Below are 72,089 nucleotides of genomic sequence, written 5' to 3' on the forward strand. Positions count from 1 at the left end.
TCGTTCTGCATGTCTCTTGCGTCTTTCTGCACTTTTTGTGCTTCTTTATGCACCTCTCTTGCTTCCTTCTGTACTTCTCTTGCCTCTTTCTGCACACCTCTTTCTTCTTTCTACACCTCTCTTGCCTCTGTCTGCATTGCTCTTGCTTCTTTCTGTACCTCTCTTGCTTCTTTCTGTATCTCTTGCCTTTTTCTACACCTCTCTTGCTTTTTTCTTCACCTCTCTTGCTTCTTTCTGCACTTCTCTTGCTACTTGTGCAACTTTTTTCTTCCTACTGTACCTTTGTTCCTCTTTCTGCACTTCTATTCCCTGATTTTGCAGTTCTCTTGCTTCTTTCTGAGAGACTATTTCCTCTGTCTGCACTTCTCTTGCTATTTTCTGCTCTGCTCTTGACTCTTTCTGCACCTCCCTTGCTCACTTGGCCACTGGATTCAAGATAGCCTGGCTGATGAGGATTATGAATCCGAAACCGGTCCCAGGATGCTTGTTTCCGGTCCAGGGAAGACATGGCTTGGCAGTTCGGGCTGGACTGTTCCCATGAGGCACAGGGTCAGACTGATTTGCATATAGCCATGCCTGAACTGGGGTGGCCGAGTGAGCTAAAGAATGGTGATGGATTAAACCCAGATCAGTTAACTGGGGGTGAGTGTTTGATTTGCTCAAACACTCCGTCCATCATCCCCTTTTGTATCGCTTTGTTCGCCCTAAGTGAGGCAGGGTATGCTCAGACGTGAGTCCCTTGCTCACTTGGCCACTGGATTCAAGATAGCCTGGCTGATGAGGATTATGGATCCGAAACCAGTCCCAGGATGCTTGTTTCCGGTCCAGGGAAGACATGGCTTGGCAGTTCGGGCTGGACTGTTCCCATGAGGCACAGGGTCAGACTGATTTGCATATAGCCATGTCTGAACTGGGGTGGCCGAGTGAGCTAAAGAATGGTGATGGATTAAACCCAGATCAGTTGACTGGCGGCGAGTGTTTGATTTGCTCAAACGCTCTGTCCATCATCCCCTTTTGTATCGCTTCTTTCTGCACCTCACCTGACTCTTTCTATACCTCTCTTGCCTCTTTACATACAATTTTTGCTTCTACCTACACCTTTTGGACTTTTTTTTGCACCTCTCTTGTTTCTTTATGCACCTCTCTTGCCTCTTTCATCATTTCTCTTGCTTCTTTCTGCTCCTCATTTGCTTTGTTCCGCACCTCTCTCGCCTCTGCATGTATTTCTCTTGCTTCTTTCTGCATCTTTCTTCTTCTTTCTGTCCTGCTCTTGTCACTTTCTGCACATTTCTTCCTTTTTCTGCACCTCTCTTACTTCTTTATGCACTTCTCTTACCCTTATCTGCCCTTCTCTTGCCTCTTTCTGCACTTGTCTTCCCTCTTTCTGTACTTTTACTGCCTCTTTCAGCACCTGTCTACTTCTTTCTGCAGCCCTCATTACTTTTTCTACACATCTCTTGCCTCTTTATGCACCTCTCTTGCTTCCTTATGTACCTCTCTTGCTACTTTCTGCATCTCTCTTGCTATTTCTACACTTCTCTTGCCTCTGTCTGCACTTCTCTTCCATCTTTCTGTATTTCTATTGCCTCTTTTTGCCTTTTTTGTCTTTCTTTTTTGCACCATTCTTCCTCTTTCTGTACTGATCTTGCTTCTTTCTGCACCTCTCTTGCTTCTTTCTGCAACTCTCTTGCTTCTTTCTATGCCTTTCTTCACCTGTATTCCTCTTTCTGTGGTTCTCTTGCTTTTTTCTTTACTTCTCTTGCCTCTAAATGCACCACTCTTGCTTCTTTCTGCACTTATCTTTTTGCACCTCTTTTGCATCGTTCTGTACTTCTCTTGCATCTTTCTGCACCTCTCTTCTTTCTGTACCTCTCTTTCTTCAATCTGTACCTCTCTTGCCTCTTTCTTTACTTCAATTGCTTCTTTCTGCACCTCACTTGCTTCTTTTTGCATCCTACTTGCTTCTTTCTGCCCTTCTCTTGCTTCTTTCTGCACCTCTCATCTCTTTCTGCATTTATTTTGCTTTTTTCTGTACCTGTCTTCCTCTTTTTGCACTTCTCTTGCCTATTTCTGTACTTTTCTTATGTGCCTTTCTTCCTCTTTCTGCAATTCTCTTTCCTCTAACTGAACCTTTCTTCCTTTTTCTCTACCTCTCTTGCTTCTTTCTGCACCTCTCTCGCTTCTTTCTGTACTTCTCTTGCCTCTCTATGTGCATTTCTTCCTCTTTCTGTACCTCTCTAGCTTCTTTATTCACTTCTCTTGCTTCTTTCTGTACCTCTCTTGCTACTTTCTGCACCTCTCTTGCTTCTTTATGCAACTCTATTGCCTGTTTCTGCCCTTCTCTTCCTAGTTTCTGCACCATGTTTCCTCTTTCTACACTTCACTTGCCTCTTTCTGCACTTCTCTTGCCTATTTCTATAACTCTTGCCTCTTTCATCACTTCGGGCCCGATTCACAGAATGAACTTAAGACTCAATCCTAAACTTACTACTATTTTGGTATTCACAGAATGCACTTACTACTTTTGGCATTCACAGAATGAACTTACTACTTTTGGTATTCACAGAAGTTAGGATTTTGTCTTAAGTTTGTCTTAAGACAAACTTAAGACAGACTTAAGACAGACTTAAGACAGACTTAAGACAAAATCCTAACTTCTGTGAATACCAAAAGTAGTAAGTTCATTCTGTGAATGCCAAAAGTAGTAAGTGCATTCTGTGAATACCAAAATAGTAGTAAGTTTAGGATTGAGTCTTAAGTTCATTCTGTGAATCGGGCCCATTTATTTCTTCTTTTTGCAGCTCTTTTGCTTCTTTTTGCACTTTTCTTGCTCGTTCTGTGCTTCTCTTGCCTCTTTCTGCATGTATCTTCCTTCTTTCTGTAATTTTTATGCCTCTTTCTGTACCTCTCTTGCCTCATTTTGCATTTTCCTAGCTCCTTTCTGAACCTCTCTTTCCTCTTTCTGCACTTCGTCTTCCTCTTTTTACACTTCCCTTCCCTCCTTCTGCTTTTCTATTTCCTCTTTCTGTACCTCTCTTGAACCTTTCATCACATTTCTTCCTCTTTCTGTCCCTCTCCTGCTTCTTTCATCATTTGTCGTGCTTCTTTCTGCACCTCTCTTGCTTCTTTATGTATGTCTTTTGCTACTTTCATCATCATTCTTGTTATTTTTTATCCTTCTCTTGCCTGTATCTGTACTTCTCTTCCATCTTTCTGTATTTCTATTGCCTCTCTGCCTTTTTTGTCTTTCTATCTAACACCATTCTTCCTCTTTCTGTTCTGATCTTGCTTCTTTCTGCGCCTCTCTTGCTTCTTTTGGCACCCCTTTAGCCTCTTTCTGCTCCTCTGTTGCTTCTTTCTGTACCCCCTTGCTTCTTTCTGTACTTCTCAGGCCTCTTTCTGTACCCTTCTTTCCTCTTTTTGCATCTCTTTTGCATCTTTCTGCACCTCTCTATGCTTCTTTCTGGACCTCTTTTGCCTCTTTCTGTACGTTGCTTGCCTCTTTCTGCACCTCTCTTCTTTCTGTACCTCTCTTGCTTCAATCTGTACCTCTCTTCCCTCTTTCATCACTTCACTTGCTTCTTTCTGCACCTCATTTGCTTCTTTTTGCATTCTACTTGCTTCTTTCTACCCTTCTCTTGCTTTTTTTCTGCACCTCTCACCTCTTTCTGCATTTCTTTTGCTTTTTTCTGTACCTGTCTTCCTCTTTTTACACTTCTCTTGCTTGTTTCTGCCTTTCTCCTCCTTGTTGGTTTCTGCACCATTTTTTCTCTTTCTGCATTTTGCTTGCCTCTTTGTGCACTTCTCTTGCTTCTTTCTATTCCTCTTTTGCCTCTTTCATCACTTCTATTTCTTCTTTCTGCTGCTCTCCTGCTTCTTTCTGTACTTTCCTTGCTCGTTCTGCACTTTTCTTACCTCTTTCTGTACATATCTTCCTTCTTTCTGTACTTTTTTGCCTCTTTCTGTACCTTTCTTGCTTCTTTCTGCATTTTTCTTGCTCCTTTCTGAACCTCTCTTTCCTCTTTCTGCACGTCTTCTTCCTCTTTTTGCACTTCCCTTTACTCCTTCTGCTTTTCTATTTTCTCTTTCTGTACCTCTCTTGACTCTTTCATCACATTTCTTCCTCTTTCTGTCCCTCTCCTGCTTCTTCCATCATTTGTCATGCTTCTTTCTGTACCTCTCTTTCTTCTTTCTGCATCTCTCTTGCTACTTTCTGCACCTCTCTTATGTTTCTCTGTATCTCTCTTGCATCTTTCTGCACTTCTCTTACTTCTTTCTGCACATTTGTGCTTCTTTCTGCACCCCTCTTGCTTTGTTCTGTACCTTTCTGCACCTTTCTTCCTCCTTCTGCATCTTTGTTCCTGTTTCTGCACCAATATTCCTCTTTCTGAAAGTCTGCTGCCTCTTTCTGCAACTCTCATTTCTTTCTGCACTTCTCTTGACTCGTTCTGCATGTCTCTTGCGTCTTTCTGCACTTTTTGTGCTTCTTTATGCACCTCTCTTGCTTCCTTCTGTACTTCTCTTGCCTCTTTCTGCACACCTCTTTCTTCTTTCTACACCTCTCTTGCCTCTGTCTGCATCGCTCTTGCTTCTTTCTGTACCTCTCTTGCTTCTTTCTGTATCTCTTGCCTTTTTCTACACCTCTCTTGCTTTTTTCTTCACCTCTCTTGCTTCTTTCTGCACTTCTCTTGCTACTTGTGCAACTTTTTTCTTCGTACTGTACCTTTGTTCCTCTTTCTGCACTTCTATTCCCTGATTTTGCAGTTCTCTTGCTTCTTTCTGAGAGACTATTTCCTCTGTCTGCACTTCTCTTGCTATTTTCTGCTCTGCTCTGCTCTTGACTCTTTCTGCACCTCCCTTTCTCACTTGGCCACTGGATTCAAGATAGCCTGGCTGATGAGGATTATGAATCCGAAACCGGTCCCAGGATGCTTGTTTCCGGTCCAGGGAAGACATGGCTTGGCAGTTCGGGCTGGACTGTTCCCATGAGGCACAGGGTCAGACTGATTTGCATATAGCCATGCCTGAACTGGGGTGGCCGAGTGAGCTAAAGAATGGTGATGGATTAAACCCAGATCAGTTAACTGGGGGTGAGTGTTTGATTTGCTCAAACACTCCGTCCATCATCCCCTTTTGTATCGCTTTGTTCGCCCTAAGTGAGGCAGGGTATGCTCAGACGTGAGTCCCTTGCTCACTTGGCCACTGGATTCAAGATAGCCTGGCTGATGAGGATTATGGATCCGAAACCAGTCCCAGGATGCTTGTTTCCGGTCCAGGGAAGACATGGCTTGGCAGTTCGGGCTGGACTGTTCCCATGAGGCACAGGGTCAGACTGATTTGCATATAGCCATGTCTGAACTGGGGTGGCCGAGTGAGCTAAAGAATGGTGATGGATTAAACCCAGATCAGTTGACTGGCGGTGAGTGTTTGATTTGCTCAAACGCTCCGTCCATCATCCCCTTTTGTATCGCTTCTTTCTGCACCTCACCTGACTCTTTCTATACCTCTCTTGCCTCTTTACATACAATTTTTGCTTCTACCTACAACTTTTGGACTTTTTTTTGCACCTCTCTTGTTTCTTTATGCACCTCTCTTGCCTCTTTCATCATTTCTCTTGCTTCTTTCTGCTCCTCATTTGCTTTGTTCCGCACCTCTCTCGCCTCTGCATGTATTTCTCTTGCTTCTTTCTGCATCTTTCTTCTTCTTTCTGTCCTGCTCTTGTCACTTTCTGCACATTTCTTCCTTTTTCTGCACCTCTCTTACTTCTTTATGCACTTCTCTTACCCTTATCTGCCCTTCTCTTGCCTCTTTCTGCACTTGTCTTCCCTCTTTCTGTACTTTTACTGCCTCTTTCAGCACCTGTCTACTTCTTTCTGCAGCCCTCATTACTTTTTCTACACATCTCTTGCCTCTTTATGCACCTCTCTTGCTTCCTTATGTACCTCTCTTGCTACTTTCTGCATCTCTCTTGCTATTTCTACACTTCTCTTGCCTCTGTCTGCACTTCTCTTCCATCTTTCTGTATTTCTATTGCCTCTTTTTGCCTTTTTTGTCTTTCTTTTTTGCACCATTCTTCCTCTTTCTGTACTGATCTTGCTTCTTTCTGCGCTTCTCTTGCTTCTTTTGGCACCCTTTATCCTCTTTCTGCTCCTCTCTAGCTTCTTTCTCTACCTTTCTTGCTACCTTCTGTACTTCGCTTGCCTCTTTCTGTACCCTTCTTTCCTCTCTTTGCATCTCTTTTGCAGGTTTCTGCACCTCTCTTCCTTCTTTCTACACCTTTATTGCTTCTTTCTGTACCTCTTTTGCATCTTTCTATACTTCACTTGCCTCTTTCTGCACCTCTCTTCTTTCTGTACCTCTCTTGCTTCAATCTGTACCTCACTAAAGTCTATCATCACCTCACTTGCTTCTTTCTGCACCTCACTTGCTTTTTTTTGCTTTCTACTTGCTTCTTTCTACCCTTCTCTTGCTTCTTTCTGCCCCTCTCGCCTCTTTCTGCATTTCTTTTGCTTTTTTTCCGTACCTGACTTCCTCTTTTTGCACTTCTCTTGCCTATTTCTGTACTTTTCTTATGTGCCTTTCTTCCTCTTTCTGCACTTCTCTTGCCTCTAACTGTACCTTTCTTCCTCTTTCTGTACCTCTCTTCTTCTGTACCTCTCTTGCTTCAATCTGTACCTCTCTTCCATCTGTCATCACTTCACTTGCTTCTTTCTGCACCTCACTTGCTTCTTTTTGCATTCTACTTGCTTCCTTCTACCCTTCTCTTGCTTTTTTCTGCACCTCTCGCCTCTTTCTGCATTTCTTTTGTTTTTTATGTACCTGTCTTCCTCTTTTTACACTTTTCTGGCTCCCTGTATGGCGGCAAAAAAGGGCTGATCAAACGTGTAGAGGGTGTGGGTCTGTAAGCGAAACGTTTTTGCATGTGCTTTGCATATGCCCCTTCTTCATTTCCCAATGCAGACGCCTACTCAGGCCGGAATGGAACAGGCTGGGAGTTCGGACTTGCAGACACGCCATTACTGCTGCTCTGTCCTTAGAAAACACTGCCTTAAACATAAAATTGGCCAAATTCGTTCAGTATGCCTACAGGCTTCTAGAAAAATTGGACTGCTGTGTAGCATAATGTGTACCTAACCCCATTTGCATTGTCTGGGAGTGCTATTTATAAATTGATATGTTGCAGTAAGCACTGATAAGAAAGTCACATTTTATTCTGTTTTTATTTTCTTTATTTTTTAATCTCTTTTAAGCTGTAAGATTGTATTAACGTGCTGGAAGAATCTTTTAAAGATATGTTTTATATCTAAATAAAGGATTTATTACTTACTTACTTTTCTGGCTTCTTTCTACAATTATCTTGCTTCTTTCTGTACCTCTCTTGCTTCTTTCTGCACCTCTCTTTCCTCTTTTATCATTTCTCTTGCTTCTTCCTGTACCTCTCTTGCCTCTTTCTGTACCTTCCTTCCTCTTGTTGCACTTCTCTTGCCTCTTTCTGCACTAGGTATGCTTTTTTCTACACTGCTATTCCGTCTTTCTGCACTTCTCTAGCTTCTTCCTGCACATCTTTTGCTTCTTTCTGTACCTCTCTTGCCTTTCTGCACTTCTCTTCCTTCTTTCTGCACCATTCTTCCTTTTTCTGCACATTGGTTGCCTCTTTCTGCACCTCTCGCTACTTTCTGTACCTCTTTTGCCTCTTTCATCACTTTTATTGCTTCTTTTTGCACCTCTCTTGCTTCTTTTTGCACTGTTCTTGCCTCTTTCTGCATGTATTTTCCTTTTTTCTGTACTTTTCTTGCCTCTTTCTATACCTCTCTTGCTTCTTTCTGCATGTATCTTGCTTCTTTCTGTACCTCTCTTGCTTCTATCTATACCTCTGTTGACTCTTTCTTCACTTCTCTTGCTTCTTTCTGTATCACACTTGCTTCTTTTTGCACATGTTTTCCTCTTTCTGTACTTCTCTTGCCTCTTTGTGCATTTTTCTTGCTTCTTTCTGAACTTCTCTTTCCTCTTTCTGCACTTCTTCTTCCTCTTTCTGCGCTTCTCTTCCCTCCTTCTGCACTTCTATTGTCTCTTTCTGTACCTATCATGACTCTTTCTGCATGTTTCTTCCTCTTTCTGCACCACTCTTACCTCTTTCTGCACCGCTCTTGCTTCTTTCTGCACTTCTCTTTCCTTTTTCTGTACCACTCTGTCTTCTTTCCATGCCTCTCTTGCTTCTTTCTGTACCTCTCTTGCCTTTTTCTCTACCTGTCTTGCTTCTTTCTGCACTTCTCTTTCTTCTTTCTGCACCTTTGTGCTTCTTTCTCCAACTCTCTTGCTTCTTTCTGCATCTTTCTCCACCTTTTTGCCTTCTTCCGTACCTCTGTTCCTATTTCTGAGCCATTATTCCTCTTTTTGCAGTTTTCATGCTTCTTTCTGAAAGTCTCTTGCCTATTTATGCACCTCTCTTGTTTCTTTCCATACTTCTCTTGACTCTTTCTGTACCTCTCTTGTCTCTTTCTGAACGTCTCTTGCCTCTTGCTGCACCTCTCTTACTTCTTTCTGCACCTAACGTGCTTCTTTCTGTACCTCTCACCTTTTTCTGCATCTCTCTTGCTTTTTTTGGCACCACTCTTGCTTCTCCCTTTAGCTACTTTCTATGCTTTTCTTCTTCATTCTGTACACTTGTTCCTCTTTTTGCACCGGTATTCGTCTTTTTGCAGTTCTCTTGCTTGCATCTTGAAGTCTATTTCCTCTTTCTCTACCTCTCTTGATTTTTTCTGCACTTCTCTTGCCTCTTTCTGTACCTCTCTTGCCTCGTTCCCCACATTTCTTGCTTCTTTCTACACCTTCTGGACTTCTATCTGCAACTCTCTTGCTTCTTAATTCACCACTCTTCATCTTTTCTCTTGCTTCTTTCCGCACCTCACTTGCTTGTTTCTGCACCTCTATTGCCACTGTCTGCATATCTCTAGCTTCTTTCTGCACCTTTCTTGCTCTTTTTGTACTGCACTTGCATCTTTCTGCACATTTTTTCCTTTTTCTGCACCTCTCTTGCCTTTTTCTGCATTTCTCTTGCTTCTTTATGTATCTCTTTTGCTACCTTCTGTACCTCTCTTGCTACTTTCTATACTTCCCTTGCCTCTTTCTGCACTTCGCTTCCATCTTTCTGTATTTCTATTACCTCTTTCTGCCCTTTTTGTCTTTCTTTCTGCACCATTCGTCCTCTTTCTGTACTGATCTTATGTTTTTTCTCCACCTCTCTTGCTTCTTTTGGCACCCCTCTTGCCTCTTTCTGTACTTCTCGTACCTCTTTCTGCACCCCTCTTTCCTCTTTCTGTACCTCTCTTGCATCTTTTCACATCTTTCTTTCTACCATCTGCACCTCTCTTGCTTCTTTCTGTACCTCTCACCTTTTTCTGCACCTCTCTTGCTTTTTCTACACCTCATTTCCTTCTTTCTGCACTTCTCTTGCTTCTTTCTGTGCCCTTCTTCTTCTTTCTGTATCTTTGTTCCTCTTTCTGCACCTGTATTCCTCGTTTTGCAGTTCTGCTACTCATTTCTGAAAGTCTCTAGCCTCTTTCCACACTTCTCTTGACTCTTTCTGCACCTCTATTGCCTCTTTCTTTACCTCTCTTGGCTCTTTCTGCACATTTCTTGCTTCTTGCTGCACCTTTTGGGCTTTTTTCTGCACCTCTCTTGCCTCTTTCATGATTTCTCTTGCTTCTTTCCGCACCTCACTTGCCTCTTTCTGCAACTCTCTTTCTTCTTTCTACACTTACTTTGCTTCTTTCTGCCACTATCTTTTTCTTTCTACACCTTGATTCCACTTTTTGCATTTTCTTGCTTCTTTCTGTAATTCTCTTGACTCTTTCTGCACTTCGCTTCCCTCTTTCTGTATTTGTATTGCCCCTTTCAGCACCTTTCTGCAGCCCTTATTCCTTTTTCTACACTTCTCTTGCCTCTTTCTGCACCTCTCTTGCTACTTTATGTATCTCGTTTGCTACTTTCCGCACCTCTCTTGCTACTTTCTACACCTCTTGCCTCTTCTGCACTTTTCTCCCATCTTTCTGCACTTCTATTGCCTCTTTCTGCCCTTTTTTTCTTTCTTTCTGCACCATTCCTCTTTTTTTTGTAGTGATTTTGCTCCTTTCTGCACCTCTCAGGCTTCTTTTGGCACCCTTTCTGCATTTTTTTGCACCTCTCTTGCTTCTTTCTGTACGTTTTCTGCTTCATTCTGAACCTCTCTTGCTTCTTTCTATACCCATCTTGCCTCTTTCTGTACTTTTATTCTCTCTTTCTGCACTCCTGTTGCTTCTTTCTGTACTTCTCTTGCTTCTTTTTGTGCCTTCTTTCTTCCTCTATCTGCAACTTTCTTCCTCTTTCTACACCTTTATTCTTCTTTCTGCAGTTCTCTTGTTTTTTCTGCACCTCTTTTGCTTTTTTCTGCACCTCTTTTGCTCTTTTCTGAACCCCTCTTGCCTCTTTCTGCACTTCTCTTGTTATTTCTGCACCTCTCATGCTTCTTTCTGTACCTCTTTTGCCTCTTTCACCACTTCTAGTGCTTCTTTTAGCACATCTATGCCTTTTTCTGCGCGTATCTTGACTATTTCTGCACCTTTCTTGCTTCTTTCTGTACCTTTCAGGCTTCTTTCTGCACCTCTCTTGCTTCTTTCTGCACCTCTGTTGCCTCTTTCATCATTCATCTTGCCAAGTTTTGTACCACACTTGCTTCTTTCTGAACCTCTCATGCATCTGGCTTTATTTCTCTTGCTTCTTTCGGCACCTTTCTTCCTCTATCTGTACTGCTCTTGCCTCTTTCTGGACACTTCTTCATATTTCTGCACCTCTCTTGCTTCTTTATGCACCTCTCTTGCCTCTTCCCACACTTCTATTGCCTCTTTCTGCCCCTCCCTTGCTTCTTTCTGCACCTCCCTTGCCTCTATCTGCACTTCTCTTCCCTCTTTCTGTACTTTTATTGCCTCTTTCAGCACCTTTCTTGCTTCTTTCTGCAGCCCTCTTTCCTTTTTAGGTCTCGCCTATGCAGCGTGCATGTGTTGCATAGGAGAGAGACCTAATGCCATTGGCACAGCTTTGGGGGCAAAAACGTGCACGCGTTTCATTGCTTGTAATGTCAACGCGTGCACGTCTGGTGATTTCCTTGTGGGAGTACGCAGCACCATATGGTTACACGCTCCCGCAAGAGAATCGCGCAGGCCCCCTCCCCTGCTGCCACGAGAGGCGCGCTCTTGTTTACCTTTAAATCCAGTCTGGCGCACAAGAAAGCAGCCTTCTCTTCCTGAGATTACCGAGGCTTCACGCCCATCGCATCGCCTCACCCCGCCCCTCTTTTTAAAAACTAGAAAATTTGATTTTTAAAAGGAGTTTAGAATGAATATTTTACAAAGATGGGTGATGATCAGATTATCTCTTTATGGCAGGTTTTAAACTAGCTTTGCTTTCCTTAGTAGTTTGTACAATGTTGCAACCCAAATTAGACCGACAAGGCTCTAGCACGAGGTGATGTGCTCACTGTGTTTACACGCTTACTAGGGGCAGATATGGACCGCTCTAGAGGAACAGGGATGATTAGAACTCTTGCCGTAAATTCTGCTGAAGTGATGCAGTCTCTTTAACTTCTGGACGAACATATTCACTGTCCACCTTTTATAAAAGCAGCTAGCTGGACCCCCTAATGCAGCTCTTTTAAAATCTGATATGAACCACAGGAGCAAAAACCCATCAACCACGTTGGGATTGGGGTAATAATATATTATAAACATATGGTATCCCAACTGGTATTATTTAAAGACAATTACAACGGATATGTTAAAAACATTATCAGAAAGGAAAAAGGAGACTCATTCAAAGTTATAAATGTGCGCATGGCATTATATTTATCCAACAAAGAGAGAGTTTCCCAGATAAACCAGAAAGGACTGGGTAATATAAGAAGTAAACAAAAAATTCCTTTCTGTGTTACTCAATTAAATCCCGATCAATTTCACCACAATATATTTGTGACCATCTACGATTTCAATATCTTAATCGAATATCATTTAAACACACGTAGGTTCAAATTCTTCTCTTAGTTTTATTTAAAAAAAACTCGTTGATCAATTTTTAGAAAAAGCTCCATACTTTGAATTACTTAAAAACAATCTCATTTTGCAGTATTCCTTACAGTAAAGAAAATTAGTATGTCTAGCATTTCATTTAAGTAAAATACTGTAAGTATATTCTTTCACATACAACAGACAATATTCATTAAATAAATTAATACAATAGTCAAAATACAGTAAAAATTATACAATGAAAGTTAGGTCCTTTTGTCGACGCGTTTCGGTGTCTTTTTTTGATTGTGTAAATACATTCTTCAGGACAGAACAATTAAAAACATCACAGCTTCAATCTAAAAATAAATACATACAATTAGTTTCATGAATGCCTACGTGGTTTATGAGCTAGAATAACCATTTGTTCTTTATACTAAACTTGTTTCTAGTGCGATGGTCATTTGGATACTTACATTAAGTGCCTGTATGAGGTTTCCACTCTTGGAGCGGTGGACCTTTCCCGTTGTTTTTAGATCCTCTTCCTAGGAGTTTGTTTTCAGTTACCCCCTTGGTTCCTATGATATTAATAAACAGGAGCTTGGTATTCATTCAATGATAACCCTATTTTTATATTGTAGGCCACCTTGCTATAATTAATTACGCACTTACTTTATGCACAGAGGGTGCTTTATCTTCACCTCAGTTTCCTAAATCACTTCTTCATCTTCTTCTCATGTGACTTGTGCGGACACGTTGTTCGAAGGGTATTTAACCTCTTCACCTCAATCGATGTGTAGCCACCCCTTTAAAAAGGTGTATGGCACGTTCGGCACCTATGGGGATGAAAGGTTGTTTTCAGGGCAAGGAGTTGTGTTTGAATATCCATTCACCGAAAAAAGTGGCGCCCCTTTGCATAGACCCACTACTAAGAATGACCCTCATACAATATCTGTCGCAGCCTTAAATATCAATACGAGCTAGCTTGCTTGTTTTTGAAACCCTCACACGCGGTTAACTGCTTGTATTCTAATGTTATGCTGGGAGATTAGACATGTGCAGATCTTACGCTCCAGGCGCGGTTCACCTCACCCCCTTTACGTGATGGATCATTACTGCAGTTCGATTTAGAGTTTGGAATGTTACGAATTCTTAGCGGGGACATCAATATACCATTCCCCGCCATTTGCTTCAATTAAATCGCTTCATTTAAAGACCCTTAGGTGTTCTTTAATATTCTCAGTTGTTCGAAAAATTAAATCTACTCTCTTAACGCTCAGGCTAACAGTTCCAGTCCTAATTTCAAAGCCCTCGCACTCTCTCTTACCTGTGAGTATGTTCATGCGTGTCTCGCGGTCTTCTCTGTGGTCTCCTCTGGTACGGAGACACTGTGTAGATCGGGCTTATATATACTGCAACCCATGTATATTAATTGTATAATTGGCGTCTATTAGCCTCTGAATTAGGTCAATTACTCATTTGGGCGCCATGTTTGTAGTTTCGAACTGTAGTTCCAATCATTACGGAGTCACGAGACTAGTTTGTTACTCAAATCTCATGGTTTCTAGCCCTGCTGCGCTCTTGCCCTCGAGTGGAGTTTCACTCATGGCTCTTCCGCCTTCCCCTTCCGGGCTTCTTTTGACACGATACCTCCCTCCATTTCCAGCATACGCCACCAGACTTGGCATACAGGTACTATCCCTACTTTCTATCGCGTACCCCGCGCAGCCCTCAACCTACTTATGCTACAGCAGACTGTTCTAGCCATCATGATCCACCACTTGGGATCCCCAGCATCACGGAGTTTCCAAGACTTCTTAACCAAACCGCACTCCCTGCAGTGGTTCCCTTCTGTCAGTCAGTCCTGGGCCTCTTCAGTACATCTAGCCGCCCATACTTTGCAGTCACTACCTGGTTTAGTCACTCCTATACCGCACACCGTCCCTGTTCATTACCAACCCCCGCTTTCCACCCCATTCATCCTCCTCACTTGCGCGCGCCCCCGCGCTTTCCCTCCCTTGTTTCTATCCCTCTAACCACCAACCCAACCCCCCTCCCCCTCCCTTTTTTCTACCCCCATGTACAGCACTGTCCATCAATCAACCCAGTCCTGATGAAGATCCCAAATTACGGAGATCTGAACGCCGTCGACCACCCAGCGCAATCGAAGGCGCGAACATACAATCTGGTACATCTAAAACTATAGCCAGCCCATAGTAGAACTAAATAGACCACAACTCAGCTGGAACCATATTGTTGCCTCAAGTCACTGTATATATTCCTGCACTAGTCACCTTGCGCCGTCTTTGCTGTTCACATTGTCACTTGCGTCGCCACCGTGCACATCACTTGCACTTCTTGAGCACCAAGTACAATTAGGGTTGTACTAATTAATTTGTTTACAGTGCTGCTACAACTGTAACTTCCTGTTTTGGATAAATATGATGGCATGCGCACATTTATAACTTCGAATGAGTCTCCTTTTTCCTTTCTGATAATGTTTTTAACATATCCGTTGTAATTGTCTTTAAATAATACCAGTTGGGATACCATATGTTTATATTATATTCTTTTAAAATCTGGGCACCATTTCTGTTGTGGATCAAGCATTCACCAAGAAAGATTGACACAGATACACAGGAGTCAATCAAATAGTCGGTATTTGGACATTGCTATATTCAAGAAATCAGTATGTGAGTGCATGAATTGAAACCTACTAAAAGCACCTCCATACCATTCAGGTGTCCTCATGACACTATACAAAAGAGATGAAGAATAATGGAAGACCCACCAGACATGCTGCACAATGGACTTTGTGAACCAAATATATGTGTATATGGGTTGCAAACCTTTTGCTTTAAATAGCTCTTCCCATTAGTATTAGTCCTTCAAAATGTAACGTTGCGTGCTCACAGGTGACGTGCCCAGCCCACACAGCACGTGTTAAACTAAACCACATCATAATGGGACTCCTTTTTGCCCCACACCGATGACACAGCCTTTTTAAATGCGTTTGCAACATATCTTTATCATGTTACTTTCTGTTCCATATGTTTAACTCCTTTGTTTTCCGTGAATAATCCACTTTCACGCTTCTGTTTAATTCCGCAAGCAAGGAAAGGCAGTTTCCTAAGTTTCTCATGTTCAAGATGGCCGTCCGAACCTTTCTTTAAGAACACGTACAAGAGCCGAATTCGTCAAAAGCAGTTTATTTCAACCCAATGCATTTCGGGCCTGTAGTGGCCCTTCGTCAGGTGTAACTGAAAGTCACAATTATACATGTGTTAAGATTGCATCTTAATGTGCATAATCTAATAGCAATCCAAGCTATTATTTATAACATTAATAGGATACGATCATCGAAACAGCAATATCCAACTGAATGGCCTATTAATGTCACTGATAGGTACAATCACTTCACATTGTTTAACATAAATGTTGCACTCGGTTAATAATTCTACTAAAACCATCTACGTGTAAACCCACAAGTTCACAATCGTATGTACGTGACTCTCCCATAAACCCTTACTCCACCTCATGTCTAAACTTTTGTTTCTTTAATGCACTTAATACGTGCGCCGTATTAGCCTTCCCTATTCTCATGCCCACCGGTGCATTTCGGTGTATTTACGATTTTTTTGGAAAAGGGGTGGGTGGCGAAAATTGCTATTTACAATATATATTTGCACTATATTTGCACTTTAGATTATAGTGTTTAATATCCCATTAACGGGTAAAGCATTTTGGTACTGCACATTTAAAGTACTTTTTAAGTGTGGGCGCAAAAAGACAGATTTCCTTGAATTTATTAGGAAATTTAATATTGATGAACTGTCATAATTGTTGTGGAAACACTATCCTAAAGTGACGTGCAATAAATTGTGTATCTGTGGATTCAGGGAAATCTGTCTTTTTGATTGAATGATTTGGGAACAAATTTGCATTTGCGAGTACTGATCATTGTGGTATTTTTCATTGGAGGTAGTGTTGCAGCAGTGGGCTACAGAAGGTTGTTCGTGATTTATCGGATCAATAACATTGAATTAATATAGCAATAATCCTGTCCTGTGCACACCATTTGGAAGACCACACCACTAGGGATTATTATTGTTAAATATATATACCAAGGTGAATTGGTGAATCAGTGGTTGTATGAATCCTCGTAGGAGACCACGTTGTTAAAGGGTCATTTACGGCAAATCAAGGATTCTGATATTAGGAAAGGTAAGCAGAAATAAGCATGCTTCTATATATGCTGATGCAAAAACACCTCAATGTACTTCCCTGGCTCTACATTGTGAATTTCTAAGGCCCATATCAAGTTTTCTTGATTGTCTGGCTCAAGAATTTTGTTGGTGGACGAAGTCACATGATCTTCACTGCTCTGAAAGGATTAATGTAAACTTTTAGAAATTTCTCACTACATTTTTCTCACTACTGATCCTAATTTTTGAAATTTGTATTCAGAGTGATTTTGTTTATTTAATTTTAATGTCTCTATTTCATAGTTTTCTTTTAAGCCTGATTTTCCCTTCACTTCGGATGATTAGGTTTGTGGTCAGTTGCCTCCTAATGATCTGCTGTGCGTGGTACACATATAGCTCGCAGTACATGTGAAATATAGTAATCTGATTTCTGTATAGTTCCTGTCCATATTAAATTAATGCAAAATAATTTTGGGCTAAAGGTTTAATGAGTTCCTGGGTTGGTACTGTGAATTCAAAATAGGTAGTAAGATAACTGAGGCCAAAATAAAGTAAATTTACTTCAATAGTGTGCAAACTGCAACAATACCGGTATACATATAACATCTGAAGATATTCCAGCCAATCCTCATCAAAACTCTCTGAAAGTTTCCCACAAAATTCAGCAAGGTCATAATCTGCCATTATGAGATTAATTTTTAATCTGCATGCAATGGACAGTATTTACTCCAATTTCAAATCTTTTATTTGGCTACTAATTGCCAATCATCCATTTAAAGTGGCCTGCTAAAGTTAAAGTCCTAAAGTGGTACTAGATCCACTTTTTAGCCAAGAAGTTGTCCAGATTTATGACATTGAAAGCTGTTAAATCATAATCTTATACTTTGTTCTCTATTTCTAAGTAGGAATAAGAAAGGTTTGATAATGTGCTTGAATAGCAACAGCAGAATTGTGGGACAAACTCTCGCTCTCTCTTTGGATGGACTCTTCATTAATGCAATTCCTAGAAAAGCGAAAAACGTGTCTGTATGTTGATCAATTTCCTGCTTTATTCTGGATGTTGTCAATTCATCCTTGAATGGTTTTCATTTAGAAATGTCTATTAACGCCAAGACACACTTAATGAATGTAAGCTACATTTTAAAAATGCGATATTATTATTATTATTATTATTGATACAAATAATAATTATAATAACGACAATAACAACAACAACATATTGGCACAGTACTTTGTGCTAAACTTATATATTTGTATTCAGTGGGTGCACACATTTAACAACTAGCCTTTTCTCCTTACATCTGTGGAAATGTCTGTGTCTTGCATACATCGACCGAGCTTGCCTATAAAAAACAACCACTTGCTTTAACATAGAACAGAATGTTCTGTTTCTGCTGAGGCAGCCAGTGTATCCACGTTTTAGCTGAGAAGAATACAAATGACGGAAGGCAAAGTCCCTCTGCATACACGTTCATTCCTTTGAATCGTTCGGAATCGTCAGTTGCCTGCTGAGCTTATTAGGACTCCCTCTACATGCAAACAAGTTGCATTTTTATGTTAAAGAAATCGCTTCCGATAAATCTACAAGTTTTCAAATGCTCTTTAAATTATGCGTCTATGAGAAGATTGCTTTTTTCAGCATCCTTTTTGTCTGTAAGGGATATGCTTCGCTTCTGAACATGAATTACATTCGTACTCTTGATGAGAAGTCAGTTTTTCAGATTGCTTTGCTATCTGTAACACATCTGGCACTCTGCCATCAGATACCGTTGCAGTTACTACCATTCAGTAAATTGAAGCTGAAACCTTTTGAAAATAGCATTAAAAATTAGGTGGTAACATGGTGGAGCCACGGGTCCTAATGCATTTAAAGTAAAGGGCCCCCATCACTTGCTGGAAAGTGAAAGACAACCATAATAGGGTTCGGAGGTTCCCTCAAACCTCTAGGGCACAATATTAATGCCCTGATTACTTACTCATTACTCCGAGTTAGTCTTCCTCGCCACATGATTAACAAAGTGAGCTTCAGCTCCACACCAGAACCCTCCAAACCATAAAAGTCAGCCTCCCATGCCTCCCATCCCTTCCCAATATGGCCGACCCATACACTCCATGACCACTATAAGAGACGGGCCAGCCCAACCCCAAAGCCTGAAACTTCCAAGCCCAAACATGAAGCTGATAGCCAGACAGGGAGGGAGGGATAAGAACTCATGTGGCGAGGAAGACTAACTCTGAGTAATGAAGATTACTGGTAAGTAATCGGGGCATTACCTCCTCGCTAGTCTTCCTCGCCACATGATTAAAAAATTAGCACATACCAAAGCCAAGCGGCTTCATGGAAACTCAAAAGAAACCAACAGACCAGAAAGGGACGCCCACTAAAAGAGGGCAAACCCAACAGACCAGCCTGAGTGGAAGGACCACCCAGGAGAGAGGCAACCACGAGCAGGAAGAACCAGCCCGCGACCAAAAGACACTGGGAAGCTCAAAACCCAGCCCTCAGATTCACAAAGTGCCGCCAGGAAAACCGCCCCAAACAAAAGCCAAAGGAGGACAGAGAAAGGCATGGGACCAGACCGCACGGAGCCAAAGGCAAGAGCAACCAGGGTCTGAAACAGAAAAGTGCCAGCCGGACCAAACACACCAGGACAGCCCAACGGAAAGCCCAAAAGCAAGAGGGGAGCAAAAGCCCAGAGAGAGGAACCGAATGAACAGAGGGCATCCTCACCACAGCCACCCAATGAAAAAGCCACAGCAGACAGAGAGACACAGTCCGACAAACACAGCAACACTGCAAGGGTGACCACCACCCGCGAGAGAGCCGAACCAGAGGAATGGGGCAGCAGCACCAGACACAATCCAACAGACTGGAAAGATCCGCACGAACAGAAAGGGGTGCAGAAGAGAAACAGAAGGGGGGACAAACCCCTGTCACACAAAGGACGCCCCGGAAGGGACCGCGACCCCAAGGCGAGAACCCAGGCAAGCACAAGGCAAAATGGACACAAGAAGGCACCGGAAACGACACCGAAGAGACCGGAGGAAAACCAAGTGGTCAGCAGCAGAAAGTGGAAAACCCACAGGTCCGCCCACATCCGGAAGGAAAGGAGAAGCGGCGTGGTGGCCAGAGATGGCCCCACACAGGGACCAAGCAAACCACCCAGGAATGCACCACAATAAGGAAGCAAGCAGCAGAAGCGAGCACCCAGGCAGCCATACAGACAGCCAGCCAACAACCAGGATCTGCCCAGCCTGACAACGAAGAACCGAGTGGAACAGGAGTGCACAGGGAGAAAAAAAATACTTGCAGAAACACACCAAAGGTGAGAAGGACAGAAGGGCAGGGCGAAAATGAGCCTGAGCCATCTCAAGACTCCCAGGGAGCCACAGAGCCAACAGGTCCCGGGAACCCAAAATCAGGGACAAAAGACGAGGACACAATGAAGACACATGAAGGGGGCTGAATTGCAATGACACAGATGTGGTCACAGCGCCATACAAAAGTAACCCATGAATTGGGCACCCCTTTAGTGGGCAATTGGGCATTGTAAGATAAGAGGGATCCCAACAGACACATGTGACACAAGCTGGAAAGAACAGCAACCAAAACAGCAAGAGACAAACCCACAACAGCACTACCCCCAGGGACCATACATTGGGGTGACACAAGCCTGCATGATACGTCCACTTTGATGACATAGGTAGATGTTGTTCAAACTGTGAAACTCAGACGTGTCCTGTGCCACAAACGTACATCACACCTACACAAACACCAATAACTCAGCATGGTCCGTCACCCAGGGACAAAAGGCAGGTAGGCGCAGAGCCATGCAAACATTCACATTTTTCCACCTTCTACATCACACACACTGAACTGCACCAATGTGCATCAGTGAAGCCCACATGGACTGGTGACATCGCACATGCACCCATGACAAACACAGTGATTTTGGGAGAATCTACAGTGCATAGACTCATCACACAAGGACAATCTACAACCCCGGTGAATGACAGACATACTGCAGAGTATGAGGTACATGGCCATGACGTCAAAGCTCCCGTAATCTTCGGAATACCTGCCACAGTCCCAGGACAATGCAGAAGTCAAGGAGAACCACAAGGCACACATGCTGACACCTGCCAACAATGCACCTCTGAACCTGACGAGTAGGAACAGTCACACACACATACGTGTCCCAATCTCTAAAAGGTACCACCTAGGGACAACTACATGATATTGGGAACAAGCAAGTGCCATGGGGACCCCTGACTGTGTCCCATCTGCGTCTGACCACATCATCACCACTCAGAACTGACAAATCCTAATGATGATACACCAATAAACTGTAGTGTGTCATGCACCCACATTTTTGGAAGGCCAGGACAAAGATGTGGGGTGAACTCAGCAAGCATCACCAACAGGAACCTATTAAGGGAACATAGCCTATGTAGAAAAAGGGATGGGAACACACAGACATGCTCACACAACACACACCATGGGCCCAGGCAATGTCACAGAACAACACACTTACTTGAGGGGACTCAACTCCTCTGGAAGCTCAGCTGTGCCAAACATAGTTCCAGCAGGTCTCAGTCATGTCAACTGAACACTTGGTCAGTCAGTCATCAGTTACCACACAATGAAGTCTCTGGTCACATCAGCCTGGGTACGGGAGTGTCCCTTAAGTCATCTGCACATACTCAATACATATGTCTAGCAAGTTGCACAGAGGACACAGTTGACTCCTACACCAATGATGCCCACACCTGCATGTCCAGTGGAGATGGGCCCACAGTCAGGGAAATAGACAAATTGGACAATGGGAAGCACATCATATGTGCATGGGTGCAAACCAAAGATGTGACCCTTAAGTATGGGCGTAAAATCCGTTCCGTTCGCGGAATTTGCAGATTTTTGGCAAATTCGCTGTCCGCGAATCGCGCGAATTTGCCCAAAAATCCGCAATTCGCAAGCTGGCGGATTTTTTTGCTTGGTCGTACTTGAAAAATACAATATCGCGCGCGTGGTGTTGACTTACCGTGATTCTGAGTTTGCCGAGTAGTTTTTCCTCCCGGTTTGCGTGTGCTGCGCCATTTTGGATCTTGCGTGATCGCGTGATAGTTTTTCCACCGCGAGTACGTCATCGCGGCCCGCCATCTTGCACAGCGAGAGTTTGACAACACGAGTGCGTCATAAGGGCCTGCAATCACGCATCGCGGGAGTAAACAATTGCGAACACATCGATGCGGCGCGCAGCTGACTTCCAGCGGGAGATTTGAACAGCTCGCTTTCCCGAACTTGCCAAAAATTGCAATTCTGCACAAGAAATCCACCGCAGGCAGCATAAACCTTCTGAAAATTATGATTTTGATCAGAATAACTCCTCAGATTGACATTTGGCGTCATTTTTCTTGCAAGGAGTCCATTTTTGGGGGGTAGGAGGAAGGAAGTGCCCCAGAGTCTCCAACTTCCTGTTCCAGTCCAGCAGGCTCCTCCCAGTGCTTTGTCCATGTCCTGGTCACTTTTAATTTCGATCTGGAGCTGGAATGATTACTTTTTGTGGCTGCTGCTGGATATTTGTATTTGAGGACTTTTTGGACTTTGGAGTTTGGATCACTTTTGGATTTGAGATTTTACAAGTAAGTTGGTGTTGTTTGTTTGAGGCATTGCAGTTGCTGCAACTACAATTTTAAAACTTTTGTACAACTTTAAAAAATATATATTGTGGGTAGCCACAGTATCCAGTAGGCCCATGGTTAGTCATGGGTGCATAATACAACTGTTTCTGTGAGTTAGGTTGAACTTAAATCTCATTTATGTCATGGAATTTTAGCTCACTGTTATATGTGGATTTGTTTTTTAATGTTGGGGTGCCTGTAAAGCCACACTAGCCAGTAGGCCCAGGGGTACTGAGTGGTGCATGGACCAAGTCTTTCTGTGGGGTGTCTTGAATTTAAACATCATTGAGGGCATGGATGGTATTGGATTGTGGTGATTTTGTGTGTTTTTCGACTGTTTGGTGGGTTGTCGGGGCCTGGCTATATGGGTGGGGGCCATTTTGAGGCCTGGTACAGGCAGGGCCTGGCCTTGTGGTGGGGGTCAAGGCTCAAGGGGCCATTTTGAAGCCAGGCAGTGTGCTCAGGCCTGCACCCAGTTTGCCTTGCTTTCATCCATTATGCCCAGGGGTACTCAGTGGTGCATGGAGCAAGTCTTTCTGTGGGGTCTCTTGAATTTAAACATCATTGAGGGCATAGATGGCATTGGATTGTGGTGAGTTTTGTGTGTTTTTCAACGTTTTGGGGTGTTGTTGGGGCCTGGCCATGTGGGTGGGGGCCATTTTGAGGCCTGGTACAGGCAGGGCCTGGCCATGTGGGTGGGGGTCAAGGGGCCATTTTGAAGCCAGGCAGTGTGCTCAGGCCAGCACCCAGTTTGCCTTACTTTCATTCATTATGCCCAGGGGTACTCAGTGGTGCATGGGCCAAGTCATTCTGTGGGGTGTCTTGAATTTAAACATCATTGGGGGCATGGATGGCATTAGATTCTGATGATTTTTGTGTTTTTTTTAATTTTTGGGGTGGGTTTGGGGCATGGCCATGTGGGTGGAGGCCATTTTGAGGCCGGTCCAGGCAGGGCCTGGCCATGTGGTGGGGGTCAAGGCTCAAGGGGCCATTTTGAAGCCAGGCAGTGTGCTCAGGCCTGCACCCAGTTTGCCTTACTTTCATTCATTATTCCCAGGGGTACTCAGTGGTGCATCGGCCAAGTCTTTCTGTGGGGTGTCTTGAATTTAAACATTATTGAGGGCATGGATGGCATTGGATTGTGGTGATTTTTGTGTGTTTTTCGACTTTTTGGGGTGTTGTTGGGGCCTGTCCATGTAGATGGGGGCCATTTTGAGACCTGGTCCAGGCAGGGCCTGGCCATGTGGTTGGGGTCAAGGCTCAAGGGGCCATTTTGAAGCCAGGCAGTGTGTTCAGGCCTGCACCCAGTTTGCCTTGCTTTCATTCATTATGCCCAGGGGTACTCAGTGGTGCATGGACCAAGTCTTTCTGTTGGGTGTATCTTCTATTAATGTAAACATCCATTTTTGATTAGAAGTGCAATTTTAATTTTGGGTCTTTCCGTTTTTGAGTGTGTTGTAAAAATAAATGCCTAATTGCAAATAATAATTGAAGCACGACGTACGCAACATTTATTTAACTGATGTTCCTCTGGCTTCCTTTGCTTTTAGGTGCACAAGAGAACCACATATCAGTCATCGTTCATCATCAGTGCCAAGAAAAACTCCTGCTGCGGTGTGTGCAGCACAATGTCACGTGACGTCAGGTGTGGCCACAGACAACTCTGCAACTCTGCAACTCGTGCAACTGCGGCCTGCTGTTCTGACATCTGAAGAAGATGGGCCCAAAGAAAGGTGGCCGTAGCTCCTCCACCAAGAAAGTTGCCAGTGCCACTGCCAGTAAGAAGGAGCAGAAGAAGCAAGTGGTGCCACTTACCAAGGAGACTGGTGTGCCTACGGACACTTTTATTGGGAAAAACAAACTACGCCTGCAGCAGCGGGGTCCGCCGGGGACCAAGCTGGTAGCAGCACCTCTGCTTCATTGGGCTCAGTGCCACTATGACAAGTTAGGGCCAAGGCCATGAGTGCTGCAGAGGCAGCCACTTTAATTGTTCAATACCCATCGACCAGTGATGTTGGCTCATCGCAAGAAAGTAGCATCCAATCAACGCAGGGTGTAACTCATCTGACGAGTGTTCAACAACCACAGCCGCAACGACTACCACAGGTGCAACTAGTACAAGCGCAAGTACATGCGCAAAGAGAGGCGCAAGGAGAGGCGCAAGGAGAGCCGCAAGTAGAGGCACAAGGAGAGGCGCAAGGAGAGGCGCAAGGAGAGGCGCAAGAAGAGGTACAAGGAGAGGCGCATGGAGAGGCGCAAGGAGAGGCGCGAGGAGAAGCGCATGGAGAGGCGCATGGAGAGTCGCAACTAGAGGCGCATGGAGCGGCACAACTACCCACAATGCTTGTTCCTCAAAAAGTAGGAGCACATCAGGAAATCGAGATTCAAGCGGAGGTATCATCCGAGGAAGCCACTCCTCCTGATGATGATCCATTGTCTTCCAGATCCCCAGCAAGAAAAAGGTCAAGGAGGGCTACTACAAGTTCTTCTTCAAGCCCCCTTCCTTCTGATGATCTTGATGTTGATTGGAACCCACCAATGCAGTCTGAGAGTGAGGCACACCATGAGCCGACAAAGGTAGCTAAGCCTAAAAGGAAGGTTCCCGCAAGGCTTCCACTTATGGGTGATGACGACGAACAAGAAGTGGTGTATTCTGCTGATGATGAACAGTCTGACGACGACCCAGTCATCACAGTCGTCACTCCAGGCCCAGCGAGCATGCAGCAGACAGACATTTTGACCCTATCCCGAATTGCTGCTGAGCGTGATGTGGGCGATGTGGCACTGGTACCACCACCAATGCAGTTAACTACCACACCAACACGACCTACAGCTTCCATATTTTCTCGTCAGAAGGGCTGGCAGGGACCTCCATCCAGCTCGACCTCCATTACCTCAAGTAGTGGTGCTGTAAGTGCACAACAGAGTCAAATTCAGCCCCACCCATCCTCCACTTCATCTGGCATTGAAAGTAGCACCTCCACCACCAGCAGACATCTCCAGTCCCCAGTTTGGGACTTCTTTAGTGTTAGCATAAAGGCGGAAAATATGGTCGTTTGTTCGATTTGTAAAACTGTAGTTAGTCGGGGTAAGCTTGGTACCAACTATGGTACCGGAGGCCAGAGAGGTCATCTCCAAAAACACCACACCATCATTTGGGAGGCGCACATAAGGAAGATCCGGGAAGACAAAAGTACAACAAATCCAAATGTATCTATTCATATTGCATCTGATGATGACAAGGGGCTGATCGTGCAGGGGTGGAAGTGAAGAAGCAACAGACATTTTTTCTGGTACACCCAGTACCCCTGGCAGCAGCACTGCAGTGGTAGCGCCCACACCCTCTACCCCATCAACATGTATGAGGCACACTAAGAGTCTGGGAGAGACACCAATGCGAAAAAGTACATCAATGAGCCTAACTGGGTTGAAGAAGTCTTGATCATCATCATCACATATGAAAACGGTCCAGACCACCATTAAAAGCATGTTTTGGTCGGAGGCGCCATTTGAACGCAACCACCCAACGGCACGTCTGCATAACGCAAAACTGGCTAAATTGCTAGCGCTGGACCTTCTCCCTTTTTCTTTTGTGGAAGGGGTGGGTTTTCTGGAATTTGTGGCAACAGTCTGCCCTAAATGGAAGGTTCCTAGCCGGTCCTATTTTGCCAGAGTTGCGGTTCCAGCATTACATGAAGATGTGCTGGAAGTGATTGGGTCAGCTTTGCAGAAGAGTGCTGTTCACACTATCCACCTGACAACAGACATGTGGACCAGTTGCCAAGCCGTGGATTACATGTGCATCACTGCACACTGGGCTTCTTTTGCTGGGGTTAGAGAAAAGATGTCTTCAGGTGTTGACCATGCCACAATTTTTAAAGCGAGTCGGTAACATGCAACAGTAGCCATGTTTGCCATGGAGAAATCTCACACTGCATGAAACATTTTGGATGAGCTCAAGAGTAAGGTCTCTAAATGGCTGGTGCCAAGAAGTTGCACGATTGGTTATGTTTTCACGTATAATGGCAGTAATATAGTTAAGGCCATGCATGATGATGGCTACTTCAGAGTGCCGTGTTTGGCGGACTGCATTAACATTATTGTTCAAGATTTCTTGAAAAGAGAAAATACAGTCAGCAAGTTACTGACCACCTGCCGAAGAATCTGCACACATTTCAGCCATTCTTTTAAGGCCCGGAAGGAGATGAGGATCATTCAACATGGCCGTGGAGTGCCAGTCAAAGGACTCATCCAGGAGGTGTCCACTCGTTGGAACTCAACCTTCTACATGCTTGAACGTCTGTTTGAGCAGTACTTGGTAATCAATGAGTATGTCAATAGCATTAACATACGGTCTGCTGCTATGAAAGACGTGAGGCTAGAGCCGGAGGAATGGGACCTAGTTAAAAGCCTGACAGACATGCTTCGTCCTTTTGAGGTCTTCACCCGTGAAGTCAGCAGCGAGGACTGTAGTTTGGGCAAAGCTTTCCCATTGTTGTTCATGCTAGAGCAACAACTGAAGGCAGTGTCTTCTACATTCCGAGCTGATGTTCACAAACAAGACGCATATCGGTTGGCGGAGAGCTTATTAAGCCGCCTACTTGTCAATGAAAGGCTTAAAAAAATACATTCAGAACAACATTACATTTGTGCCACTATTCTGAATTCACGGTACAAAAAGGCACTGACCAGCAAAGTATTCATTGCTTTTGATAAAGAAGATGTTTCAAAGTACAAACATTGGCCAGCTGTGTCAGCCACTCGGTTCGAAAAAGAGCGGCACAACAATGGAATTTCTGTCCTGGATGGATGTCATGGGCAACCGTAATCGCCATTTGCCATGCAGCCAGCGCTGTGCCTAGCTCTATTCTCAAACATGAATCACAGGTAAGATAAGCATTTTGGGGAGGTAGAATAATGGGCTAGGACTCGGAGGAGAGGAGAGACTGACAGTAGTACTAGTAAAGTACTAGTAGGCCAATTGAATTCACTAACTCTGTTAGTGGCACTTTGGTCATTTTTGGACGTTTTAGATAATTCATGCTGGTAAGTTTGAGGAAACCAAACATGCAGTAACCCCCACCCACCACCCCACAAAGTAATATGAATGTGTACACTATGTTGAAGTATGTAAAATAAATAATTATATATTTACCCTAACAAAAATAAACTAGTCCAAAGACCCAAACCACCCCCCTCCCTAACCCCAACAAATGTCCATTTCAATGTGCCGCAAAAAGTCCCTCAGAATCCCCAACTCCCAATCCCCCCCCCCCTCAACAGTCTTTAAAAACGGGGCAAGGGACGCAGTCACTTCCGGCGGTGTCCTGTGGACAGGTGGTCCCGCAGCTCTCTGCGGAGGTCCTGGAGGTGGTGCTTCTGCTTCTCCACCCTGCGCTCCAGGTAGTCCACTCGGCGGCGTAGCCAGCGAAGGCGTGCCATCCAGGCTCTGGGGGGGGCAGCTGCTGGTTTTGTTGTATCTGAGCGGCGGCAGCGGGAAGCTGGCGGACCACAGCACCGTACTGGAGGCTGCTGGCTGGTGGACCCGGGGGCACTGGAGGAGGATGCAGCTGTTGCCGCCTCCTCCTCCTGTTCCCGAGCCCACAGCTGGCGATATTCTGCGCAAATGGCCTCCAGGTTCCGAGGCCCTGGCCCGGACAGCCATCTCTTTTCTGGTGAGCTTTTCTGGAGCAGTTTTATGAAGAAAGAAAGAAAAATAATGTACCCAATACTGTTTAACAATAACACAAAATAATTCAACAGAAAGTTGTCTCACAGTAACACTAGCAACTTGCAAGCACAGTATAACATTTTGGCCTGTATCTTTCCGCCATCTTTGTAGGCCTGTAACATTAGTGGGAGTTTCAGGAATTCTACTAGCAGCACTATGGACTCACTACATAGTCAGAGAGTCCGAGAGTACACCAGTCTTCTTCTTTTTTCTCTAGTTTTGCAAAAGAAATTACTTGTACGTGAACTTGTGGTAGCCGGCATAATGCCAGCTTAGTCAGCTTGCACCCAAGAAAAACAGACACAAGCCATGATGACGCAGACTCGCATTACTTTAAGCAGTACATGCAGGTGGGGATAGGGAAGCTCTTACTTTTCTATAGGGGTGGCACTGTCCATACTCGGTTACATCAAGGGCTTCTGCTGAATATAATTTATATTTCGCACTGCCCCCCGGGCCTTCACTACTACAAAAGGAAAATGAAGATTATTCATTTCTGATCATGTATCCAGCTGATCACATGATCTTTGCTTATATGATGGATGACTTTAGGTGCTTTGTTGTGATAGATTGAGTGAACAACAGCAATAGTCCACCCATGATTGACACAGCTGCAAGGAATGATTAACATAGGGAGTGAGTGTGGTACCCATAATTGCCGGAGGAAGGGACTTGACCTGATATCGGAGGCTTTCCAGGCAGTGGAGGTGCCTGGGGGTCTGTTGGTCGGAACGCTGCATCTAAAATCACTCTGTTGTTATCGTGCTTATTATCCTGCACTTTATATCGGTGCTGGCATGATTGCAATGTTGGCTGCGCATTTGTAAAATTTTAAAGTGTACTACTAGTTTTTACTTATTCCTTTTTTTTCACTTATACTAATTGCAATTACCGCTTCACATTACCTGCAACCTCGCCCTACCACCGCGGCTGGTGCCGTTAGCGTGGAGGAGAGGTGCCATCTTGGGAGTGGATAGACCGGAATTAGCGGTCTAGTCTCCCCACAGAGGCAGTGCTTATTGGGCCTTGTGCTTCCGGGAGCGCAGCGGGCGCGACGATGGCGCGCCGAAGGTGCGCATAAGGTAAGCTCGTCTGCGCTCGTCCGCGAGCGTCCGGAGCCAGGGGCCAGTCACCATGCCCAAAGATACTTTTACTCAGGCCTACAACTTATGGCCCTAAGACCTCTTGACCATCAATGCCCCACCATAGCTGCACATGTGTTTAAACGTACTATTTCTTATGGCATTGCTAAGTGTACTCCTGTGGATCTTGAGCAACTCCCGGATACTGCCCCACAAGTTCATAAAATTGTGACTTCCACTATCGAAAAAACCTTTCACTGATTGTTTTTAAACACACGTTCAATGGTACAACACCAAATAGATCTATTTTTATTACTGACAGAACAAAAACCCGATCTATTATTACTGGCAGAAACCTGGCTAACCCAGGACTCTCTTCCCGACATCCTGGCTACACTCCCCGGCGACTATCACATTCACTCAGTCAACCGTCCGCCAGGAAAAACAGGGGCCGAGTCGCAGTGTTTTAAAAAAAATCTTTTACACCTCTGTTGCTACCTTCACTTATCCTACCTGGCGTTGAAAACATTGTCTTTAAAATTGATACGGACTGCGGAGCCATCCTTACTGTTCTGATTTACCGTCCCCCCTCTTCCATGCCCATGTTTCCCTCTGCCTTAGCGGAACAACTTGCCCCATTAGTAACTACCTATTCCAAAACCCTTCTAGTAGGGGATTTTAATCTTTGGTTTGACGCTATGGACTTGGATGCTCAGGCAGGGGAATTAAAAGATCTTCTTGTTGACCTTAATCTACAGCAGCATATCCACTCCCCCACTCACCGTAAAGGCCATAGCCTCGACCAGATCTGGTCCTACAACCTTACTCTATCTAATCTGGTTGTGGAGCCTTGTATCTGGTCGGATCACCACCTAATACAGTTTGCCTTGACGGTCAGTAGTAATAAGGCCCAGAAGCCTCAGAAAATGGGGAAAATAAGAAAATGGAAAAGCATTAGCTCCCCGGAGTTTCTAGACTCGCTACTTGCAACTTTACCTCCGGTTTCAGAACATCCGGAGGAATCTATCTCACATTGAATCACAGGGGCTGCAGACATCCATGCCCCCTGGGTCAAGCCCCTTCGGTCTCACGCTAGTAATACTCACAGATGGTTTACCCCACAACTTCAGGCGCAAAAATTAGAAGTCAGTAAGAAAGAAAGGACCTGGAGGACCAACTATTCCCAACAGGATAGGGTGACCTACTGTGCTGCTCGCAAGGTCTACCAGAAATCCATCCTGGCACAGAAAACAACTTACTTTTCTGAGCTCATCACACACTCACAAAATAAATCCAAAGACATCTTTAAGATGGTGAATGAGCTCTGCGACAGCGACAGAACGGTCCCCCCGGTGGTCCCTACCCAAGCATGGTGCGACTCTTTAAATTCTTTCTTTATCAATAAAATTTTGGACATAAAACAATGCATAATCAACTCTCCAGTCCCACTTCCTTTGGATGATTCCTTTTTTAACCTTTCTACGCTCGAGGCTTTTCCACCGATTGACGCTAAAATGCTGTCCGAACTCTTTAACCGAGGTAAATCAGGTTCTCCTGATGATGTTTGCCCCCACACATATATAAGGACATAGGCCTAGCCATACCTCAGAGTATTCTTCCCGCACTAAATGCTTCTCTTATCAGCGGCAGGGTACCATCTCGATTTAAACAGGCTCTACTCATCCCTCTGCTGAAGAAGCCGGGTGCAGACCCACAAGTCCTGGTCAACTATAGGCCTATTTCCTTGCTCCCATACTTGTCAAAATTACTGGAGGCATAAACCTCTACCTATCTCTCTAAATTTATAGAGGACAGCGGCTATCTTGAACCCAACCCAGCAGGTTTCCGTCCCTGTCATTCGACGGAAACGGTCATCCTAGCCGTCCAAAATGCATTAAGATCTAATGCAGACAAGGGCATCCACCAGGCCCTGGTCTTACTTGACTTGTCGGCCGCGTTCGACACGGTTGATTTTTCCATCTTAATCAACCGTGTCGAGCAGGCCGGCCTTAGGGGCACAGCTCTTGAGTGGATAACCTCTTTCATCTCGGACCGCATTCAGTCGGTTAGACTGGGCTCTTTTACCGCCTCTAGAACTGGTTACACATGCGGGGTCCCACAGGGGTCCTCACTTTCCCCTTTGCTTTTTAATCTTTACATGCGCCCCCTTTTGCATCTCCTGAAGCAATTTAAAGTTACAGTTTACAACTACGCTGATGATTTGCAGCTTATCTTTCCCCTGAATGCACCCGATTCTGTCATCGAATTCCAAGCAACAATGCAACTGATACAACGCTGGATGAGCCTTAACCATCTTAAGCTCAACCCGGGGAAAACTGAGTTAATTGTCCCCGGGACCAGTAGTATCAGTTGGGGCCCACATTTTTGGCCTATTAGTCTTGGACCTCCACCGCCCATCGCCTCTTCGGTGAAAAGTCTTGGAGTCATTTTGACCTCGGACCTATCACTGAGGGGCCAAGTTGGCGCGGCTGTCTCTTCCAGCTTTTACCAGATAAGAAAGATTCAAAAAATAGCGCAGTTCTTAACTTTCTCAGCTCTTATTCAAGTCACCATCGCCTTGGTTCTCTCTAGGCTGGACTTTTCCAACAGCATCTATCTGGGCCTTCCTCTCGGTCTCCTTAAACGACTGCAGTTAGTGCAGAATCAGGCAGCTAGGCTGCTTCTTAAACAGCCTAAGTGGCAATCCATCAGGCCAGGCCTTGAACAACTACACTGGCTGCCTGTCCCCCAAAGAATAATGTTTAAGACCAGCTGCATTATATTCAGGAGCTTACAGGAGACAGGGCCACAGTTCATCACTCAGCTGGTCACCAGATACAAGCACATTTTGAATCTTCGCTCCTCCAATAAAGACCTCTTGATTGTTCCTTCTTACAACAGGAAACGCCAAGGTGGTAGCTGTTTTCACCACCTAGCTGCTGTTTTGTGGAACTCTCTTCCGCTGACTCTCAGGCAAAGCCCTGATCTTTTGACTTTCAGGCTTTCTCTTAAGACCTGGCTATATAAGCAAGCATATCCGCAGTAGATTTGTTATGTTATGTTCCTTCCTTTAACAGCGCCATGAAGCCCACGGGCGTACGTGCGCTTTACAAAAAACCCTTAACATAACATAACATAACATATAATGTCAACTATACAATACATACACAATATATGCTGTGCTTGCAAAGTAAACTACTGACCTGTTAGTCAAGGGAAAATTTCTGAACAATCACAACTTCTAGTATTTGGATTTCTTCTGCTTTGCTACTCTGGCATGGACATGCTGTTCAAACAAAGTAACACACTTCATCCACTGAGAGTCTGCTCTACGTACACCTCTGCTATCTATGAGGAAGAAGATACCATCCATGCTTCCAAAGTAAACGTCTATCATTCTTCTTAATGGCTCAACTGTGCCAACTTTACTTTTTCTCAACAACCAACTAACACCCTTTTCATTTTATTTGGTAAACCACCATCTTGACTTGCATTTCACTTTCACCCAAATGATATTTTGCTTGCAATACACACCACACGTGCATTTTCTGATTCACCCACACAGGCAGTCATCTTTTCTTCTCCTCCAACCATACTTGCTTCAAGCAGCCATGCATCTGATTCCTTCCTATAAGCCACCTCTGCATACATTCAAAAACATGTATCATTCTTTACAGTCATAAATGTTACGCCTCGCTCATCCTTCCTTACACCCTTCTTTCCCTTTTAGTTCATCGCATCCCTTAAGTTCATCTGATCTGACTTGGCTTCATGATAAAATTTTCGCAGCTGAGTTGAAGTCAAATAAAGGGGGCCATTGCTTACTCGAGAACTACTGCCGCGAATGCTACGGCTAAGTCAAGGGTGACAGTCTTCTCCGTGATTGGCAAAAATATAGTTCTAAATTAGTAACTGTTCATAACAGGACAGTGTACTTCTACTAGTGTACTGTCTACTGTACAGTACATCATACACCCCTTTGCAAGCCTGCTCTAAAATGTCAATAAGTGAGGAGTATAATAACTTACCACCGTCCGCCGCTGCTGAGCCATCCCCCGCAGCAGCTCCTCCTGGTGGAACTTGTGGCGCCGCCGCATCCGCCCCTGCAGTGGATCCCTCTGCGCTGCTGGCCCCGGCACTGGTGGTGGGAAGTGCCGCATCCGGTGTTGTGATGACGCCTAGAAAAACATGTCATATTTTTAGATGCCATACACCACCCCCTATTTCGTCTCGTAATGGTAGAGAAAATGATAATACTTAAAAAAATTTAATTATTGGGACTGAAAAAAAGTCATGGTTTTGGGGAGGGTGTTAACTTATATGCTTAGCCATAACATGCAACACTTTTTGGCACAACTGATGAATGCTTGCTTTTTAACGTGCAACATTTTTCTAATTACAGACAGAACCACCTACTCCTCATCACCAACAAGAGGACTTGACGTTCCAACAAGGTGAGGGCTCCCGAGTCCCGTACAGTTACTATTAATAATTAGATGTGTTAAGTAGAAGTGTATACTAGGGAAGGGTGTTTAAACTTTAACGTCATCTATCACCACTGCTCGATGGGAATACTGCGCTATTAAAAATAAAGAAATTGTTTTTTTATTACTTATTTGAAAATAAAACTTTAAAACTAAAAAACACTGTGTGGTTTTTGTTCACGAGTGAGTGAGCGGAAGGGTTTGCAGTTGCACTACTGCACTTTGCAAGCATGCTTCCGTGACTCTGATAGGTTGGGATTCGGTAGTCTTCTTCCGTTCTTCTGGGTCGTATAATCAGTGGTCAGATACACTAGATAGTCGGTCAGGGGATTGGGGGTTAAACTTCTGTTCTGACTGAGGTATGTGGAAATTCGAACTGTACCTATCATCAACAATGTCCTCATTCTCTTGTCCATACTTCTGTATGTGCAGAATAGTCCCTGAAACACTAGCGGTATGGTATGTGCTACTATCAAATCAAAAAGCCAACTACTAGATTATTCTTGGTGGACATTGACATTTTGTTGTTGGAAATTGTCAAAGCACTAACATTGAGAAGACTGGAATAGACCGCAAGGGCAGCCCAGAGGACTGCACTCAGTGCCTCTAGAGCTATTGCTGGATCAGAGTTTTTTTAACACCGTTTGCCGACTGGGCAAGCTTAGCTACCTACACAGACTGACTCATAATAAATATAGTAAATAGTAGTAGCACAGAGAGTGATGGTAGAGGCAAGATAAGGATGTAGAAACAGTCTACAAGAAGATCAAATACTATTTTGTAAAAAATAGAATTAGGAAACAGTTTGGAATGAATAGGAGCTGTAAAAGTATAATTATTAATATTAACAACAGAACAACTTACTGGGGGCAGCAGAAGAGCCTGCAGAGGACCGTTCCTGCCCACCTTGTTCCGCCGGAGTCTCAGGTGTGGTCTTCTTGCCCCTGGGAGGTGCTGATGATCATGAAATAAACACAAACATGGATGATTGTTTTTTTGAAATATTTGATTTCTTTGACCACAATCTAAAATGATCTTGGGGAAACAAATTACCAACAATCGCACTACATGTATTGATTGACCTATCTGATCTGGTCAACTAGGATAGATATTACAGTATTCCTGGATTTGCTGACCGTCTACTTGAAAAGTTATGTAAATCACCAACTAAACCAACAACAAAAAGGTTCTACTACGACTGCCAGCACTCACCAGCACGCGACGTGACAGACACAGTCCGTCATCATGCTTGCAGACCACTAAAAAATGTCCTACTACTAAATAACAAGTCATAATACACTCGACCGATCAATCCACCACTATCTCTTCTTAGTGGCAGTAGGAGTACAAAGGAAGGACTAGACTTGAGACTCTAGTCTCTCTAACATTACGCAGTTCTGCTCAAATGAGCACAACGTTGCAAATAAGTAAGCATTGGAGCAACGCCACTGAGCAGGAGAGCACCTGCAATCACAGAAGCTATTTAAACATTAATTTACCTGCAATGTAATCGAATCGGCAGCATTCTTGCTCTTCGGGAAATACATATATTAGCAATATAACACAGAGCAGAAGAAAACAAAGTAATTATTAAATAGCTACTCACTAAGGCCAGGGATCTCCACAACTAGCAGGTGGAGCAGGTCCTGCTCCCGGACAAGAAGGTCAGCCCACTGGTGCGTTGCCTGATGGTAGATGCGCCGGACTCCCGACTCCCTACGCATGGCCCGGCACACCTTATCCCACAGCTGGCGACGCTCCTGGAGGCAATACCCTGAACCGGGCCTGCCCCCTGCTGCCACGGTCTTGGGGAGGTGGGGCTGGACGTAGGAAATCAGTGCGGCCACCTCCACCATGCTGAAAATCTCCCGGGCTACTACTTGCTCCCCCCTTAATCGCCCGCTAGGGAGCCGGTTAAGGGGTGCGGGACCCTTCCCCTTGTTCCTCCCGGCCCCCTTTGCCATGGTCCTGGACAGGAATGGAAAAATAATAGAAAGAGAATAGAGAAAAAGTAAAGAAAAGAAAAGAGTTAAAAAAAAGTAGTTTTAAAGTAACCAAAAGTAGAGAAAAACACAAAATCTAGATGTTGAGAAAGAAAGGGATAGATAATGGGTAAAAAAGATTTTAAAAAAGTTCAAAGAAACAAAGGATTGCAAAGATTAGGGGAGGATTGAAAAAGCATGCCCAGAACCATAGCAATGAATGAAAAACAAGATGGCCGCGACCATTGAGGACCGTGTGGGTAAGTTCACGCGATATTTCCCCCGCGAGCACGCAAAAACACACGCGACCACGTAATCGCGCCCCGCGCACAACGCGAGAATGCAACTAGTGCCCGGAAATGGAAATACGCAACGCAAACAAGATGGCCGCGCCCATGTACGACCGCATGGGTAACTTCGGGTCGGCGCGCTGAAAGCGGCCCTCGAACACGCAAAGCGCCCCGCAAACACACAAAAAAAATCACAAATTCGCGGATTATGCGGAACGCGAATTCGCTTTCGCACTAATTCGCTTACCGTGAATTCGCAAATTTCGCCCATACTTAGTGACCATGCAAATGAAATGTTAACATCCATTTACAAAATTTGTTATTCATGACACACCCAGTTTGCTGCAAAGGATGACATGGATACCGACCAGAATAGGATACATATCTCATGGACCACATGGAGTACATCACATCAACACCTCAGTTTTCAACATTGAAAATCCATCATTATAACAGCAAGGTCATGGGAAACATAATCAACATAATGTACAGCTAAATCAAATTCACAAGTTAACAATAAATGCTTTATTCAGCAAATGGGAAAGTCAAATGTAAAGTCCAGAAAAAACAAAGCCAATGGCCAGTCCATAGCAATAGTCCAAATAGGATGTGAATGACAACTGTCACCCATTGCTTGCCTGCACTGCTAAGGACAGGGAACATCTACTCGGCGGGGCGTACATGGGGGCAGGCCAGGAACCACAGGGACAGGACTCAGCAGAAGGAGGCAGTGAAGGGGTGGTGGATACAGGAGAGTCACTGGCAACTGCAGTGGAGGTGTCTGACATAGTGGGTGCCGTCACAACTGTGGGCGCAATTCAGATGGGGTGGGTGCCGGCAAAACTGCAGTGGGCAGATGGAGTGGACTGGGTCCCCACTGCAGGGCCCAAGGCAGACAGGGTGGTTGTGGACTCCACTGCAGTGCCTAACTCCATGGGAGCCGAATGGAGTTCAGGTGAGGTGGGCAGGACAGAGGGGGGCCATGGTCCCCACACCAGTGGCACAAACAGGCTGACCAGGGGGTGGGGTGGAAGAGCAAGTGGTAAGGGGAGGGCCTGACCATTATGGGGATGGTTTATCTGTAGGTGGGAGAATCTGGGGCAGGGTGTGGCGGGGGAACCTGTGGAGTGGTGGCCTGGGGGAAGGAGGACGGAGACTGTGTTGCTGAGCTGCGGGCAGTGGTGGGTTCTTGCTCTTCCAGGTCCTGGGGGGGACTTGCGGGTGGGGGCCTCAGTCTACCTGTACCTGGAGAAGGGTGTCCGGGTGTGAGGGACACTCCCCTCTGTGTGTGGGGACTTCCTCTTCCCCTTGTACGCTGGATCAGCTGTATCAGTGGGGAAGAGGCCAAGCTCACACAGGAAGAGCTGCTTGGAAGATGGGGCTGCAGGTGAGGCAAGGGAAGGGGTCTTGGAGGGAGAGGTATCGGAGGACTGCGGAGTGGTTGTGGATGCCTGTGTGTGTGTTTGCAAACCAACCCCTGTGAGTGTGGTGTCAGTCCCCTGAGGTTGCTTGCGTGCACATTTAGACATTGGTTTGGGTGTTTGTGTGCTGCTCGTGTCTGTGGGTTTGTGTGAATGTGCTGGTGTGTGTGCTTATCAAAACTGATAAACCACCCGCAGGGCGATTGACTTTTGTCAATACATTCAGTACTCTCAACAATGGCATACAGAGATGTATTCACAAAAACTGGCGTTTTTTGGATACATGGAAAGAAAAGTTACCAATGCCTCTCTTTGCCTTCAAATGAGGGCATAATATACGAGACAGTTTGGTAAACACACGTCCAAGACAACAAGGACCTAAAAAGATTGGTACACTTTGGGACTTGCCACCTGTCCAAGGCCATTTTCCCTGCGGTGGCTGTACTATCTACACCCAGACCAAACAATCTAAAACAATAGATATTGGGACATTTAGCCCATGGATACAGTTCTTCTAATTGTAACAGTGAGAACTTAGTCTACCTAATCATGTGTCCATGTGGGTACCAATACGTTGGGATGACAACACTGAAAGTGAGACTACGGATGTTAGAACATAAAAGCACTTTCCAGTGTAAAAAGGTCAACACTAAGCTAACACGGCACTACACTGAATTCAATCATATGCCTGATTGCTGTCTTCATTTTTAACAAGCTGCATATGAAGGTAATTATGTAACCCTCTTTTAAAGATATCTGTGTTATATCTAAATAAAGAATTTTCTACTACTGCCTGATGAGTTTTCATGAACAGTGTTAGAGAAACCGTATATACCACCCCATGTTAACAACAAAGCCAAGTTTCTTTTTAATAAAGAACAGAAATGGGTGTTCAAATTACAGAGTGATACTAAGAGACTGAATGACACGATACCCTGGACGCTGTTATAGGGGCTCCTGTCTACACCCTTTTTCTGCATACAGTGATCAAGCATCCAGAAAGGATCTGAGATCATTTGTATACACGGGTCTCATCAGTTACAGCCAAATAATGAATGTATAGCTTCTCCGAGCACGAGAATGATCTGGGTGTTCCATCCATTAATACCAGATGATGACATTACGAAATGCAAAATACCACATGGGACGCTATCATATCACCAAGAAGATATATAAGACTCTACCAAGAAGGTGGTGTGGATTGCCAGCAAACAGTGAGAGGCTATGTTTACTCTAAAGCACAGAATTTTACAAACAACTAACAATTGGTTGTTGCAATACATACCTTTATGATTCATAAGTATATAAGCGAGATGCGATTTGAGTAAATGTGCATTAATAATATAAAGACAGCTCCTTGCTTAGTAGGAGGATTGTCTTCTTTGAATGCTGTGACAACTAATGTGAACTAGTAAACAAAGTTGTGAGGCTGTAAACCTATGAGATTTAAAAAAGGTTTTACCGCCCACCTATCGACACCTATCGACACTGGTGTTGTTGGTATATTAGAAGCCCCGTTTGGTATGCATTTACCTCAGGAGATGGGACGACAGAGCAATTTACCAACTGCTTGATCGTCCATCTTATTCTGACATTGCGGGTGTTGAGATTAGGAGGAGGTATGTCTGAGACATTCAAAAATGCTTTATTGTCCACCTACGCACACTACTGCTGACAGGTTAGAACAGTCTTGGTGTGGTCACAAACTGTTTTTGACACCTCTGTAAAATACATAGATTCCGAGAATTCCCACATAAGACAGAGCATGTTGGTCACCACAAATATCGATCTACCGGAAATTACGGTCCACAGCTTTTTGGTAGTAATATCAGCAGGAGATCTTTAAATGAACTACAGGTTTCACGCAGGTGACGTAATCTTGTAGTCTAAACACGTGACGCAACGTACATCGAGCGCCCGTGTTTGAAAATTGAGCCTCTCCAATGCCTCGGGACCTCCCATGAACTCAGGAGAATCCCGAGGCACCGACGGAGTGGTAAGATTTTGGCACAGCGGATGTTTGAGTTTCTCGGAATCGACAAAGTGACGAGGGTAGAACGCTTGAAATGAGCGAATGAGTATGCACATAGAGACAAATATAGTGATTATGTATAAATGGAGAACTTCTTTGCCGGTTGTAATACGCATTAGCGTGCACGCCTAATAGTCAAATTGCTATGCCTTAAGATCACACGATTTGGAATGCGTGTACATCATAAGTTTGTAGACAGAATAATGAGCACGGTTGTGGCTGGAAGAGTTCGGCAGGCCTATAAGTACTGGTGCATATCTCTAACCAGTCATGATACTATGCGAGCTCAATAAGGTGTTGTATCTTTAAGTAGTCTGGTACACATTGCTTAGAAGACTAGTACATATTTTGTAGAAGACTAGTACACATCTGTCATGCCAAAGTCTGAAGTTTATTGGAAATGAGACACAGATAGTGGCATTAAGTAGTATCTGAAGCAAAAAATAACAGCACGTGTTTGTAGAATTATGACACTGAGGCCGGCTGGCCAGAGGATGTATTTTTAGAGGCGTTATTTCCAAGAGTAAAGCTTTTCTTCAAGATGAGTTTTTAACTAAATAACTGGGAATATGAGTGGAACTATCCCAGTATTATGGCTGGAGGCATCCCCCATTGAAGCAAATTGATTTTCTTACAGCGCAGGGTTTCAGAAACCTGAGTGGTTACCAGGTGAGATGAGGCCAGTACATCGCACAGGACAGGTGAGTGTATCTGTCCTCATACTACGATTAAGTTGTTTCTACAATATATAGTGAGAGATATGGTAATACTGTTCTTTGTGTTCACAATTGTTTGTTTATCTCACCATTTTTTACCGGAGTGGAGATCACCCTGACTGTATGGAGGTATTAATTAGATAATTATATTTTGCACAAACATTCTTATCATGAATGCAGTAGCTTGACAAAGATTGGGTCCTGAAGAAAGCCAGGGCAAAAGGCCCATCTAGGCTGAAACTAGTCGACCAATTAGATCAGTGACGTATTTGGTACAAGCCGCTCCTGCACTATTTTAATAGGTTTGGGAGTGATACTAGAGTTTGTCTCATCCATTTCCTTTTTAAATCTTCACATTCACTGCACTGCACTAACACTTTCCACAATATGTCCTAGTATAGATCTCAGGCTTACACTGTATATACTATTGACCAGTAGGTCAGTGGGTCTCACGGTTTTCCCTTTTGTTGAAGAATTGTCAGTAACTAATATGAAATCCGATCCACATATTTTCGCTCTTTGACTGAGAGGTATTGTGGTAGGAAAGCAGGAGATCCAGATGATGACACTGGCCATGAAGGGCAGTTAATGGAAATCCGATTCTGGTCATAGTAGTCACTTTCCTATACATTAGACTGATCGTATGAAAAAAAGGTTGTTTGGTGGCATACACAGGTTTTGGGCTATTGAATCAGTGACTGGGCCTTTTTCTTGTAGCTTAGACCACCAGATTTTGTTGTTTATGTATTTAAATGTATTTGGGGATTGAATCTGTAGTTGGTCGGTAAACTTGTTCCCGAGCGGAATTGTGTGTAGTATTATTGTGCAGTTGACGGCTGCGGGTCCGTGTGTGATTTTGAAGTACCAGTAGTCTAAACCATGGATGGTCTATCTGGTTAGAATGTTCTTAAAGTGAAACATTCTTCAAATACTTTTCTCTTGGTTTAGTAATGCGCTCTGGTTTGATTCTTTGACATGGCTGAATTTAGTGGCCTTGCATACGATGACGTTACCTATCAAAGTAGACTAGACAACACACCAAGTATACTAGACAGCATGATCAGCTCCGCAGTTCCTACTGCAGATGACTGGAACTCAGTGACAACCCTAAAGAAATCCCATTCATGGACAGTGATACATGGCTCCATTATGGCAAAGTAGTTGCGAGGGAATTGCGTGCCTCCGGGGCTGATTGTGACCAATGCCCCCACAATTTGTCCTTGTATAGATCTCAGTCTTACATTGTATATACTTTTGACCAAGTAGGTAACAGGGTCTCATGGTGTTCCCTTTTGTTGAAGAATTGTCAGTGACTAATATGAAATCCAAACCACATATTTCCCCTCTTTGACTGAGAGGTGTTATGGTAGGAAAGCAGGAGATCCAGATGATGACACTGGCCACGAAGGGCAGTTGATGGAAACCCAACTCTGTTCATAGTAGTCACTTTCCTATATATTAGACTGACCATATGAAAGAAAGGTTGTTTGTTGGCATACATAGATTGTGGGCTATTGAATATGTGACCGTGCCTTTTTCTTTTAGCTTAGACCACCAGATTGTGTTGTTTATGTATGGACAGGTAGGGGCCAGGAATTATGGATGGGGCAGAGGTAGTAGGGGTGAGGGACTGTTGGAGGAGGGACACTGCTGCCATCAGGGAGCAGGCCATGGACTGATTGGTCCTCTGTAGGGCACACATGCCCGATGACATGCCGTCCATGAACGACACCAGTTGTGTCAACAGACTGGTGTGTGCTTGGAGGACACTAAGCATTGATGTCTGCCCTACATGGATCTGTTGAAGCAAGTTCACAAACTTCACACTCAGGGAAGCAGACAACACAAGGGCAGGGGTGCAGTGACTGGCACAAAGGAGACATGCTCCTGAACATGGCTGTCTCCCAGACCTTTGGGATGGGAGCCGATGTGAGGGTGGTGATGGTTGTGGTGGTGGTGGTGGCGGGGACAGCCTCACTAGCTGGGGTTTGGTGGCTGAAGAACACCCACCTCCACAAGGGAGTCATCCTCCGAGCTGCTGTGGTCCTCAGATGAGGTGGATGGTGCTGAGGGCTCCTCGGTGTGGCTCCCCTCGCCCTCCGTGTCACCTGGTCCGTCCAACTCCTCGGTTGCTGTCCCGGTCTGGTTCTGATGCTCCTTCTGGTCCGTGGCACTGTCCCCTCCTGTAGCCGTGGATGTATCTGGATAGAATTAAGAAAACCAGACCACATTAGTCATCTGCACTGACCGCAAACACCACAGTGAGTACAGCACATCACAGGGCAAGCTCTGAATTGAATAGGCCAATTGTCAGTCTAACCATCATCCATGGCACTCATATCCATCCAGGCCTTGCACCCGTATGTCTGTTGCATGTTGGATGCTTATACCCCAATGTGCACACATGCTCCACCTACACAGTTGTTGGACATGCAAGTGAACATGTTGAAGTTTGTTAATATACACACATCACATCTATTGCCACGGACTCAGTACAGGTGTCAGGATGAAGGGATGGCCAAAGTCTCATTTGACATGCATGTGATGCATACCAGCACCAGACACAATGATGTCCTCATGTCCTGATAGTCAATGCCACAATGGGGTGCATGGAGTACATTTGACTCCACTGCAGGATCCCTCCTAGCAAGTTCAATGCCATGGCACAGGCATGGCTGGAAAGTCAGTCATCACTGTCTCCTGTCACAGAGGCAGGGCACCCAGACAACAACAGTCTGCACTGTGTCACAATCATAGGTCATGAGGAATGCAAACTCTGCAGCTGGCAAGTGCACATGTCCATCCCTTGCAAAAAACATCATCCAGACTCTGATGACTCCACATCATACAAATTAGACATATGAATGACTGCAGACACAACTCCCTGAACATGAGCACCTCACAGTCTGCTGTGAATGAAACACAGCTGCCTGAACTTCACAGTTGCATACAGCATTGTGCACAGCCAAGTGATCACACACCTATATGTCACACAGGACTTATGAACACCCAAGTTGTCCTAAAAAGGAAGCCACACCACAATGACACAGAGGCAGACACCTGAGGGCACATTTCACTAAGCACAATCTATAAAGTGATACACAGGAGGGGAGTACAGAGAGTTTTAATGCCCTGGAGCAGGCATGACTGCCCAGGTCAACGTGAAACAGTGTATAGCCCTGGACAGTAGTCAGGTGAAAAGCAAGTGTGATACACTTGATATACATACTCCTGAGACCCCAACATTGGTCTCACCTGCTGCATGGGTGTGTTTGAAATACCCCAGGCACATGTGTCGAGTCAGATCAGCAATTGGAACACATATCAACGGCACACACAGACCACATGTCAGATCTCAGGCATTGTGTAAACAATTGACCCACCCATGAAGCACACAACAGAGTACCAGTAAAAGATGCTGTCCGTAACCTTAAGCATAGCTGACTGTAAGGACACAGTGCCCAAGCGAAACAAGTCACAGACTGTAAGGGCCACACCTGTAGATCAGATGAGGAGGGTGCATTACACAATTGAGAGACATTTGTCCTGGACCACAAGACCGACGTAATGTGGAAGTGTAACCAGGCCATAAGACTGCAAATAGCATGTCAGACATAGTTCATAGATTAGGCATGGACTTACCCCCTCCTTGCTGCTGTCTGGCCTTCAGCTGCCCATCCAAGTCCGGGAAGACCACAGCCAGAATCCTGAGCATGTGGTGGGTCAGGGTCCGGTGTCTGCCGCTCCTGCGAGTAGGCGACAGCTTCAGCTGTACCCTTGCGATCCTCAGGGTCCAGCCCGAATGTCATGCCACCTCTTCTGGCAGTTGCGGATCCGGTGCTGTGGACCCCCGCTGATCTAACTGCCTGGGTGATGGTCAGCCAGATCTCCTACTTCTGGTGGGCATCAACCTTTGAGGATGACAAAGTGAAAAGGCCATTTCCACACATGCCACATATTTGTGCTGCACACAGTTGGATAGACATGTAGTCATCACAAAGGTAAATGAGGTACACAGGTAGTGCACCTGTGGTGGAAATGGACAATTGTCCTGCATTTTTGACATGGTAACATTGCCTGGGAAGTAAGTATGGGCGAAGTTTGCGGATTTGCAGTCCGCGAATTCGCACGAAAAAAATCGCAAAAAAATCCGCGAGTTCGCGGATTTCCCCGCGAACTTGTGGATTTTTTTGCGATTTGCATAACCTATTACTGGAGTACTTTCTACTGGCTAATCCAGTAAGTGCTACCTCGTTGGGTAAATGTATAGTGCTTTCCCTACACTACAGCTGCGTAAAGTGCCAGAAGAGTTGTCTCCAGTGACCACGTGTGTGTTACTATGCCATCGCGCCAAAGGGCGCAGGGGTCCCTTGAGTGAGCTGTCCATCATAGTGGGTAATTAAATGGTGGGAAGACGGTGCACACTGCTAGTGTGTGCGGCGGGGCCAAATGGGAGGGGCTTCTATGCGAGTTCAAATGCCTCTTGTGTGTGTAAAAGGTCAGAGACCAATCAGAGCAGCAGACGAGGAGAAATAAGCTCCTGGTCACAGGAACTGCACAGGGATTGTGCTCGTGAAAGTGAAGGATGCACTTTGCTTCCTTCACTTTCGTGAGCGCAATCCCTGTGCAGTTCCTGTGACCAGGAGCTTCTTTCTCCTCGTCTTCTGCTCTGATCGGTCTCTGACCTGTTATACACACAAGAGGCATGTGATCTCGCATAGAAGCCCACCCCCGTTTGGCCCTGCACAGAAACCGTAGCCATGGGAAGAAAGCACACCCGCCCAGCCTCGACAAAGCTCACGATTGTTTTTGTGCTGATGAATGCGTTACTGAACTTGAGCATCAACTCGGGCACCTGCTTTATTTATATCGGTAAGGGTTTCCTGTTGAGGTTTAATTTTTGTGACAGGAGCATCGTGCCAGAATGAACCCTGCCCTTCATATTTATCCAAGAAGACGCCATTGTTTTGTGGTACCTCTACTCAACTGGAGTACTCTCTACTGGCTAATCAGTAAGTGCTACCTCTTTGGGTAAATGTATAGTGCTTTTCCTACACTACAGCTGCGTAAAGTGCCAGAATAGTTGTCTCCAGTGACCATGTATGTGTTACTATGCCATCGCGCCGAAGGGTGCAGGGGTCCCTTGAGTGAGCTGGCAATAAAATAAAATCCACTTGCTCGCGAATTTGTGAATTTTTGGCAATTTCACGAGATTTGCGGACCGCTAAAATAGCCGAAAATCCGCAAATTTCGCGAGCGTAACAGATTTTTGGTCCGTAATTACAGGGAAGTAAAAGCTTGCACAAATTCACTTCTGCTGCAGAACGCCTGTTCATCACATGTACCTATACACTTTGGTGGTTGAAACTACTCAGTGAGTATGCTTGCCACTGGTGTACCCACTGCTAGTACTGCTAGTCAGACAACATGCACAATTAGGAAGGCAGTGGACTGCACACTCACCTGCTACCCTGCTTTCCCATACAGCTTGCAGTACTGTGGAAGGAGGCTGTCCAGCAGGGCCTGGTTCTCCTCCTCTGTGAAGGCTGGGGCTCTTTCCACAGTACGTGCCAGCAGTAGCCAGAGGATGCAGAGACAGCAGCAGTGGTAGCAGAGATGTGGTCCAATAGCAAGTAGGGCAGGCAGGTGAGCTCTCTCGGGCCAGCCAACCTTATATCTGTGCTGCAGAGGCTGAATCTGTGCCATATGTCCTAAGTGATAGGTCCAACACGGTTGCATCCTATGAATCTGGCCAATCCATGGAATTGTACGACTCGTACACGTCTTCTGCAACGTTCAAAATTTCACTTTAATGACACCCTAGGATTTGCAACATTGTTGTAGGCAACCAACTTAATTTCCAGCACACGTCTCGTACAAGTTTAGAATCCGCGTCCGTCTCTATGACAGTCCATAGCCAAGGAGTGCAAACGGCTTGGTAAACTAACTGTACGGCGTGTAGTTTGAAAATCCACACACATCCGTATCCATACGATTCAATGGCCTAAGCGTGTGCACAGCTCGGTCCATGCCTGCCAGACGCGTCTGCAAAATAGTCACCCGCGTCGGTTAACATTGCAGTCAAAGGCCAAGGCGTGCGCACAACTCGGTCCACAACTGTGCGATGCTGTTGTATGTCATTTTAGATTCCAAATGAAGTTTCCCGATTCATGCCCTTATATAGGTACAATTCGCTTGCCCTTATATAGGCATAGAAATCCAGTCCTTATTTAGGCATATCCCATGCTGCCCAAATACAGGCATGGCTACTTCCATCCATTCATCTACGTCACAATGAGTTCTAGGAAAACCAGACTCTTAAGCTGTTAGGAACTTTCCCTTGCTTGAATATTGATTTCTCCAAGAACTCATTTATTATGCATGAACATCTATTCCTTAGGGGTTCATCCAAGACCTTCATATGCCCGAGTTTACGTCAAAGCTGGCATTCTTAAAAACCTTCAAGCCACAAGAAAAACCATCACCCAGGCCCTCGTCACCAGCAGACTGGACTACGGGATCGCCCTCTACGCAGGAACAACAACCAAGCTCCTGAGACGGCTGCAACGCATCCAGAACGCCTCGGCACGACTGATCCTCGACGTCCCCTGACGCAGCCACATCACTCCCCACCTAAGATGCCTGCACTGGCTCCCTGTCAACAAGAGGATCACCTTCAAACTCCTCATCCACGCACACAAAGCCCTACACAACGACGGACCAGCATACCTCAACGACCAACTCAGCTTCTACACCCCCACCCGCAGCCTTGGCTCTGCCAACTTCGCCCCCGCCACAGTCCCACGCATCCGGAAAACCACCGCTGGTGGCAGATCCTTCTCCCACCTCGCCAACAAGACCTGGAACACTCTCCCCACCGACCTACGACAGACCCAGGACCTACTGGCCTTCAGAAGACTCCTCAAAACCGGGCTTTTTGATCAGTAGCAGCCCCCCCTCAGCACCCTGAGACCCTCACGGGTATATAGCGCGCTTTACAAATGCATGATTGATTGATTGATTGATAAATATACCTTCACTTGCTATGGCAAAGCACGGTGTGGTTCGGTGCAGTTCGACTATCTACTTGCCCGACGCAGCTCGCTACAGCAAGTGCCGAAGGAAGCCGACTCTCCAGCTGACGCACTGACAAGAAGCTGACATCCTCCTGAGGAGAATCCAGCTCCAGTGTTTCTGACTCCCCTTGCTGGGTGTTGGGAAATCGAGTCCCGAGACAGAGATACCAACCTCTTTCGATCTAAGGTATGGAGCTGATTCATACCTAGAGAAACCTTTGGCAATTCTTGGTGGAACTAAAACTTATGCTAAGCAGCACTTACTTCTTCCCTGGTACTAGACCTAGGTTAGGTACATTGGGGTAGGCGTATTTTAGAAGCACCAGTTGAGTATTTTTAGCCTATGTTATTTATGTATGTATTTTTATATATGTCATAGCAACAGACAATGTTATTACAGTATTATTGTATACTACTGTTCTCGCTGTACGCATTATACTTTGCATTCTGTCTAACCATTGTAGCAGTTCACCTCTCTTGCATGAGAAAGAAGACTGTTGAATAAACCCTTTTATTTAAAACGCCCTTCTCACTATTTCTCTGCAACTCTGTGGAAACTAAGCATGCATGATTTTTTTTTATTTTTTTTATAGTTTTGGGTGGCCTGCAATTGTGACACCCACAACCCGGAGGCCGGCCGCTCCAAGTGTTCAGGAAGAATAACAAATCTGATTCCGTTTAGCACAGCCTTTCTCCCGACAACCCGGGGGTCCGGCGGCAAAATTGTACCTCTGAGTGTAACCAAGACAAAAAATTGAGAGGGGGGGCAGGGGGAATAGGACCACTAGATGTAAATTACCACTTCACCGCTCCATGGGAGCTCTAATGAGTACAGTACTGTGTGTGATCCCCCTATCTAACCCCAGCCCCCCCATCAGCCCTGATCCCAATTAGGCCCAAACCAACCAATAACACAAAAAGAACTACGCCCCCCCATGCACACCTGTTCCCACTTAGTTCCAAGACACACGCCTCTTCCTACATCTAAATCTAAACTACTCCGACGCCCTTCAATTGCCATCATACATCTAGCCCCCCAGGCACAGCAACTAGACCCGCTCCATAGAGTTAGGGGCTATTCAGTCTCGGCAGGCTGCACCCCTTCGAGCACACTCTCCTCCTCTACTGTCCCGTCCGCCCCCGCAGTCTCACCAGCCGCATTCTGCAATCGTGACTTGTAAAGGCCCCAGAAGTTCTTCGGACTACTGGTTGGTGGCAATAGTTCACTATAATGTTCCGATTGGGTGCAACAATACAACATGTCACGCGCCCATCTCTTCACCGTGGGCAGGGGTCCTCTCATCCAGCACATCGCCAGCACCCGTCTGGCAATCAGCATTCCCATGTCCACAAGGCGCCTAACGCTCACCGGCAAAGGATTGGAGTGTACTATCAGCGCCAGCGCCGGATCAGGGGTCAAGTCTGTGCCCAAGATCTGGTTTAATTCCGCATAGACACCACACCAGTATTTACTGACCCCCGGGCACAACCACGCTAGGTGTAAGAAGTACGCTACCTGTGTATGGCAGCGTACACATTCCGCCGTGCTCCGGAGGCCATATCTATGTAATCTCTCTGGTGTATAATAAACTCTCCGGAGAAATTTGAAATGTATCAATCTGTGTCTACCATTTAGCGATATCTTCTTCGTGCTCATGCAGCAGTATCTCCACATGTCGTCGCCCATGGCGGTCTGCAAGTCCTGTTGCCAGGCGGTTCTGGCCTTCATATACTTGAGTTCCCTATGTGTCACTGCAGTTTGAAACAACGCAGATACAAGCCATCGGGGCGTCTCCATCTTAATTACATACGTTAGTTCCGGGACCTCCGGAGGTTCCGCCAGGTCCGGGCCCAGCAATTCCAGTAAAGCGCAGCGCACCCTGTGGAACCGAAACTTCTGCAATAGTGAGGCCCGGGCAATATCAGTCTCTATCTGGTCCCACTCTTTCACTCTACCATCCATCAACAAGTCGCCCATTGTGGATATGCCCAATTTATGCAACGCTTGAGTTACGCCGCGCTCTGTGAGCGGCGAAAGCCAGAGTGCCCATTCTATGGGCATGGACGGCGAGTATATGAGAGCTCCCCCCTGTGCCAGCAGCAGAGAATGCCAAGCGTGGTTTGTGGCCGAGAGTGAGTCCAATATGCCCGTCCTGCGGTCCATTGGTCGGCAAATCGTGGCCGGCAGTGTTAATGGTTCGGTGAATAGCCGCTCCATCCGTAGGTGAGGTATGCGTTCATCCCCATGTATGCAAGTGTGAAGGTGTGCTGCCTGCGCCACTCTGTTGTACAGCTCCAGATCCGGGGCAGCCAATCCACCCATATTATATGGGAGTGGCAGTAGAGACCACTTTACTCTGGGCTGTTTGCCCTCCCAGGCAAGTTTAACCATTAGCTGCGTCAGAGTCTGAAAGAACGCTTTTGACAGCACCATCGGGATGGCACTAAATAGAAAGAGAAATCTAGGGAGAACCACCGTCTTCATATGGGCAATGCGTCCCATGAGTGAAAGGGGTAGTTTACTCCAAGCCTCAACGTAATCTTCTAGTTTACTACAGGCTACACCATAGTTTTCACGTAGCAATGTCTCAGAATCCGTATGTATCCTTACTCCCAGGTACCGAACTGTGTCACTGGACCACTGTAGAGGGAACTCCATTTCGAATTGCCTCGTTATTGGGGTAAGCGGGAAGGCTACCGATTTTGACCAGTTAACCCTCAAACCAGAAAGAGCGCCGAAGTGGACAACCTCTCTTAGCATGGAGGACAGGTTGTTTTCCGGATCGCGGACGTACAGCAAGGTATCATCCGCGTATGTTGAGACGACAATCTTGTAAGACGGAAAGCTGACTCCCTCATGTCCATGGTATTCTCGCAAAGCACAGGCCAGCGGCTCCGCCACCAGAGCGTACAACAGTGGGGAGAGGGGGCAACCCTGTCTCGTTCCCCTGCCGATTTGGATAGGGTCGGAAACCAGATCTCCCAAGCGGAGTCGCGCCGTAGGCCTATGATACAGTGCCCCTATCATTTGAAGGAACGGCTCTCCCAGACCAAACCGCCGCAGCACCAAGGACAGGAATGGCCACTCGACCAAGTCAAATGCCTTTTCCATGTCCAGGAACACAACAATCGCTTTCGTGTCCTGCCACACGTGTTGTATGGTACCCAGCACAGTATGTATATTGTACGTCAAGTTTCTGCTGGGGATGAATCCAACCTGTTCCGGCGCTACCAGCTCATGTGCCAAGAGGGCCAGGCGAGTCGCCAACACTTTAGCGTATATCTTGGTGTCTACGTTCAGCAAGGAGAGCGGCCTGTAGGAGCTGCACTCACTGGGCTCCTTCCTCGGCTTAAGTATGGTTACTATTAGGGCCTCTCTCATCGAAGGCGGCATGGCTCCGTCCACACAGATGTCATTAAGTAGCTTAGCTAAGTGTGGAAGTAGTTTATCTTGAAAGGCTTTATAAAATGCGACTGTAAACCCGTCGGCTCCCGGCGCGCTTCCGGATCTCATGCTTACTAAAGCATCTAATATTTCGTCTCAATCTATGGGTGCCATTTAGAATTCCCTATGATTATTCGACAGCTGCGGCAGGTCGATGTGGTCCAGGTAGTCCTCCGCCTCTGCAATGAGATCACCACCTTTAGCGGAGTATAGATCAGAGTAGTATCTCCTAAATTCTTCAACTATGTCCCCCTCCTCCGTCACCGTACATCCGTCCGCGGTTCGCAGTTCTGAGATCAAGGACTTCCTCCTATTCCCTTTGATTAATCTGGCTAATAGGGAGCTCGGACGCTCCCCCTCCCCATACATACGCGCCGTGGCATATTTCCCCATGTGTTGTACCTCCCTATCTGCTTCCTCGTGGTATTCAGAGATCAATGTTTTTATCTCCTCAGTCACACTGTCACTTGGGGTGGTCCGCTGCCTCAGCTCAAGGGCAGAGAGTCGCTGTTCCAGCGTCGCCAGTCGCTGTCGGATGGATTTGAGCACACTAGAGTGCTTTGACATCGCTACACCGTGAATAAATACTTTAAAGGTCTCCCATATCATCTGGAAGCTGTCCACAGAACCTATATTAGCCTCGAAAAATACATCTATCTCCTCCGCCAGCTCCCCCCGAAACACTGGGTCCAGCAACGAGTAAGGTGGGAAGCGCCAGGTAAATGGAGGTATCGATTTCCGAGGGATTTCTAGTGCCAGTAACAAAGGGGAGTGATCTGATAGGGTCCTAGGTAATACCATGCAGGAGCTAATTTGGGCAATCATGGAGGAGGAGGCCAACCAATAATCTATTCTAGTATGTATGTTATGAAAAGCAGAGTAATGCGTGTATCCCCCTTGTTCCCTGTTCCTGCTCCTCCATACATCTTCCAAATCTAGTATGGTGATCGCCTGTTGCATCGCCTGTGCTGCCGCTGAGGGTCTGCGCAATGGGCCTGCAGACCTATCTAGCGCTGGGTCTAATACCAGGTTCAAACCTCCGCCTCACAGAAGGCGTGCCGCTGGGTAAGCACGTGCTACCTTTACCAAATTGTGGAAAAACTCTGGGGAATCGTAATTCGGGTCGTATACGTTCATTATCACCAGATCAAACCCCTTCCCCACACAACGAGACAAAACGAATCGTCCCTCAGGATCTGCGGTCAAAAGTGTTTGGGTGAGTTTCGATCTAGGGTTGACCCAGGTCAGCACTCCCCTGGAATGGGTTGTGAAGCCCGCAGTAGCTATATTGCCCTCCCAGCCCCTACTATGCAGCATTCTGTGTCCACCCCACCCACCCTCAATCCCTTCCCTCATGGTTGACGACTCAACAGAGTCGTTGGGGAGCATTACACTCAGGGGCCGAGGTTGCCATGCCTCCATCGAACAGTGTAGAAACTCTTCACATCTCAGCAGCCTCTTACGGCTCCCGCTGAAGCTCCATAACCTCACCAACTGACTTTACAAAGGGCCATGAGAGGACCACAACTTTAGCAACTATTAGAGATCATGCTGGAATTCACGCATCCCCGTTATCCAGCAGGATAGGACACCCGAAGGGTGCCTGCTTAGAAAGACACAGAGAGCGCCATAAACGTTAATTCAATTGGCACAGACTGTACGTACATCCCAATCAGTTACTTGTGTCCAGCTGTCAATGTATATCTCCCCCCCTGTGGTCCAGTACCCCAAAAATGGCATAGTTCATAGACCCAGTCCAGAGCATAGCAGTCTCCAGGGAGACCCCCTGTTCGCCTTACCGCCTCTCCCGGCCAGCAGCAGCATAGTCTCTACTCCTGCTCGTCAAAGTGACTGTTCGCTTCTACCTCAGCGCGTTGCTCTGGGCTGTCTCTGCGGCGCTCCCTTGCCCAGTTCTTCAGAGCTTGCTGCAGTGCGCGAGGGTCTGTGAACAAGTGGGAGTGGCCCTGCCTGTTAACTCTCAGTTTCGCTGGGTAAAGCATAGCATAGTCCAGCCCCTGTTCTCTCAGTTGTTGTTTGTAGGGGGCAAAGTGCTTACGAGCCTCTTGAAACCTGGCCGTAAAATCCGGGTATAATGATATTTCGGAGCCCTCATATTGCAGCGTCTTCTTCTCCCGGGCGAACCGCAGCGCAGTGTCTCTGTCCCTGTAGTTAAGTAGTTTGGCTATTATAGGGCGTGGCGGCATGCCCGGGCGCGGGCCCAACGAGCGGTGAGCTCTTTCCACAATGAAGACCTGGGAGAAAGAGTCTTCCCCCAGCAGAGTCACTAATAGTCTCTCAACAAAGCGTTCCATATTACCCATCTGCGTTGTCTCGGGAAGGCCCGTAATACGAAGGTTGGAACGTCGTGAATGTGCCTCCAAGTCTTCGATCTTGTCCAGCAGCGCCTGCATCGCTTTTTCCACCTTTTTATGGTCAGTGCCCAATTCCATCTGTGATTCCTCTACCTCCGTAAGCCGTCTCTCGGACATATCGAGCCTCTCTGCATGCTTATCTATCCTCTCCGCCATTCTGTCCATCCTGTAAGTCAGTGCATCAAATTTGGATCCCAGGGCGGACATGCTGGTCTGCAATCCTTTCTCCATAGCAAGCAGGATTGTTTTAATGTCCGAGGTAGCTGTAGCCGCATCAGTTCTCAGGCTCTGTGACCGCAGTTTCCTGTGATTTAGACCTCCGCTGGCTAAATGTGAGCTTAGACTGCGTCTTGTCGCCCTTGCCCATCTTGGCGAATAGCTCCGATCGGTGAGTGTGATGGGCAACGCTTCGGGTCCTATGGTTCAGCTTGGCCCCTGTGCGTCGGTCGGGCAAGGGCTCAGGCTGTCTGCTCTCCCTGGCCCTGTAGCGTCCGCAGTCCTCACCGCCCTCCGCCACTTTTCAGCTATTATGGCGAGCAGTAGTGAACTATGTATCTGTCCGAGGGTCACCTCAGTGGCCGCGAACTCACCACACCCGTCTATCTCGGCAGCGCCGCTCCTGTTTCATGCTCTGTTGTGAACAACCTCCGCTATTCACTGCAGCAGCCGCTTCTCGCCAGAGTGCCATGGAGAGGGTCCAACCAGTGCCACCAGTCGCAGAGCCGCTGCTTCCGTCGATATCCACCACTACAGCGGAACCGGCCCCTGCTTGTCGCAGTATCCAGGGCAGCGTGCAGGCCCAAAGCTTCTTGCCACGGACTCACAGTGGGGCCAGGCCATCGGCTGTCTCAATGTCACCACCACTACGCCAGCTTAAAATGATCAAGGTAGACTTTACCATCCTCGGGTGTCAACGCAGCTTTCAGTTCCCCCTCAAAAAATGCACATTTCGCCCGCCAGACGGAGTTCGTGGCAGCTCATTTCCCACGCTCTTCCACACTCACCGGCGATCGCCGTCCGTGACCAGGGTCACTTGCCAGGACATTGCAGGGTCTCCATCGTCATGTGGGCCTCACTTGCAGGTCCCCGTCGATGCACACATTTCACTGTTTGGGAACCACGCACAATCCCTACGTTCCTCAAGGCATCAGCCCGAGACCTCTCCCGGCCGCAATCTGGGTCTCGATTATGTGTGCCTCCACTTAGTGGACCGCGCTAATTTGTGCTCCCCTCTCGTCTCGTGGTCCGATGTTTCTCATGCCGTGGGGCTGCCCTCTCGGGTTCCGGGAGTGCGCCACAGCGCCAAACTGCAGGGCTAGTCTCAAATGGCGGCCCCACGCCGCAGCTGCCTCTCACTCCGGCAAGGAGCGGCACCGGGACAACCCCCTGTGGGCGGGGCCTACTAGCCGCACGCTGCAGCACGCCCGTCGGACCTTCCGACTCACTGTGGACCACGGCGTTCAGCCACCACCGATGACGCTGCCGTTCGTCAGTGCGAGGGGGCCAATCCCTTACAATTTGGCCATCCGTTGGTGCAGGATATTTCAGGATTTTATGAGCTTCCGAGCGGAGCTCTAGGCTCATGCGGCCATCTCGGTAGCCGGCAGGCTCTGCCCCCTCAACTAAGCATGCATGATTGACTGAGTGAAATAGTTATCTTTTGTTTCCACGACTCTGAAGATATTTGTTCCCATCCTATGGAAACAAAGTTGTCATGTTTATACGTTTATCAGAAACAAATTCCTTCTTGTTTATTCGAGAAAGTTTCTAGTGACCTCTGAGTTAGTCGGCATACACAATTAAGTTTAATATACTCGATAGAGACATACTGACCTCAGTTCTATGTCTAAACTATAGTGTATATTATTCCAATGAGCAGAGACCATTGGAAATATAGGAACTACACTACAATGTGTCTGCATAAAAGTCACCCACGTCGGTTAACATTGGTGTAATTTGTTAATGGATTCCACACACATTTACTTGCCCGAGACTTAGGTGCACACCTACAACACCACAGCATGTGGCACTCTGTATCCCAAAGCATGTAAGGCTGTATTACCTGTGTGTGTAGGGGGGCAACATTTGGTTTGTTGTGTGGCACTTTGGTGCAGCCACTCCCAGACTGTGCACAGGTTCATGGGGACAGAATCCTTAGTGTGTTGTGCACATTACCCCTGTGATGTGCAACTGTTCAGTTATGAGCATGAGTCATGGACACAGTTGCAGGTTGGATATGTGTATGACATGTCATATACACCCTGAGTCCTGGGTGGGATGCTATGTACATCACAGCGAGATCCATAGCCACAATTCTGATGTACACCCACAGTCTGTGTGCATGTTGTGTCTGAGATGTCTCTAATTACATGTCTCCACATCCATGTGGTTTGTGCATCAACATTGATGTTGTGTGTGTGTCTCAGAAACACCCATGTACGGCCTGCAGAAACAACAGGGGCCACTACCTGTGGGACTCATGGTTGTTTTGTGGCGTGTACATGATATGCCATGTCATGCCAGTGTCCATGTGGCAATACAGGGACCCTGGGTATCTGCCTGTCAAAGAGCTGTAATGCCTGGGAGACACCAGTCCTCACTTCTCACTATGGTGTGTATTTGGAACGTGACACAGCCTAATTATTTGCCATTGCACTACACAGAACTTATGTACACATGTTCAGTTGAGATGTGAGATGATGGGCATGTAGGTGACATATGTGTCCATTCCCAACAGCACACACCTCAGTTCATTGTGTATTGTCATGATGTATCATGTGATATTTTGCTTGGTCATGGCCACATGGGTGGATGAATGGACAATCTTCCTTTGCCCATCTCTGAACTGCAGGGCACCAGCTGTCCATAGAACATTCCCTGACCTTGAAAGCATGGTGGAACGCGACTGCATTCAACTGTACCACTTCACCAGGCCACTGATTGAGGAGTTGGCGGAGCAGTTGGTGCCACATCTGCCACCTGGCCGGACACACCCTACATCACTGACCCAAAAGGTGAAATTGATGGCAGCCCTGCACTTCTTTGCAACCGGTACCTTTCAGTACACTGTGGATACTGCTGGTGGGATGTCGCAAACTATGTTCATTCGTGTGCTTGGCGATGTCTTGGAGGGGATGTTGCAATTCCTCGACCTGTTCATCAAGTTTCCTAGTCCAGGTCAACTCACTGACATAAAGGCTGATTTTTATGCACTGGGGAGGTGCCGAACATCATTGGATCCACTGATGGTACAAATCTGGCCCTGGTACCACCACAGGCACATGAGCAGACATACCGGAACAGGAAACATTTCCACTCCATCAATGCTCTGGTGGTATGTCTAGCAGACATGTGTATCACACGTGTGTGAACGTTTCCCCGGTTATGCGCACGATGCCTACATCATGAGGAATAGTTGCATTGCGACGATGATGTCACAGATGCTGAACCAGCGTGCCTGGCTTGTCGGTGTGTACTGACTGTTTACTATTGTGTGTGTTTGACAATGTTGTATTCCGCCCTCTTTCAAAACTCAACTAATGTGCAATTGTTTGTATGTAGGTGACACCGGATACCCTAAAATGCTGTGGTTGCTGACACCCCTCAGGAACCCTGTGACACCAGCCGAGATGCGCTACAATGAGGCACATGGTCGGACCAGGAGTGTGATCGAGCGGACATTTGGTCTCCGGAGGGGCCCTCCCATATGACCCTGCAAAGGTGTGCCAAATTTTCATAGTATGCTGCATGCTACACAACATGACGATGACCAACATCTGCCACCTGTGGAGGGTCCTGGCCTGGGCCACTATGCCGGTAATGATGATGATGAGGGTGACGTCCGCAACACAGCTCATCAACAACTTCTTCACCTGAATGTGAGTTTACAGGGTTGTTATGTCAATGTATTGAGTTAGCCTGAAATGTGTTGGCGCTGCTCTGTTGCTGTTTGAGTGTGGCTGTGTGCTACTGGACTGGATGCGTGCAGTCATGTGTCCTTTCAAGTAGTCTGTACTCCACAACTGTGTCGACATGCTAACTTGTTTGTGTGTAGGCTTCTTGTGACATGTTTTGGGCATGTGTATTGCATTTCTATTGTGTTCTGCTGTGCCTTTGACTGTGTCTTATGTCTGTCCTTCCCAGGGTATTTTGCCTGTTGTTTGGTCAAATCTGACCCCCAACACCCAGAATCCAATTCCAGGTTAGAAGTTGTCGATTCCCATCAAGTGATGTACCACACCCCCCTGGACTTCAATTCTTCGACACTGGGTGACAGTTTGCTCACTGTCACGTGGAATTACCTTACAACTGTTGCGGAATAAACATGTTGCTGATGTATAATAAACCTATGCTTCACTTTGTTATGTGAGTTGTCTGTCTTCACACATCTGACTGACATTTGCTTACTTCTCCTGTGGGCTTGTTACCACTGACTGGGGATAGGTGTGGTGTCCGTGCATTCCACTGTATTTCTGGTCAATATCATTGTACGCTATGTGTTATATAGCCATGGTGAGTATGTGTAGTGGTGCCCTAGTGGTATGTCTCTCTCATATGTGTCACATCACCATGACTCACATAACAGTGATTACATTGCTGTAGTAGTTAGCATGCAGTGTGTTCTTTAGCAGTTCATCATCTGCATGACACATACCGAGTTGGAATCACAACAGAGGCAAGTATAGTGTAATAGTGAGTTTATTTACAAACATGTGAGAGGATAGTGCACAGGATGGTGGATGCTGTAAATTGGGTTTGGAATCCAAAGTTCACAGATGAGTTGGGAGTGTTGGTAGCTGAAATGTCCAGAGTAAGGTCCACAGTCATCTGCTACATTAGACCAACATAAACCCTCCATGTTATGTTGGAGAGTTGGGTTATATCCAACAAGGTGAACAGTTTGCACACAAAGAACAATATCCAGAACAGGTTTTGTGTTCCTGTGGGATGTGCATGGCCATCTGCGTCTCACTTGTCCTTCTTCGGATGAACCCTCTTCTTCTTCCGAGGGGGATCCTCAGGTGCAGGCGTCTGCAGTGCAGAGAACTCTCCACCAGAGTCATCCTTCCTCCCTGTGGCATTTGCAGATCTTGCGGCAACAGATGTTGTGGGCACACAGGGAGGTGTGGACATGTTGGTGCTTATCTGGCGAAGGCATGTCAGTATGTCCCTATGCACCGCTGTAAGTTCATCCCACTTGGACTCCATGCAAGCATGATGGGCAGCCTGCTCCTGTTGAATGTCCTTGAGGCTCCCCATTACCTGGCCGAATCCTCCTGTGCTATCTTAGTACGCATCTATGATGCGTACCAGTTGGGGGTCATCATGCAGTCCAAACCCCTCTGCAAGCTGTGACCTCTGCCTACCACCTCTCCCTCCACCGCTAGCCACAATGGCAGGACCTGTAGGGCATGCACAGGTGACCCTGGGTCCCCTTGGGTATTGTTATTGATGGTGTTGTCCATAGCTTCCCGGATGGCCTGTGTCCCTGTGCTGTCGGAATTCTGTGTCCTTGGTCTGTCTGTGTTGGCCGGGGTGCTCTGTCTGTTGCCAGATGTTGGAGGAGTGGGTGCAGGCAGTGCAGATGTTTGTACTGCTGGTGTTGCATGATGCCTCACACTGGAGGTGCCAGGTTGTTCTTCGTCCTCTGAAGAGGACAGAGACTGATCCACACCAGAGAGCTCAGGGTCCACCGGAGTCTTGGACAGGGACTCCTCTTCGTTTGCTGCTGTGTCCCCAGCACCACCTGTGTTTGGAAGAGACACACTATGTAAGTTATGTTTCTACAGGCATCAATGGTTCACATACATGACAGTTGCAACTATACCTCAGGATGCGTGCCTGTACACTGCATTGTCCTACATTGTCACGGACAGATTGATATTGTTGTAGCACATTGTCCTGCCAACCTGAAGCATTTCAATGTGCATGTCAAAGTGTGTGCATGACAAGCTCATGTATAGATTTGACTGTACATGGCCATTGCTACTCAAGGGCCACCACGTGGATGACACATGTGTGCCATTCCTGACCACATTTGACCTTTAACGAGGACATACGTGCAATTCCACTTAGGCTATATTACAAGATTGGGGCATGTGTGGTAGCAGTTTTTGCTAGTCTTTGTGCTTCACATTGGTGTGTCGGGAAACATGGTCACAGTCCGGTATGCCTGAGATCTCTTGGGAGAATCTATTTATTTATCTGTATTCCTAGTTCCCATCTCATTTCACACAAGTGATGATGTTACTGTAGCTAATGATGCTGGTGCTGAGTTTTGTATGTGCAAAAGTGATTTAACTTGTGAATGTCCTCCATGGTGATATGGATTGAGCACGGCAGCTCTCTGGCTTTTCCATGCTCATGACAGTGTTAGCCAGTGTTGTGTGTGTTGCGGTGTTGCTGCTGTGAGTAGCATGTCTCCTCCAATGCAGTCCAGGTTAGTCCTTGTGTCTGCAGTGTCTATGACAGTGAGTGGTGTGTTGTGTGAAGGATGCATATGTTGCAGAACGATGTAGGAGTGGAATGCAGATCACAACCACACTTAGTGTGAATGAGACCATGCTACAGTGTCAGCTTTGTTGGTGTGTCCATTCCTTACACTGTCAGGTGTCCCCTCTGTACTATGCCTGGATCTCCACACTTGTCATCTGCAAGACACACCTTCACAGCCAGGCCAGGGGGCACCCCTGGACACTGCATCCCCAGACAGTGAGTTTAAACATACAGTTGCAATGGCTGTGAGTGAGAATGTGTTTGGGTTGGCCAGTGCATAGGTGTGATTTACAGCCACATCATTTATCAGGCCCATGTGTCAGCCATCTTGCCAGGGCATTTACTTTGTGATTGACTTGTATCACATGTGAAATGTGTTTTAGTGGAGAAGGTGTGTGTATGGCCGGCATTGGTGGTATTTGTTTTAAATCTGGACCTTCTTCTCCCCCCAGGTCAGTTATCCCACCAAGAAGCGTGCCACCATTGCAGTGGGTGCAGGTTAACTTTCAGGATGTCAGTCAGTGTTGTCCTGTTGTTTGTTCGTGCACAGTTCCCAGCAGGGTGCTTGTGCTCCCCACAACTGAGCCCAGTGTCAGCCATCTTGTCAGTCCATTTCCACTCCCTGTGAGGTTAGCATGGTTCAGTATGAGCTTGATGGGCCATGCTAGATGAGTGCTTTTGGCTGTGACTGCAACTCCAATCATGCTCTTGGCTACACCCCCTTCCCAGCGTGCCCATACTTCCTTCCTTTTGACTCTGATTTCCTGTGAGTGGGTGTGACAGCAATGGCAAGATGGCTGACAGTGTTGTTCTGTTGTTTGTTGGTGCACAGTGCCCAGCAGGGCCTTGCACTCCCCACAACAGAGCCCAGTGTCAGTCATCTTGACAATCCATTTCAACTCCCTGTGAGTTGAGCATGGTTCAGTGTGAGCTTGCTGGGCCATGTAGGTGGGTGAGTATTGTCTGTGACTGCAACTCCCATCATGCTCTTGGCTACACCCCCTTCCCAGCGTGCCCATACTTCCTTCCTTTTGACTCTGCTTCCCTGTGAGTGAGTGTGACAGCAATGGCAAGATGGCTGACAGTGTTGTCCTGTTGTTTGTTGGTGCAACGTTCCCAGCAGGGCCTTGTGCTCCCCACAACAGAGCCCAGTGTCAGACATCTTGTCAGTCCATTTTCACTCCCTGTGAGGTGAGCATGGTTCAGTGTGAGCTTGATGGGCCATGTAGGTAGGTGAGTATTGTCTGTGACTGCAACTCCCATCATGCTCTTGGCTACACCCCCTTCCCAGCATGCCCATACTTCCTTTCTTTTGTCTCTTCTCCCCTGTGAGGTAGTATGCCTGTGCTGACAAGATGGCTGACAGTGCAGTCCTGGTGTTTTTTTGGCTACAAGTCCACAAAGAGCCACTGTGCTTCACACAGCAGTACCCAGTGTGGTAGATCTTTGTGTGATATTTCAATAGAGTGTGAGACAATGCATTATCCCAGGTGAGTTGTGTGGAGTTTGTGTAGAGGGGTGTGTGTGACAAAACATGCTGGTAAGTATGGTCAGAGCTGTCAGTTCTCCTTCCCACCCGGCCAGACATCCGACCATGAAATGTGCTTCCGTTGCAGGGCGTGCAAGTTGGCTTTCAGGGTGTCAGGCAGTGGTATCCTGCTTCTGATTTGAGCACAACTCCTACCAGGGCCTTGTGCTCCCCACAGCAGAACCCAGTGTCAGTTATCTTGTTAGTTCTTTTCCACTCCCTGTGATGTGAGCATGGTTCAGAGAGGTCTTTTTGGGACAATTGGGAGGGGAGCATTATCTGTGACTACAGTGCTTTTGGCTATACTCACTTCACCAGCATACCCACTATTCTTTCCTGTCAGTCAGCTTCAAAGTGAGGTAGTGTGTTTGTGGTGGTAAAATGTCTAACTGTGTTTATTTAAATTTGTGCCTCTGCCTTGCTCTATTTACTGGTAGGTTTGTACATGTCATGACACAGTTACAAATCACTATGAAATGGCAGGTACTGTGTTTGTCTGTCTAGCATACACATCTTGGGATGATTTTCTTTTGGTTACTGTGACTTTGCTAACGGTGCATGATTTCACTGTCCCCTTGACAGTGATGTGTGTGTATTGCCACACAATATTGAGTATATTGGTTGTGTACTCACCAGGCTCTGGTATGTCTGATAGGCCATGGCCGCTCTCTGGTGGTAGGATGTCCCGCACCTTCTCCTCCCAGGACCAGAAGTATACCGGTTTGGCAGGAGGGCCACCGCCAGCGCGCTGACTCAAGGCGTGTTCCTTCTCGAGTAGCTTCTTGACCGTCCTGCGCACATCATACCACCTATTCTGGATGTCATCCTTTGTGTGCAACATTGGTGCTTGTGCGTTGACCTTGTTGACAATCCTCGCCCCATCTTTGTTTTCTGTGACATGGGGGTCCTTTGGACCAATGTACCAAACAACTGTGGCTCTACTCTGAGGATTTCATCTACCAGGACTTCTAACTCACTATCTGTGAACTTTAGATTCTTCTTTAGGGGCATAGTGATGGATGGTGGTGGGGAGTGATGTGTGTGTGAGGGTGCAAGTGAGGGTGGGTGAGTGTCACTTCTGCTGGGTGTATGTGAGTGTGCTTTTGGAGAGGTGCTAATGGTGTGAAGGTTGTGGATTGGATGAGTTTTGAGTGTGTCTGTGGTTGCTGTCTGATGGTGTTCTCTGCTGGATGATCTGTTGAATTTGCGAAGGATCATGGTAGTGGTCTGTGGCCTTTATATAGGTGAAGTTGTGGGTGTGTCTTTGTTCCATGTATTAAAAAATATATATTTATTGACTTTGTCATTGCTTGTTTTTCTGTATTTTTTCCTTTGTGTTTTTTAGGCATGAAGGAGATGTTCTGACCAAGGCGTACGCTGATGTTGGCTCGTGCGGGCTTCTACGAGTCTTTCACGCTGACTTTCTTCTGTATTTCATACACGTCGATCACGGAGATCTCTATTGTTTCAGGTCCCTGTTTTCTGTGCGTGTCGGTGATACGGCAGTCTGATTTCACACGAATTGCATCGTACTGCGTGGGTCGGACATCGGAGGTACGTGTCGTTCGGGTTCATTCCTTGTGCGTGTCAGTCGGTGCGAATCGCGTCCCGTTTCCGGGCAAATCACTGGTTTCTGTACGGCTCGGTCGTACGGCTTGTGTTCCGTACGAGTCGGTTGTACGTCACGGGTGTTGCATCTTACTACACGGGTCGTACGGCGCCTGTACGTGTTGTTCGGACTCTGTTCCCAGTCCGTGCCGGTCGGTTCGATTTCCAATCGGAATCGGTCCCTTAGTAATAGACAACATCACAGTCCTGCAAACTGTCCTCGACAAATATGTAGTGTTAAAATCACAAGTTGTCTACTGTGATTGTATTGATTTTACTACTGTTTTTGATGGAGTGGCTAGGCCAACACTCTGGAAGAAGTTAGAGTGGCTAGGGATTCCCTAAGACCTATTTACACTAATCATATCTTTGTATAGAGCAACATGGTGTAGAGTTAAAATGGGGGGAGAAAAGGGCTTAACTGGATTTCTTTCCATGATGAATGGTTTGAAACAAGGCTGCCCCCTTGCCCCTATGTTATTTCCTTCCTACATAAGTGATCTTCCAAGTTTTTTCAGCTAACAATTTCCAACCAAAACTTTAGCGATATCCATAGTTTAATGAACACTAATGTCATTGTAATACTAGACCGTACCCCAATAGGCCTTCAAAGAAAATTAAATATATTAAATTGTAATGCAAAAGAAAGCTTTCTGGTCCCAAACATATCAAAAACTAAAGTCTTACCCATTAGAGGAAAAAAGCAGACCTGCACTTTTAAATGGTCATTAGGAGGTAAATCAATTGAGACCGTAAAAGAATATACTCATCTGGGGGTACATTTTTTGCCAAACCCTCCAAAATCTTTCCCACTTTCAACACATAGGGCAGATGGCCATGTTGGGGCATTCCAGAGGCTTTACTCTTCCTCAGGGAACAGACACTTTCAACCCTTACTATAGGTCTATTGAATGAAAATTCCTCCTATTTTATCTTATCCCCTCGAATATATACAGATCAAAACCTGGCAACCAGTAAAGGTGAGAGAAGCTATTGCCAACATATTAAAATGGGCATATAACCTTTTAAACACCGATGCAGGATCTCTAAGGCACATTTTAAAATTGGAGACTTTCAGAGCTGAGTTGTCGAAGCACACTTTTAACAGGAATCTTAATATAGCTCACGTCTCACTGCAGAGTATCACTTTTACAATCCTGGACACCAGCACATTTGAACCTCTTTTTAAAGAACTTGACACTGATAATAATCTTCGAATTGGATGTAGAACACTGTTCCCACTTAAAACACTTTGAACCATTTGTAAAATCATAGAATATAAATCTCCAGAGCAATATCTACACTCTCTGCTAGAACACAGGGTTTGGCTCTGTATCCTTTTACTGCAGAGTGGTATCCTACCATTAAAGGTTTACACATCCAAATGGAACAACCTAGAAAATATAACAAGTATCTGTGATTTGTGTAAGGGGGGAGTACAAGATCTACCTCATGTTTTGTCAGTCTGTCCAAATCCAACCCTGGTAGAGACCCAACGTCGGTACATAAATGCCATTTGTTTTAGATACAATGTCTCTTCTGCTTAGGGTTTAATCATGTTATACAAATCACCTCCTGATGAATTTGTCTGTTATAATGTGTTTAAGTTTTTAAAGAGCATCTTAAAGTTGCTTAAGAGTGTATAATAACAATTGTTTAAAATGTGCTTATTACGTATTTGTTCACCTCAGTAGAGGTCTAAATCAAATCAAATAAAAAACCTTGATACACACGAATGCAGCCTCTTTAGAAACTATGTTTTATGAACTTTTCTTTGCCAGTGTTTTTTTCCTTTTTTACCCTTAATCATTATTTTATTTTTCCATTCATGCTTGTGTGTTTAAACCATGTCTGAAGACTTTTTCTTTCCAGCAAAAAGAATCATGTTTTTTATACTGTGCATCAAAATTAAATATCGTTTATATACCCTTTCTAAGTACACTTCCCTGCTGGTAAATAATATGCCATAATTCTAGATATTTATTTTTATTGCAAGCACATGTGAGCAACATTTAGGCTGTGATATGTTTTCTTTTTTCTTGTTTTTGAAGTAGGCTTGGCATAATACTAAAAGTATAAACATATGAATAAAAATAGAAATATTTGTATATGAATATTAAATTGATCCCTTAATTGTATTAGACCAGACTCTAGATATGGTTGTTACAGTAAGTGATTTCTTCAAACACCTGTTTTCCCATTTTTAATAAGAACAACCAGCTGAGATGTAGTATGTCCATCTGTGTCTGCTAAGGGTTGGGGTCTGTCACTAATCCCAGAGATCTTTGATATATAATCATCTAGTTTCAGTCAAATGGAGGGGGATTTAGGATACTCTATTTTACACCATGACACGGCTTTTAATGATACATGGTTTATTGACTATGCTAACAGTATTTTTAGTATGCATTTGTTTTCCAGTTGTGGCACGAATACTGCATTTTAGGACACGATAGTTTTAATAAATAAATATTCTACACTTGCTTCATGTCTCTGCTTTATTTTATTGTGGATGAGTACGAGTGAGAGAGCGAAAGGGTGTGTCCTGTTACTATAATCTTTGAGAGGGGTGAGAGTGCTGTTTTCCGGGGTGCCAATTCACTTGTTTCTCTGGTAAGGTTAGGAGGGCAATTGAGACAGTAGACCTAGTATGACTCTAGTTCATAGGTACTGACTCATGATGACTCAGTCTCTACATGCAGTTCTATGGTCTCAAGCATAGTTCTGTTTCTTAGCAGAATCTCTGCTTTTTGTTATTTTGCATCAAAGGGGCTATGGTTATTCATGGGTGTTCCCATGCAACATCCCATGGGTTTTGATGCATATCCCTATGTACAAACATTAGTAGACAGAACTTTACACCAATTCTATGCCTCATTTAGGCAGGTGTAATAAAGGGAAATGTCTCTCCTCATTTTTCCAACTTTGCACCTCTGCTGCATTGACAGCACACATACAAAGCAGGATAATCCTTAAAGTATAGTTTCCATGTTGGAACGGACTCATTCCAGTACACAATCTATGTTTGAGAGAATGCACATACCCTTGCATTTTGGCACAAAGGAATGTGTGTGTTGGCGCATGGCTGCCAAAAGTACACCAGCATATGGGGAGAGAAGAAATGCACTACATATTAGTAGATATGGCCCATTTGTTCTCTCTCCGTTTGACAAAAGACAGCTTAGCAACTTTGGTGAGGGTTGCCTTGTATCAAAGAATAGTAATTCTAGGTCTCAATCCCACACAATTGCACTCACTACCTGTCACTGACTCTCACTCACACACACACACACACACACATGCTTATACATACAGACACACTTGCTCATGAATGCACATCCTGTCTCTCACTTAAATACACTCTCACCAGCAAACACGCATGCAACATATATACCATTTACACTTACCACATCTGCTAACTTTTCCAGGCAAGTGTGCTCCATTTTATTACACTAGTAGTGAATATTAAAATATTATTCGCTTATTTTACTATTAGTGTGGTGAAAATCAGGCATACAATACGGCATATGGAGTGGCTCCTGTGTTCTTGACACTGATTTTACCACTTTTCAAGCCAGGGGTTGCAAAGGTAGTGCCAGGTGTTACAAGGGGCATGCGAAGGGATGCAGACGCGATCCATGGTGACCTATAAATGATGTTCATGGTATGGACTATGGATTTTGTGAATCATATCTTCATAGTATGACATCATTTTCGTAATTTTACTACAGCAATTGTGTACATTCACTCAACAAGACACGTTCAAAGAAAAGAAAAAGATTCATAGCCAGAGATGAGCTCTGTAAGACCCAGGAAAGGGAGGGACTCTTCTGGACCTTATAGTCCTGGATCATTGTTTAAAGATCCATGGATTAGATGGGAAGCTGCATAGATCTGGTTGGATGTAAAAGCAGCTCTCACCATCGCCCACTGGCTTCACAGTAAAATAGTGTCATGATGTGCGTACAATGGGAACCTAATACCTAATACACTAGGGGTTTCATGCAACTGCACCAACTGGACTATTAATAGATATGTCCATGGTATGGGCCCATGTACGTAGCCAAGGTACAACAGATGCAGTAGCACCAGACCACACGTATATTAGGCACCTGGGGCAACAACATCATTGCTCCATTTTATGTGCAGCAGTGGATAGGGTGGCACTTTTACTTTGTACCCCTGTTGGTCCACTTTCTGAAGAGTAAAATAAAGCCAGCAGTGCACAGGCATCCACCAATCTTAGAGCCTGGTGTCACTGTACTTACTGCACTATTGATGGCTATGCTCCTGACATAGACCCATAATCAAACCCAACACATGGCACAATGATGTGAGGCTCTGGAGTGGCCCCACTACTCCCTATGTTTTGCAACCATTGGCTGATTCTTAAAAGGCCTGGTAAGCAACCCTTTTCCATGGGCCTCACAGTCATGGTCTAGCGCTACAAAGGCCACGGGAGGAGAGTTTTTTCATCTGGGACTCATTACCATTGTCCAGAGTTGCGAGGATGTGGTGGGGGCTCACCTTTGCCTCACAGCTATGGTCTAGTACTGTGAGTCCCAGGGGAGTGGAACCCTCTTCAATGGTCCTTGCAGTTATCACCTAGTGCTGCAACTCCCAAGGAAGGGGGCTCTCAGCCATAGTCAAGTTCCAGGAGAGGGTAATCCCATGCCTTAAAGTCATGGGCTTATATTGTGATGCCAAGGGGTGGGGGACGCACTGCCCTGGGCCTCATAGCCATGGTCTAATGCTGCAAGGATCAGAGGAGAGGCCTCGTCCGAACAGCCACGTGCTAGCACAATGGAGCCCTGGGGAAGGCGGACTCCTTCTCTGGTCTTCAGTGCCCTGAGCTAGCATTGCGAGGTCCAAGGTAAGGGCCCTTTTTCTCTCTGTCTCTGCTGGGCCTCACAGCATTGGCACACAGCCCTCTCCCTTGAGCTCGCGGTCATAAACCAGCTGAGGGAGATAGAAAATATGTAAGCCTCTTTGTTGTGGCTAAATGGTTTCAGTCTCAGAGCGGAGTTTTGGGCATCTGCCCACAATGTACTACTATAAAAAGCATGTTCAAAATAAACAAGAAACAATATTTTTTTGTGTGGCATTCTTAACTAAGAATGGTTCATGAATAACACATATGTTGCCATTTTGCTGACAAACAGAAGTAGAATACTTAAAATACTGTACCTCCAGGAATGGCAGTGCGTCAACAGTGAAGTGAGATCAGCCATTCGGCCATCAAATATCGCTCTTATGTAGGGGATAGACCATAGTGCAACACATGCAGAGAGGGTGCATTGCTTCTGTTAACAACTTACTGCAGCTTTCAATAATCATCCACCTATTGTAATATTTTAGCAAATAATTCGTTTCAGCTTAACATTATTGTAAGAATTGTACCAGGTATTTGTCAACAACTTGACTTCGGAAAGGTGGTAAAAATATTCAATTTAGAAATCATCCATGTTAAAATAAATATAAGCACTCACCTGTGCTTAAGGCATAGAAACTGTTGATTAGGCATTTCATATTGACTTTCTTGGAATGCATATGTAATCTGTATGTTCCAACACAACATTTATTGGAATTGATCAATTTGTTTGTCTCCAGGATTGAACAACTTTCCTGATTATTGCTTAATTAAATTTCTAATTACTGACAGAAAGGCTCCAGCCCGGCAGTGAAATTCAATTGCAGCAATGGCATCTGCATTGATTATATAGGTCACCACCTGACAAAGGCTTTCAGAAGAAATCAATTAATGTCACAGGTTAAAGATACAACCAAGGTCTCATGAATTTCTGGAAATGTAAGGCAAAGGGTAATGACTAGAGCCTTGAATTTTTCTAAATTGTTTTCGTTCAGTAATTGACTACTGTGTCAGCCTTTTACATGGCTTAGTAGAGTAACTCAAAGCAAAATATAAGGAATAAAAAGTAAGCTGCTAAATAATTTCTAATAGAGTGTAATACAATTAAATATGTTACAATGTTCATCTCTGTAATTTATAGACTCCGTTTATTAACCCTACTGACACTAGCAGCCCCATTTGCCCTCTCTCGGTCATTTCCCTACACCTCAGTGCTCCCAGAAACCTGTATCATCCTATGAGTCCCTTCAATGAATTAACGCTATGCAGCATAAAAATTGAATTACAATTGATTAGTGCGTACATCCTCATCTACTTCATATCACCTTCAACCTTGAAAACAAGGGGTCCTCAGATCTGAATCAACCCCAGACTAATATCACATTAACTTCCTTATCCCCCTCTGCCTCTATCCCTGCATACACATGGGCCTCATATCCTTACTGGAGAACCACACCTGTCCATAACCACTCCTCCGGACCCAACAGGCTTGTCAAATAATTATCGAAAAATTATATACTTTCACTCCTAGAACCTATAATCACTCTCCTTGTCAACTGTTTGTAAATACATCCTGTTCCCACCCCCTCCTCATTCAAGATGCTCAGAACCTCACTCAATTCCATGTCTAATATCATGGACACCTTTGACCTCAAATATCATAAGAGAATCCCGTCAAAAAGATCCAATCCCTCGTTCGATTGTAGCCTTAATAAAGAAAGTCAATACCTCAGACTTGCAGAAAGAACATGGAGACATACCCACTCTCTGGCCAACCTCAAACTTCTACAACAAAGACGTAGCACCTACAAGGGGCACATTAGGATATCCAAGCAACTTTCCTCCAAAATCAATTAGACACAACAAGAAACAGTCCCAAAAAAGTTTGAGCTCATCATAAACGAGCCGACCCCAAAAAGCGAGTCTATTTCCTCAGACAACAAAACTACACAGAGCTGTGAAACCTTTGCCTCCTTTGTTGCCAAGAAAACCACACTAATCACCAACGATATCCAAAACGAGTTAAATCTGGTTCCACATGAACCCCTCCCTATTCCCTACTTCTCTTGATCAGGATGAATGCCAGAGAACCCTCCCTCACAACTAAAAATAACGCCGTCTGTTCTAGCTTTAAAATCTTTGAAGAAAATTACACATTCAATCTTTTGACCTCTTGGAAATGGTTAAACCATTTCAACGACCCCCTTCCTTCCAAATTCTTCAACGAGTCCACTCTCCTACTTCTCCTTTTAAGAGCACTGATAATCAACATCTCACTCACTGTTCCTTAACCAACTGCCTAAAAAGCAACCAGGTTACTGCTATCCTAAATAAAAAAACTCAGACCAGTCTGATCGCAACAGCTACAGCCCTATCTCTAACATCTCAACTTTGGTCAAAGTCTTAGAAAAATGTGAACACTTACAGCTTTGAAATCACATTGAGCATTTCCAACTCTTAGACCAATGCCAAACAGGTTTTCTAGCAGTTCATAGCACTGAAACCGCCATGGTCCACATTGTTTACGATGCCCTGTGCTAGCTTGAACAGAATGAATCGTGCCTACTAATTCTACTTGGCCTGTCAGTAGCGTTTAACATTATCAGTCATGATACCCTCTTAAACCGACTACAACACATGATGGTGTCTTTGGTCACCATTCTTAAATGGTTCCCTCCTTCCTTCACAGCAGATCTCAGCATTTCATACTCAACCATATTCTTTCTGAACAGTCGCAAGTGATGCTGGGCGTACCCCCAAGTCACTATTCTCTTCCCAACACTGTCTAACCTATAAACAGAGCACCTAACGGAAATCCTCAAACTACTTCACATTTCCTACAATGTGTATGCAGATGATACTCAACTCTATATGAAAATCAATTTTCCTGTTGACATAAATCAATACCATTAATCTCACCTTGACAAAAATACAACATTGGCTGACTAGAAATCTTCTCAAATTCAATTCCCTAAAAACTGAATTCTTATAGACCTTGCTGCCCTACATCACCCCAAATATCAAAGACTGGCTACCACATCTTACTGCCTTCAACTGTACCCCATGGGGACAAGTAGAGAGTGTGAAAAACCCCACTCCCTTTCTGAAGGTCAAATACAGGAACAAAATGACCCCTCACTAATGTTAAATCGAAACGTCGGCGAAAGTCCCCAAGGAAACAAGGAACAGTGCCACGTTAACACAAAATGGTCAAAGGAGGAAAAAATAAACCTAATAAAATCAGCAGCAAGTTTAGCAACAAAGGAACTCAGGAAATCGATTTCCAATATAAGCGAGGCAAACTTAATCGAAGTCCTGGAGTCTCAAGAAGGGAAGGGATTGGACAGGGAGCAACTTACCCCGAGCCCAAAGACTACAATCACGCAAAGAAGAGCCACCTTGGTCTCATCAACGCCCCTGAATCCTCAAAGAACTCAGGATGTCAACATAGCAGAACCACAGGAGGATGGCCATAGCCCTATAACAAAGAAACAACTAATCCTGTCTTCACCAATAACAATCTCTTCCGGAAATGGGTCAAGCCCCAGCTCGTCAGCTCTGACACAATATAATGATGACAATACGAAATGGGCTGACAATTTGATTCAAACCCTGGAACAATCCATAAAGGTTTTGAAATTCCAATCTGATAAAATGGACGTCCAAATTGACCTAATAAGTTTGATGGCCAGTCACATCGCCGGAATAAATAAAAAACTGGACGCATTAACAGAGTTACTAACAAAAAAACAAACTCCAGACAGGCAGAGCGACACAGATGTATGACGTTACAACGCATACTTTTACATCGCATGCCTTTACAACTCGGTATTTACAACGAATACCATTACAACGCATAGTGCTTTTAGGCGCTGGATAGTGATTTATTTAATTTACTATTCCAACTCCAGTCCCCGTGGATAGTAGGGCAGGTGTTGGATAGTAAATTAAATATATTCCCTATCCTAGAGCGCCCCCCAGCACAATGCGTTGTTATGGTTTGCGTTGTAAAAGTTGCGTCGTAAAGGCACTGCGTGGTAAAAGTTGCGTTGTAAAGGTTGTACACCGAGCGACACAAATAATCAACAAGCCACTTTCCATTTCAGCCCGATAAACTGGCTACACTACCGGAAATCTTAAAAGATGTTTTAGGGGTAGCTAGACAGTCATTAAAACACCACTGCCAAGGAACATTTCAATCACCAACAGTGCAAGAGCAAACCTCACACCTATCAAATGTCAACGATGCGGAAGCAAAAAATAAAAACGACGCTAAAATAAATTTGGACCTTGAGATAAATCCAATCCAACATGAAGATCAAACAGCGTCACCACAGCCAACAACAAAGGCAGAAGTTAAAATCACAAAACGGGAAAGAAAGGGTGCAAGGAAGGCCAGGCTAAAATACAACAAACAACAAAACCCCGCTCTGGTTAAATTATTCCCACTCTTCACAGCAAAACCAAATACGGAAACGAAAATACCTCGATCCCTACCTGAGGCAGGAAGTGTAGAAAGAAATCAAGCACGCTCTTTACAGTCCTTCTGCGCAGACAGTAAAGATCTTAGGCACACGGCTAAATCTTTTTCTGAGTCTCAAAATAAAAAAGGAGTCAGAAGCCCACTCCGCGAGGATAAAGCGATTGGCAAAGATATCCGGGTGGGACAGCAAGAGAAGAAAACAAAATTACGTGAAAACGAATTGGAAGAAGCAGCACATATGGAAAACCACCAACTGCCGGGACAAAGCAGTACGAGGGGCGACAAAGCACAAAACAGTCAACAATTAGCATGGCAAGAACCAGAGACGCAAGAGGGGTTCACCCTTGCAGAACTTAAGCAAAAAAGACAAGAGGGAACCTTGTCACCAATGCCTCAAATCCCTCTGAAACCAATCGTTGTAACACTAAGGGGGAAGGATCGTCACTGCAAGATTTCAGTCCAGGAGCAAGCGGACCCACAAATAAAGACGTCGACCCAAAAACATTCGGGACCTCCAACAGCCAGGCTAGAGGTAAAAATTCAAAATCCGGTAGC

This window comes from Lissotriton helveticus, chromosome 9 (assembly GCF_964261635.1).
Source record: "Lissotriton helveticus chromosome 9, aLisHel1.1, whole genome shotgun sequence".
NCBI lineage: Eukaryota > Metazoa > Chordata > Amphibia > Caudata > Salamandridae > Lissotriton > Lissotriton helveticus.